Source organism: Ambystoma mexicanum, chromosome 1p, assembly GCF_040938575.1.
Source record: "Ambystoma mexicanum isolate Mex_15411 chromosome 1p, UKY_AmexF1_1, whole genome shotgun sequence".
Taxonomy (NCBI): domain Eukaryota; kingdom Metazoa; phylum Chordata; class Amphibia; order Caudata; family Ambystomatidae; genus Ambystoma; species Ambystoma mexicanum.
Window position 1 is genome coordinate 650,095,549 of NC_090921.1, and position 72,089 is coordinate 650,167,637.

A 72,089-nucleotide genomic window follows, 5' to 3' on the forward strand; every position below is an offset into this window, starting at 1 on the left:
AACATATTTACATCCAATATATCACCCAGCCGAAGTTTGCACTCATTTAATGAGCTTTATTTATTGCATTTATTGACATCGCCCAAACCCGTAAGTATCACGGCAGTGATACAACTTGGTGAGCAGGGAAAACAGTACAGCACATAGTAAGAGAGGGGTAACAAGGTGCAAAAGCAACATAATAGTATAAGGTCCGTAGAGGAGGGTAGAGATCAGGGAGGTCACTTTGAAGTATGTATGAAAGGCTGAGTTGGCCTTGCCGTGATTTGAACCTGCAAATCACACTCAGATTACAAGAGCATGCGCTCAGCCCGCTGAGCTATCTTAAGAGCATGTCTTCTTTCTGTGGCATTGCAGTTTATTACTGGTGTTAAGGCCAATGGCAACATAAGTGTTCTTACATTGGGGTGGGGGGATTTGTGCTACCTGCAAGGCTGTTTTTTTTACTGCGGCATGTGATGTTTACTGCGGTTAGGGAGCAAATACAACGTGAGTGTTCTTATATGGGAAGTGGGTGATTTGTGTAGCCAGCAAGGATATATTTTCTTACTGTGGCATGGCTTTTTTTCACTGGCATTAAGGCAAAGCCAAAAGGAGTATGCTCTTACATGGAGATACTGGCATGTATTGGGAGAGCTAGCATAAACATACTTTGTCATAGTATGGTTCCTGGCATTATGGACAAAGCAAACATGAGTATTTTCCTATGTGGGAATAGTGGCATATATAGGTGCACCAGGATGGACATGTGTGAGCACAATCAATATGAAAATGCTTTTTTACACTTGCAGAGTACTGGCATATAGCGGACAAAATGAAAATGCTACTGTGCATTGTTGGTGGCTTGGCATCTAACATACTTTTTATGTCTTACCCTACGAAACCCATTGTAAACTGTGTGGATTTTTACCTAATTTATCACAGAAAGTGTACTGTAAAATGCACAATTTTAACCCATTATTTAAAACCTTTTCTCAAGGGGGCAAACCCCCCTTGATTGGTTTGCCCTCCCTCACTACTCTCTGTCACTCTTATGCATTTGGCTGGGGGCAGAACAAGTGTCCTTCCTTCTGCAGGCTCTTCTCAATGTGGGCCCTACTACATTAGCTCCAGGCCCCACTTGTTACAGTATAATGGCTACGCCCCTGGTGAGTTGGGGTGAAAGATGGATCTAATGGGCCAAAGGAAGGCGTGATATCTACTCGGCCTCCTGGTCTTGGGGAGAGGGCGGTAGGACGGTTGGGTTTGGGGGGAAATCACTAGCGCAATAGGTTTAATGTCCCATTTTACTAACAGTTTTCAAAACTGCCATCCAGCCCCGCCAAAATGTTGAGGCTGGATCCGCCCCTGTGTAGCACCCTGTGTGGCACCCCAAGATTTCTTGTGGCCTCATTAGGCCACGCCTATGAAACATTTCTGGGGGCGCCACTGCGGTGGTTGACAATTGTTTATGCTTTCAGTGGCCATTTAGTGTTTGAGCTCACGGCGGACTGGCCGTCTCATATAATTAGAAGCCATCGTAAGATTGGACCCGCAGATGTTTTCAAATCTATCGGAAGGGTGCCCACAGGCCCCCACACCTCTTCAGCAGGGGCACGATAATATTACGGAACTGGGGAAAGCTGGGGTGTACCATGACATCGGGAAACCTGCATTGGCGCACACCAATGTTAAGTTCTACGATGCACCTATTTCAATTGGGGTACATATGGCTGGTGGTTTATTCAGTTTATAAGGTGCCTGTACATAAGGCAGAGGTCACACCTTTGAGCGTTATGGTACATGTGTTGGTGGTTTAATGGGTATTTATAATGCACCTATACACAAGGTGAAGGTCAAGGAGTAGGAGTACTGGGGTGGGTACTGAAGGTTGCAGTTTTTACTTTACAGCGATAATGATTTGTTTTACATGCTCGACACAATAAGGTCATCATGGAAAGGTAAAGGAACATTAACAGGCCTGCCACAGGCAAAGGAGGAACAGGGAAATAAAGGTAAGGTTTGCATGTGCAACTCAGGTACAATACATTTTGCTGTGTGCATTCCGGTGCTCTGGAGCTTTTCCGTTTGGCAGTGCACGTCTGACCTGCAGTTTTCAAGTTGGGTCAAATTAGGCCAGTGTACCTAGATGGTGAGCATCCGCCGAAAGGAGCCATAGGGTGCCAGATGCCTATTTCAATTTGTCATTTAGTCTCGTAGGTAGATATAATATGCTGTTTGTTCATTTGCAGTTTGCCAGATCTTCAGCATGGCAATACAAGGTTGAACGATCCGCCCCCCTGCAAATGGGGATGGCCAGGTGGTAGGAATGGAAGGATAATGGAAATGGAAATTACTGACTCGCCAGAAGGTCCATCCAGCACACTTGCAGTGTCGTTAATTAACAGACTTATTTTTATGTACTGTCGTAGGAATTGGAGAAAGATAAGGACGATGAGGATCTCTTCAGGTTGGTCTCTGGATTATGGCTATGAATCCAGCAGGTGTGCATAGATTTTTTGGTAAGGTGTGGGACACTCCCACAGGGTGCACGCTCAGCAGTAAGACGGGATGGTTGCTTAAGTGCACTGACAATGAGAAATGTTGCTTAGAATGCAAACGAGAAAGCATGCACATTGTTACCAGGTGTTTGGTTGGACAGCAGGCCTTTAATAGCACAAGATGCTCTGGATACTTGGGCCACCTGCATTTAATGATGCCATTCTCAGCGCCATGGCTGTTTTCAAAAATCCACCCACTTACCCAGCCATGGTTGTATGGTTAGTATTACCCCACTAGGATTAATCTTGCGTCTCACAACAAACTGGGAACATTTGGTAAACGAGCGTGCCTTGGGGGACACCCGTAAGAAGGATGGGGTGTATATGTTGCCCGAAATATGTGGGGCAGTGATGGGGGTGCTGACCTGGCGGTCAGAGTCCAGAGGTGGGGTGTGCTTGCAAGAGTGGTGACATAGTGATCCATACAAAGGGCATTTGAGCGACTGCTGGCAGTTGGATACCAGCATGGGGCTGTGCTCGCTGGAACAGAAACCGGAGTGATCCATACAAAGGTCCTGAGTGTAACTGACCTGGCAGCTGGAAACCAGTGGAGGGCCATTCTCGTGGGAACTGTAACAGGAGAGATACATACACAGTTTATTGGAGTGACAGTCCTGGCAGTCGGATACCAGAGGCCCTCAAAGTTCTCCTCATATTTGTGGTCACAGCACCTAAGTGGACAGACTGTTCTAATCCGAGACGGGGAGTGTAGGTAAAGTCTGAAGTTGGTGGGGGCATTGGGGGTAGCGTGGGTCGACCCTCAGAGCGTGGCAGAGTTATGGGGCAGTTCTAGCCAGGGAAGAGAAGGATGCTGCGGTTTCAGCTATGGGCTGTTTTACGATGGCCGCACTCGAGCCCAATTCAATGGCGGGCACTGAGTCCTTTAGGGACAGTTGAGACACCTCATCAACGAGATTCAGTGGTCCCGAAGAGTTACTGTTTGACAGTTACAATCAGAAGCTTATGTCCGCTACTCTGTAAACCGGAAGTGACAAATCAGAGGCATATGTCCGCTACTCTGCAAACCGGTAGTGACACATCAGAGCCATATGTCCGCTACTCTGCAAACCGGAAGTGACAAGTGTCTCTGGTAACTTATGACAATGACAATGCCCGACTAAGGGGCTACCGTTGCCCAACTAAGGGGCTACCATAGATGTCTTAGGATGTGAATTTACTTAGGGCTGGGACTGCCCGCCGTATTGCTGTATGACTCCAATAAATGTGAGCTTGTGTTTCCAAATATAAACCAGTTGTCCTTATTATTCTTAGGTATATGTATCTATTGCATGATGTCTTATGCCCCCAGAAAAGGGGTGGGCAATGGGCGATGGCCAAGCTATGTATGTTTAAATCCATTTCCTGTCCCTCCATCATAGTTGGCTTAAGCACAGGGGCAAGCTCAACATTCGGCCGCATTACAGTATGGCGGTAAGCCAACAACGGTGCCGGTATCGCTACCGGCACCGTTGCTACCGTTCCACCATACTAGGAGTTCTGCTCGCAGGTGCCCTTGAAGCCACCAGGTCTGACCTGGTGGCTGTACCAGCACCCGCGAGCAGAACATGATGGTAGCACCGGTACCGTTATTAACGGTACCGGTGCTACCACTCTCCCCATTCCTATTCAGCCCTCTGGGGCCGAGTGGGAATGGGGGGTCCCTTATTACCGGCACCGTCGAATGTGCAATTACAGGGTCCACCAAACTTGGCATGACCCGGTAATTGCCCATTTGCGGGTGCTGGATTTTTTCACAAGTTTGGAGGTAGCCTGCCTTTATTACAGGCATGGCTACCTTCAAACTTGTAATGAGGCCCATTGTCTTTTTCCTTCTGCAGGCAATAACAGAGCTTGAGAAGAGAAATGTTGTTATCAATCATGATGGACGAGGTTTGCTCCATATTGCTTTCAATTTGACCCTCAGCATGTTCATTTAAAGGGTCCATCCTGGCCGGCACCGCCATGAAATAGTCAGTAATTCTTCTCCCATGCAAAGCATCCTATGCATTGTCACTGCTCTGTTTATTAGTGGGAACATTCCCTAATGTGCATTTTTCTGTCTCAACTAATCTTGGTTTTGGGCGCAAATTGTGTTTCCACTTTTTCACTTTTCTGCCTGCTGCACTGTGGCATAGCTTCTTCTGAGCAGTAAACAGCCTGTCAGTGAGATTTATAATGCTTTAGTCGGGTGTTGCTTCAGTAATGACTTAAGCACCCTCAACGCCTCCACCATGTATAGGCGTGCTGTACCTCTCCTACTTGTCAGCTCAGAAATAGTTGAAAGGAGATTTATGGGCTGTCTTTTCACATGCTTTTTTTTCAAAGCACTGGCATCCCAGGCTCCAAGTCAAACTCTGTGATAGCGGGGATGGTAATTTAGCTCAGATTACTCAACCTTTGACGGCCGTCTCACTCCAGCAGTCAGGCATGAAAAAATGAAGCTGTGCACCCCGCTCTGGCAGCAACACCATGCCTTTCTGATGGAATGAAGTCACTGTGGGGATTTCAAAGGTGTACTCTATCCTTGTACCTTGAACCACTGAAGTGCCAAACTGCGAGCACACTGCTCGCACTCTGCGCTTGCAGGGATTGTCGAGTGGTGGGTTTGCCTCTCCTCGATGAAGACTGTAGAGAGAGTCCATTCACAGCCAAATGCAGAGACTCTGAATATAGCTGCCAGACACTGACAGACTGCAGGCACACAGGAAAATATTGAAAATATACAAAGGGAAACCTTAAAGAAGAACTGTTCTGTGGAAGTTGTGCAAACATTCGAAAAAGCTAGAAAATTGACTAAAACTCAAGTGACATGTGAAGTATTGTCAGTATTCCCCATTTTTTCCAAATGCAACTTTGCCAAATTCCTTTGCTGATTCTTTAACCACTTGTTTTACTTCAAAACTATAGATGATAAGTATGTGAATGGTATATAGTGGGAGTGGGGAGTAAAGGGGTGCACTTTTCAGGGTAAATAAAAGGGTAAAATCGGAAGGAAAGAAATCGACAAAGTTGCATCCGGCAAAAAAAAATCGGGAAACACTCATAGATCCAAATGTTCTTGTGGATGCAGTTCAAAGACACCTAGGAGCTTGTACTAGTGCTCTGCCATTCAAGAACTCAAGTAAAGCAAAGTTGGATTGTTTTGAGGAGGTTGTTCAAACCCTTCAAAAGAAGTGGCTCTGATAAACTCAAGTGAAAGAGAATGTTTGTCTTGTGGGAGCTCTAGTTTAAGCATGCTAAAGAGGAAGCATGCTTTAACAACATCATTGGTTTACATTGGTTCTTCAGGGAAGGATTGTAGGTACTTCATGGGATCTGCAGATTTTCCTCCTTGCCAGTGCATAAAGACTGTACCTCCGACCTCTTCAACATTGCTCTGGTCAGATTTCAAGGAATTGCCTTCTTTTTGCCATGGTGTGCTTGGAGAAGTCCTCAGAGCGAAAAATTACTTGACCTTGGAAGAACAATTTCCCTTCAATTTACCTGATTGCGTCAATGACCTGTACAGGAAATAAGAGGTCTGAATCTTTCTTTTAGGGTGGTGCCAGAAGTCGGATCCGATGTGCCCGCTGTATTTCCAAAGTAGGTGGGAGAAATACACAGGAAGGCAGGGAGCCATTTCTCCAAGCAAGCCATGGTGTCCGACCCTTCCAGCCCTTCAGGAATGCTGAACAAACTGATATTATAGCATCTGATTTTGTCTTCCAGATCATTGCTGCAGTCCTCAAGTTCAAGGAGTCTGCCTTGGAGATATTCAAGGTCTTCTACTCTGTCTTCAAGTGTGGAGATCTGCTCTTCGTCATAGTTCAGGCATAGAGTGAACTGATTAATGGCTGCATGGAGAGACATCATTTCCCAAACATCTCCAGTGTACATCAATCCACTGATATAATGGTTTGCTGAATTATGTTGATTTCTGACAGAATTGAAACCAGTTCCCCCTTGAGCGGTGTGCCCCCTTGTATGGATACAGTTTTCAGTTGAGGTGTTGATGTTGCTGAGCACCTCTCTCCATTGAAATGCAACACTTTTTTGAGGTTCTATGTCATTTCATCGACACCCGTTTTTCCGACGGGTGTTTTTACGCAGAAAGTTTGCTGAAAAAAACTCCCCCCCATCATTTACCTATTCCTAACCCGCCAACCCTTTATATACCCTTTCCCACCCCCCAAAAAATGGAGACACGTTTTTTTCAGCGAAAATTCCACAGAAAAATATCTGTCCTAAAATAAAAATGGGTGTTGATGAAAGGACGTTGTACATTTTTGTAAGACACAGCTCCAGTGAGTTTCTGCTCAGCAAGGCTCAATATTGCTTTGTTAAAATTTGGCTCAGACAATGCTAAGTAATGCAGTGCGAATGTTCTCTGACCCTTCTGCCCTCTAGCCATGTCAATAGGTGAGGCCATTATTTTAACTGTGGTTCAGCACCCCAAGATGGGCGTGAAATTAGGCAGAGTTGTGAGGTCATAGACATAGATGATGGACCATCCTGGGTACAACTTGACTCCTGGATTCTCTGAGACCCTGGAGCTGCTCCAGTACCTGGGGCGAGTGCAGTGCTAACACTCCTCATGTACATGCTTTCCAAATTGGGGGGTTCTCTCCAGTCTGTGGTAGTATAGCCACCTGTACCAGGGGTTCCGGTGCTTCTGACCACTTACATTCTTGTGAAGGGCTGCTGCATCATACTTTGCCCTCACTGACGCTTCCCGGCTTGTGTCAGCACAGCCCGTGTAGGGCTCTTCAACAAATCCCCAGCGTCGGACCATCCTGGCCTGAGCAGGTAGCAGACAACACGATGCTGCTAATATGACAGGAACTGTGGCGTGGGGCTCGGGAGAGAGGAATGCAACGGTCTTCATCACTGTGGTTTAATCACTCCAGAGAACTAATACAGATGTGCTGATAAAATCAAACAGGACAGAGGAAAATCGCCTGATGTGAGTGTGGTTTAACTACTTGACAATCTGGGAGTAAAGGTGCAATGGAGAAGAGGGTATTCAGAGTGGGGATTCCAACACTTCACGAACACAGTGCAGGAGCCCTGGTGAAAAAGAGCAAGATAAGGAAGAAATGTAATTAAGTACAATATGGGGAAAAATGAGCTTCACATAAGTACATTTAGAAAATAAATTGCATTATTATTAATGTGTTTCAGCTCAACAAACATACACATAAATTACAATACACACACATATTAAGTCAATCCAAATCAAAATATTACCCTCCACAAACACATAATGGAATATAATAACATTGAACACTAAACCAATAGCCCCACTGTGACCATAACATTCTCTAAAGGTCCAATAATGAAAATAACTATACTTAAAATTCCTAAAGAACATTATTCTCAAAGTCATAGTATACCAATACATATAATTCCTGTTGCATCACTCTGTCAAAATTCATTCAATCTGACTTCCAAGGTTAGCCGAAGTTTTGCTATCATTGTAGCATATTTTCCACCTGTTTCCATATTCTGAAGAGCACCACCTTGATAGCCTTACTATCAGCTTGTAAGCAGTATGCCCAAACTGTGTTGGAGAGTTGTTAAGATAGATTTCTGAACTCTGACCTGGTGAGCAGAGGTTCAGAATGCCAGCTTAGTTTATTGGAACAGGGTAACCTTCTGGACAAGGCATACCAATTAAGGCAGCATTGGCGGTGGTCAAGAGTAGGTCTCAACAGGGGTGAGAGTGATCGAAAGCCCACAATGAGTACACACAGTAAACCACACTACAAATTACTCTCAGTCAGGTGTATATTTCAAATATATATACATTCATAAAAGGCCTTTTGAATCAACCACAAAGCAAATATCAGCAGTAATAACTAAACCAACACAACACTACAATTAAACATATATACAGTTACCAATGGCCTAACGGAATACTACACAGTAAGGGTCCACAAACTGCAAAGAAAGGGAGCATACAGTGTAAATATTGTTTAGACAGTCCTTCACTTTTCAAACCCTAACTGAGAGACAGTCCAATCCCTAAGATGAGAGGAGCGTTCTGCTCAAAAGTACTTTCGGTGTTGATGCACGCAATGGTGCAGTTGGGTCAAAACGGGGTCTCTTGCAGGGGCTGTAGCAGGTCAGGAAGGTGGGTGAGGCTGTAAAGAATAAGTTCCTACTATTCGAGGAGGGTCTCCCCAAGAGGGCAGAACAGGATCCAAGAGTTGAGAATAGCTCGGTAGCACAGGCTACCTCGATAAAGGAAAATGGCTGTCAGTGAAAAAATGGATGGATGCGCCAGGGGTCACCAGTAAGGGTTGCAAGTACTCACAGACCCTCGATGCATTCTGGACCAAGCTTCGGCAGTCAAGTCCACTTTGGTCAAAGGTTCAAATTTTGCACTTGTACGGCTCTGCAGCTTTCAGGTGCTGTGTTCCAGGGATGATCCCGTTAGGGCAGTCGCAGTTTCTCTGCTCCTGATGAAGGGATCAGGCCAATTCCACTGCAGCGGATCTGAGGGCAGAAGGGGGGAACAGCAGCAAGGCACCCACGAAGTTTGTCACCACAGCTGGGCGACACAGTGACCGTGTATGCTCGGGTTCAGGCATACTCTCCTAAATCCAGACCTAGGAATACTAGGTGTATGAAACATGGCGGGAGAGTGCCTTATACCCAGAGTTTACAGTCTCCAAATGTGCAAGTGTCAACTTGAGATGGTGGCAGTTCCAAGGAAAAGGTCTTGTGCAAACTGGTCAGTTTACTGGGAGGTCCAGGAATACTTCCAAGAAGGCACACTTACAGTTTAAGGTGGAGGTGCTGAAAATAGTTTGTCCCACTATTCCAATGGGTAAAAGCGCCTTTGCAGACCGTCTAAGTTCAACCAGAAACATGGGGTCTAACGGGACGATAGCGGGCTCAGGGTGCCAAACCTTACAGCGGGTCACCAGCGGATCCTCTGCTCTGCTTCTTGGTTTCAGGATACTTGGCTCCTTTCCTAAGTTCAGTGTGAACTCAAGAGATCGACCTGGTATGGGTGTAAGAATCTGCGTGTATTTTCCATTGCAGAAAAGTCTGTGACGGAAAAGTTTGCATGAGAAATGTTCGAACCACAAAAGGTTTGTACATTTCCCATGAGAACATAAGTTAAAAACCCCTACAAACCCACACCCACAACACACCCCCAACCACAACCCCAACACACCTCCAACACACACCCCAACATACCCCCACCCTACTTACCTTTGAAGATGCGTTAAGTCCCTGCGGCACCAGTTCCCTTTCACTTTTGTGATCAGGAACCGGCACTGCAAAGTCCTTTTCTTTTTCTTCTTTTGTTTTTCCAGGCAGCTGCAGGGGTTTCCCCCGCAACAACCCGCTCACTATACTGTATAGCATAGTGAGCGGGTTATCGCGAGAGACACCCCCGCAGCCTACACCTTTTTTTTTATTTGGCGGGTGGCTGGATGGGTGTCCCCCGCAACATCCTGCTCACTCTAGTGAGCAGGGTGTTGCGGGGGACACCCCCCCAGCCCAATGTCTGACCCCACCAAAACACCTAAACAAATACCACGAAAAGTTCAAACTTTTGGTAGTTACAACTTTTCGTGGTGTGTGTTTTAGGTATTTTGGTGGGGTCGGACTTTTATAGCGAGGACCTAATAAGAGATCTAATCACATACAGTCATCCCAGACGTGGACCAATCACGAACCATGGTGGTCCCAGTCATTCCCAGCACACCAGACATCCGGGCACCCAGGATGTGTATTGAAACTAGACATTCCAGCCCACATCCTGGAGCTACACACACAAGGCATGCAGAAACCTGCGAAAGCTTCGGTTTGCCCAGGGGTCTGCATAACCAAATAAGGATTTTCCAGGGTCTGCTCGACCTGGGGAAGGCAAAAGTACAATATGGCCAAAGGACAGAACAAAGGACCTTGTGGCATTGCCATTTTAGGCACAGGCCACTGTCCTGGGCCAAACGTGGTAAACACGGTATGGCCCATAGAAAAGGGTTAAAAATATATGAAAAATAACAGCTACCACCAGCTCTGTCCAAGGCACATTTATACATCTACCAAAAAATCCTCTGAGGGTTTCTAGGGCCTTAAAAATTAAAGGGGGACCCCAGTGCACTGTACTTTAAGGCACTTTGTGCACTGATAAAATGTTGCTAAGAACTGGCAACAAAGTGAAAGACTAAGGGAAACAAAGTCTCCCAGTACTGACTGTCTTTAAGGGCATGTCTTTAAAGGCATGTCAGTTTCCCCATAATAAAGTGAGCGAAATCCTAGCAGAGTGCAGTATAAGGCTGGGCTCCACTGGCAAAAGTCAGGCTAAGAGGGTCAGACAACAGCATAAGTTGGGGGGTTCACCACTGGAGGAAAAATGACACATACATGGAAATCTTTCCTAACACTCGCTCCTACCAGACCAAGGACAGGGGGAACTAATCCACCCCTTGATGAGCTTCTTGTTCCGGTCGGTTAAACATTCTGGACAACCCTTCAGCATTGCTATGTTGAACACCTGGACTATGCTCAATGGTGAAGTCAAAACCTTGCAGGCTTATGGACCACCTGAGCAATTTAGGATTCTCTCCCTTCATGTTCATGAGCCACTTTAAGGGCTTATGGTCAGTTTGCACAGTGAAGTGGGTCCCATAGAGGTAGGGCCTCAGATTCCTTAGGGCCGACACAACAGAGAAACATTATTTCCTAACAAGAGTATACTTTCAGGGGAATACAACAACCTGCTAAGATGGTAGATATAAATATTACCAAGGCTCTGGAAGTCATTATCTGGGTAATTCATAGAATTTCGCACAAAAGTGGCGCACGCGTCTGGCGCACAGTGTCCCCGTGCGATACACTGCGCCAGCCACGTGCGATAAAATCCATTTCATCGCACAGCGCATTCATGGATTTTAGCCTCCAAAAGCAGCCATGGCGCAGAGTGGCGCAGCGACCCTGCAGCAGCGCCAGTTACGCCCCCAAGAACGCCCTTGCGCAAGGAAAATCCATCAAAATCCCCAATTCATCGCAAATGTCTACGCTAACCCTGGACCAGTTTACAGGGCTGCCAAACAGAAACGCCAAGCGGGGAACGTGTATTTCAGGGGTTCGCGGGAAGTTTCACACGCGATCCCAACAGGGTACCTGTATTTCAGGGGTGCGCGTGAAGTGTCACACGCGATTCCATCAGGGCACGTGTATTTCAGGGTGCATGGGTAGATCCACTTGCGATTGGCTTGGGTACGTGTATTTCGGGGTGCACGTGAATTTTCACACGCGATTCCAGCAGGGTATGTGTATCTCAAAGTGCGCGGGAATTTCCATACATGAATTCAGCAGGGTACGTGTATTTCAGGGGTGCGCGGGAAGTTCCACACGCGATTGGCCTGGGTACGTGTATTTCGGGGTGCGCGGGAAGTTTCACACGCGAATTCAGCAGGGTACGTGTATTTCAGGGGTGCGCAGGAAGTTCCACACGCGATTGGCCTAGGTACGTGTATTTCGGGGTGCGCGGGAAGTTTCACACGCAAATTCAGCAGGGTACATGTATTTCAGGGGTTCCGGGGAGTACTACACATGAATTGGCCATGTGGGTCCTCCCAGGTGTTCCCTCTACACCCTCCACGGCCCCTGCAGGCAGCCCACACCACAGGGGACTACCCTGCACCCCTGCTCATGTCCCGCAGGCAGCCCATCCACCATGAGCATGCCCCCCAGCCAAGCCACATGTCACCTTGCACTACTGATCAACAACGCATGTCTCCCAGCACCCCCACCCCCAGCACTGTGGGGCACCTGCCAGCAGGCCCCGACTCATATCCAACTCATGTCCCCTGCACCCCCAGCCCCCAGCATCCAGGGGCACCCTCCACCAGGCCCCCACTCATGTCCAACTCATGTCTCCCAGCACCCCCACCCCCCAAGCAGTCAGGGGCACCCTCCACCAGGCCCCCACTCAAGTCTCCCAGCACGCCCACCCACCAGCAGTGCAGGGCACTGCCAGCAGGCCCCCACTCATGTCCCCCTGCACCACCACCCCCCAGCATCCAGGGGCACCCTCCACCAGGCCCCCACTCATGTCACCCAACACCCCCACCCCCCAGCAGTGCAGGGCACCTGCCGGCAGGCCCCCACTCGTGTCTCCCAGCACCCCCACCCCCCAGCAGTGCAGGGCACCTGCCAGCAGGCCCCCACTCATGTCTCCCAGCACCCCCACCCCCCAGAAGTGCAGGGCACCTGCCAGCAGGCCCCCACTCATGTCCAACTCATGTCTCCCTGCCCCCCAAACCCCAGCAGTCAGGGGCACACTCCACCAGGCCCCCACTCATGTCCCCCTGCACCACCACCCCAGCATACAGGGGCACCCTCCACCAGGCCCCTACTCATGTCCAACTCATGTCCCCCTGCATCCCCACCCCCCAGCAGTGGGGGTAACCCTCCACCAGGCCCCCACACCTGTCGCCCAGCACCCCCACCCCCCAGCAGTGCAGGGCACCTGCCAGCAGGCCCCCACTCATGTCCAACTCATGTCTCCCTGCACCCCCACCCCCCAGCAGTCAGGGGCACCCTCCACCAGGCCCCCACTCATGTCCCCCTGCACCACCAGCCCCCAGCATCCAGGGGCACCCTCCACCAGGCCCCCACTCATGTCCAACTCATGTTCCCCTGCCTCCCCACCCCCCAGCAGTTAGGGGCACCCTCCACCAGGCCCCCACACATGTCTCCCAGCACCCCCACCCCCCAGCAGTGCAGGGCACCTACCAGCAGGCCCCCACTCATGTCCCCCTGCACCACCACCCCCCAGCATCCAGGGGCACCCTCACCAGGCCCCCACTCATGTCCCCCTGCATCCCACCCCCCAGCAGTCAGGGGCACCCTCCACCAGGCCCCCATACACATCTCCCAGCACCCCCACCCCCAGCAGTGCAGGGCACCTGCCAGCAGGCCCCCAATCATGTCCAACTCATGTCCTCCTGCACCCCCACCCCCCAGCACTGTAGGGCACCTGCCAGCAGGCCCCCACTCATGTCCAACTCATGTCTCCCAGCACCCCCACCCCCCAGCAGCCAGGGGCACCCTCCACCAGGACCCCACTCATGTCTCCCAGCACCCCCACCCCCCAGCAGTGCAGGGCACCTGCCAGCAGGCCCCCACTCATGTCCAACTCATGTCCCCCTGCACCCCCACCCCCCAGCACTGTGGGGCACCTGCCAGCAGGCCCCCATACATGTCCCCCCAACACCTCATGACAATCCATAATCATGGCCCCCATGCCCCATCAATACACTGCCTATGCCACCCCAGTCCGAACACACCACCAGGTATGACATCCACCCCACAAAGAAATCACCAGCACATGATGCATCCCAAATGGCTAGTCTGCACATCAACATATATCCGTCAAACCCACACAATGACAGCATGTGAATGATAAAACACACATTGTGACATGCATGAAACCAAAGAGAGAATACCACACATTGAAGTACCAAATGATAATGTATTAAACAGAAAAGCAAGGCAATGAAATGGAACAGAAGAAAATGGAAATAATAAATGAAATCCAGCATGTCCAATAAATGAAAAAGATGCATGAAATCCAAATGAAAAGCAATCCAAAAGCAAGTCTCCAAAGTGTCAGTCTGAGAAAATAAATCCAAGGTGCAAAAAGTATAAAAAACATTGATCCATGGGAAAAAAACCAACAATCCAAATCCATTGTCAAACTATGTACAAAGTGAACATCCAGGGTCCATGTGCCCAATCCTTTAAATAAAACCTATAAAATAAAATCCTACCTAATGAAGAACTATATACAAGAAGTTGGGGCATTGTCCAAGCGCCCCAAAACAAAACAAAACCGAAAGGAAACTTAACACTAAAGAACTATTTACAAGGGCAGCGGGCTAGTCCGACGGCTCACTTCTGGATGTTACGGGCCAGGGCATCATCGAACTCCTGCTCAATATCCCAGAGGCGGTCCTCTTCCATGGCCCCGAGGGTCCGCAGGGATGACGACATGTTCTCCTCCAACTCCCTGCGGATTGCCTCAAGGCACTCGGCCCGCCTCAGGGCCCTCCGCATGGAGTTCTCCGTCCTGACCATCGTGAGCCGTGCCTCTTACGCCCGCTGCCGCTCCGCATCTATGGCGTGGCCCGACCGCTGCCACACGGAAGACACTTCCCGTCCTGGGTCCTCCTGCCCTCCGGCCGATGCCTGCCCCTCCGATGTCGGAGGCCCCGAGCCATCATGGCTCCCACCTCCTTGCTGCTGCTGCTGTGCCTGTGCCCGTGCCCTGGCTCCTGCTGCCTGCACATCCTCCACCGGCCGGGGTGCAGTCGTTGATATGGCCACCCCTGCTGGACGTCCGACTCCCGACTGTGGCAGGGATGTGTCCTCCACCACCCTGGCCGCACCGTCAGAGGCAGCTCCACAGGGCACCCAGGTGACAAATGGGTGGAAAGATGGCACAGAGGACGACTGGCGCATAGGGTGTTCAGTTGAGGGGGGGGTCGGAACAAGCTCCAGCAAACGGAGGAATCCGGCCTGGGTGACCTGTCCCAGTAGGCCAAAGCGGTCAACGAGCCATTTGAGATGATGTGCAGTCTCCTCATGAGAAGACTGCAGGTCACCTCGCATGGCCCGTTGACGCAACGCCACACCAGTCAGGACAGGCTCAACCCGTACCTGGATAGCCACATCCGCAGGCAGAGGAAGGCCAGTTGTTATAAGCTCATCCCCTGCTAGAAAACGGGTCTGGACGTAGGCATCCCTGCTGGTGCAAGATGATGCAGTGACAGGATCAGGGACAGGATTGCACACAGGTACCTCAGCGGCAGCCTGTGCTGCCTCCTGTCCCTGGTCCTGCACTGCACCACTAGCACCAGTGGAATCCTCACCTCCAGATCCCGTCTCTGTCACTTGCACGGCCTCCTCCTCCACCAAACCCCCCACCAACTGGATGACTCCGTGCCATCTTCCCCCGTTGGGCCCTGTGGGGTCCCAGCCGCCCCTTCTGCTGCCGAGGAGTCCAACTCCGACCTCCGCCTCTTGGACCTCCCCCCGGCAGCTGCGGCCTTGGACGCGGCACTGGACTCCTCACTCCCCGACGAGATGACAACCTGGGAGGGGAGCCGGGCCTTGTGTCTCCGGCTGGCGGTGCGATCCCTGCCGCTGTGCTCCACAGCACCTTGTCCGCCCTCTTCATCAGTTGACGCTGCAGACAGGGAGAAATAAAACACAGGCATCAGGGCACTGTACAATGGACACATACACACATGACAGTTGTACATGAGTGGCATTGGCAAACCTCAGACATGGCATCACAATCGCCAACACACATGTCATTTCAACTCGCACACATGAGCCATACCACAGCCATATCGCAACAGCCAGCACAATCCATACACATACAACAGCATGAGCAGGCAAAGGTGAGCCAGACATCACATGCAACACAGGGAGTGCACTACACATGCACACACACCACCACACTTGCATGCATGTGTACACCTCTGCCAACTGTCGCAGTGTTGAGATCGGCATCCATGTCACAATCAGTCTTCCACATCCCGGTGTCACATGCATCCATGTTGCATCACTGTTTCACCCTTGTCAAATACATACACATGCAAATATACACAGTGCAGATACATGCAGCTGAAACCAACATCCATGTGTGACATCACGAACATGCCTACTTACATACACATTCATTCAAACATGTGTGCCCACACATCTGCATTTGGCATGCAAGCCTTCACACACAAGCACCATCCATGTCTCACACATGAGAGCCCTCGCATGTGTTAGCCTCACGGCCCTGTACACCCCCCCATACTTGGCCCCATAAAAACACATGTGCAACCTGCACACTACTGGCACACCACCACACGCACAGCTTACAATCAGGATGCATGTACACTTACCGCTCGACTCCAGACGGTTCTGGCTCTCAAGCACCTGGATGTGGAGCTCTGGGGATATGTGTTCCAGGACCCTCATCTGATCTTCCGACAAGTGGCCACGGCGCCCCTTAGCATCCGCTGCCTTCAAGAGGCGCCGGGCCTTGTTGAGGGTCCTGGACCTGAAGTCCTCCCAGCACTTCTTGACATGATGGAATAGTCGGACTGCCACCCCCTCCGCGTTGATGGCAGTCACGATGTCCGTCCAGATCCGAGTCCGTCCTTCCTTGTCGGTGCGCAAACTTCCTAAGAGGGCATCATACTGCCCCAGGACTTGCTCCACCAGGACACCAACTTCGGTGGCAGTGAAGCTGGTGCCCGTCTGCCTCTCTGGCCGGGGTTTCCAGTGGTGCCAGATGTTGCAGTGCCCGACATGACAACCCCAGAGGCAGAAGTGGGTGGGCAACTGGGTCCTGGGGCTGGTCTGTGGAGCGATGGAATCCCAGTCGGGAGTCTTCGGTTCCAGCAGGGGTGGTCACAGCCACAGCACCCCTGGCTGATGTGCAGGCAGCAAATGGCAGGGCATGTGGGCAGCAGGCAGTCAGGAAGCAGCAGATGGCAGGTGGGAGCGTGCTCGGGGCTCTGGGGGGCAGTAATTCGGCCTTCTGGGCAGGAGCGTGGTCTTCCGTGTGCTTACGCGTGGCCAGCTTGATACGGAGTGATTTGGCACGTGAAAATCCAGCACGTCTGCGTGAAATTCGAGGGAAGGCCCTTAGCGCGTAAGCGCGTCAGCACACGTATGCAAATTCATTGGCCCAAAGGCCCCCAGCATGTAGGCGCGTCTATGACGTTACGCGCACGTGCGTTTTCCATGGCGCGTAGAAAATATAAGCACGTCAGAGTGTCAAAGCGTGTAATTGGTGGAAAGGGCCTCAGCGCGTATGCACGTCTGTGACGTGCATGTGCAGGCGTTTCCCTGTACAGGGGTGCATGTTACACGTCCAATGACTGCACGTCAGAGTGTCAGCTCATGTAATTGGAGGATACGGCCTTAGCACGTACACGCGGAAGTGACGCTGGACGTGTGGGCATGTTTAAAAGGTACGTGTAGAACGCCATTTCCTTGTGCTTTTCGTGGAGAGCGAGTAGGTGAAAACTGTACTTCTTGTCGGTTCACACGCGATTTACTTCACGCCGTTCCAAGTTCGTACTCCCTGTTACCTCTGACAGCTTTTTCTCTTCTTGTCTTTTTCCTGGGCCTGTTTCCTCAAACAGCGTTCACTTCTTCTGTTGTCCTGTCTCCTCAGACAGCGTACAATTCTTCTATTGGCGGGGGTGTTGCCAACGCGCACATGCGCGTCTTTTTCACGCTATTTTTCCAGGCAGACGGTGAGTCGCGCACGTATTTAACATCTGTTCTTGCCCCGTGTGTCGCGTACCCCTTCAGAGGTCATTCTAGGCTGCGTGTGACACGCATACGTTCATTTTTGTGTTTCTGGGTGCCACAGCGTAGTGCAGGTTTATTTTTCCACGCACGTGGTCTAGGAGGGGTTGCGTGCACATTATCTCCCTTTTTTGGGGTGCCTGTGTGTTTCGTGACCCGTCATCTTCCCTCAGGGGTCACATACAGCCTTGCTAGAGCACTAGGGTACGAATTCCATCTAGTACCCTACCCCTTTGAACCCCAATTGCCCAGGACAATAGTTTACTGTAACTCCCATATGCACAACAACATCAGTGCCATGGTTGGGAGGCGAGCACATGGTAAGGGTGGCAAAGGTGGCCGAGCCTCAAGAGGTGTGCATGGTGGATACGGTAGGGGACGTGGCCAGGACTTGCAGGGTGTCCCTAGCCCCCATGTGTGGATGTCCCAGTCAGGGACACCCATGCCCCCCCCCCCGGTTGAGGGTAACGTGGCTGACACCATCCCTGCTCAGCCCTTGTTGCACCAGACCTGGCACAGGGTGACTCCATGGCTGACTTCCAGGTAAGTGCAAGTTGATGTCACCAGGCCACGTGGATCAGGGGCAGCTATGTCATCTGCTGCCCCGAGTAGGCAGGGTGGGGAGGCTGCAGGGGCAGCTGCGGCTCCATCCACCCCAGCTCTGAGTCTCCCAGCCAGGACAGTGTCGGTCCCAGTCCATCCTGCTGACGTTCCCCCTGACTACACCACACTTCAGCTAATGCCTGCACCAAGTCCCATGGTGAGTGTTCATTCCCACACTCCTAGTCCACAGTTCACCGGGGCTCCTGCCCCTAGTGTCCAGAGCGGCGTAGGACACTTAGGATCCCCACCACCTTCCAAGCGGAAGAGGAAGAGTGCTCGTCCAGTACAGGCTGATGCCCCAGACACGGCTACACAGTCCTGCCTGCCAAGGAAGCCCAGCTTCAATCAGGCCGAACTTGATGCACTTGTGGAGTATGTGTCCGCACATGACCACGAAATGGTGATTACTGCAGGATGCAAGACCACACCTGCACAACGTCTGGCACACTGGCAGACCATCGCAGACATCATAAGTGCCCTTGGACTTGTAAGGCGCACAGCTAATGATTGCTACAAGCGCTGGAATGACCAGAAGCGCAGGGCAAAGAAAAAGCTGGCCTCAAGTCATGCCGCTACTCTAGTGACTGGAGGTGGGTCTCCAGCAGAGGACATTGAACTCACTCCACATGAGTATGTTGCTGGGACCTACGTCACGGAGGGACAGATCCAAGGCGTGGGAGACCTGCCAGATTACGAGGCATTGTCCGGTGAGTGCACATGCATGTGTGTGTCATCCATGTGCATGGTGTGTGTGTGAGGGCTTCTGATGGAGTGCCAAGTGAGGGTGCGTGTGCCTGAGTGGTTTGGGTCACCCATGTGCTTCATCCAATACATTCTGGGCACCAGGATTTGGGTATTGCAGTATCCCTTCTGGCAACAGTAGACATTTAGCCCAATATCACGCCAGTTGCCCTTGAAGTGTCATCTTGCCACAACATTGTTGCATATTATTGTGTGTTCATTCAGGCTGTTTGTTTGCATTCCACCACTTTCACTAGGCATTTCTCAGTCCTATTGTCACATGTGTGACATGGCTATGGTACATGCCATCTGTGTGATGGCATGTGTAATGTATGTGTATTGGACATGCCAATCACAGGCCAATGTGTGATGGCACTGCTAGCCAGCATGCAGCAAATGTGTTGGTCTTTCATCTTGGTGTCATCAATGTGTGCCATTTGCCTCCCCTTCATACGCAGTGACGGTGCATGCATGGGAGGGTTATAGTCATGTGGGACATGTGTCAATGAAGTACTGGTTCTGTTGCTTCTCAGCCCTAATTGTGTGCCATGGTGCTAATGCCTGTTCCCATTTCTTTTCTTTCATGTCTTTGCAGGGGATGACGCACTTGATACTGCTGGGGTTGTGGAGATGGTGCAGACCCAGGAGGGGTCTCAGGCCCGACCGGGCACCAGTGAGGGACGTGGTGTGGTGGTGGGTGAGAACCCACACTTGCTGCAGACCATTCTCTCAAGGGGTGTCTCTGGGTGCACCTCCACCGAGCTCTATTCAGGTGTCGATTCGGATGATGAGACCTATGTGCCGTCGCAGGTAAGTGTTTCTGGGAGGGATTCTGTACTGTCCAACCCACCTGCACTAGGGGTAGAACCGTCAATGGGGATGTCAGTGTTGGTAGGTCCGCCTTTGGTGGTTACGGATGCAGGGTCACACTCCGCAACATCTGATCCTGTTCCTGGGCAAGCAGATCAGAGGGGGAATGCAGTCCTGCAGCCTCAGGCTGTGCCAGCACAGCAAGGCGCAGTTCGCCTTGCCCCAGACAGGTGTGGTGCCCGGCGAGGCGGTTGCCGTATGCCACCTGGCAATACCGCATGGGAGTAATCCATATACGGTATGGCAAACCAACAGGCAGCATCATCTGAGATGATGGCTCAGGCCATGGATAGGGTGGCCACTTCCATTGTCCCCCAAGAAAGGCTGATGGAACAACTACAGCAGGCAACAGACTCCATTTGCCAGTCACACAGGGAGGACATGTTGGTGTCCAACAGGGACAGACGGGCGGCACTAGAGACTCTGCGGGAAGCCATTTCTATTGAGTCCCAGGGCCACAGGGAAGCCCTGAGGGTGGAACTCCGTCAGCTCAGGGTGACTCTTGTTGAGCTTGAGGCTTCAACTGACACGAGGACAGAACAGCAGCTGGAGCGGCTCACACGTACGCTCTCAGCTGAGATGCAGGCAACTCGGGAGGAGGTCCGGGAATCCCGTGAGTTGTTGCATGGGGAACTCTGCACGATTATCCTCCAGAACCAGACCTTCCACACACGCATGCTTGCTGCCATGGAGGACCAGACTAGGGCTTTGCGTGGGCTGCCTCCCATAGTACCACCACCTCCTGATGCAGCTGCAGAGGGTGAGGAGAGCGACAGCAGCGATTCTCTCACAATAGGGTAGCCGTGCAGGCCATGAACCCATGGAGGTGTTTTTTTTTCCCAAAATCCACACAGGTGGATTTTGGTGTGCACCCTGTCCTCGGACCTCCTGGGTGGCCTTCCTGGGTGGCCTCCCCCACACCCCCTGGCCCATACATGGCCATTTTTGATTTTTGATTTTTGATTTTTGATTTTTGATTTTCTTTACAGTGTGTTGCCTTGTGTGGCTCCCATGGGCATACGCTGTATTGTGGCTGGGCACATGCAGGCTTGTCCTGAATTTGGGTTAGATGTTTGGGTTTCCATGGGCTTGCAAAGGGCGTGCCCAAGTGACATTGACTTACACAGTAACGTTGGACTCCCATTTGCGGTGTGGGCAGTCTGTAGTCAATACTGTGTATGCATTCCTAGTGCATATTGTTGTTGTATTGTACACTGCATGGTGTATTGATATGTGCCTCTGCATCCATCTCATCCTCCTAATTTGCAGGTCCATTCCTCATGTCTTCACAAGGCGGTCTACTTTGGAAATGGAGTCCATGTTGTAAGCAGTGCACCTACACCTTTGCGTGGCGCTAACACTGTACAGTTGGAAGTGGTCGAAGTGCTGGCATTATCAGGTAGTGAGACTACCAATTTTTTAAATCCGTACTGTCATGTTTATGGTAGGTTTGAGGTTGTGTAGGTGATTTGTATTATTGCTAAATATTTGGTAATGTGTGTTGTTGGTCCTGCATTACTGTGAGCATTTCATGTGTGGCCAGTTTCCATTAGGGACACTGTACTTTGTGACACTTGTGTCATGTTGTGGGGATTAATTTGTTTGCTCTCACATTGCATGACATGCCTTGGTGTGTTATGTGGCGGTGCCGGGGAGGGGTTGGGTGACATGGCTCTGTTCACATGTTGTATTTTGCAAGTGGGTATTCATTTTTGCTGCATAGAAGTTTGTCTTTTGATGACACTGCATTGGTGGTGTTTGTGTAGGTAGGGATGCACACATTGTGACACTTCTAGGTGAACAATCTCAGGCTATTATGGTTCTGACAGTTGAGTGTCCCTTCATTCATCAATATTGCCAGATTGAGTCATCATTGATTGTCAGATGGTATGTGCCAGGGCTGTGTGCACTCCACAGGGGTGTGATTTCTATGTGAAGTAATTAGCCACCAGCTGCGTACGGGCTGCCTCACCCCGTGCCCTTTCCCCTCCCATGTGCAGCGGGCGTGCATGTGGTTTGGGATGTGGGGGCACCACCATGTCCACAGCCAGGCCCCGGCGTGTTGCAACATTGTGCAGGATACATGCTGCCACTATGATCCTGCACACTACTGGGGGAGCGTATAACAGTTGCCCGCCAGAACGGTCAAGGGAGAGAAAGCGTGACTTGAGCACTCCGAATGTGCGCTCCACTATGCCCCGGGTTGCAATATGGGCTGTGTTGTATCTTACCTCGGGAGGCATGATGGGGTTCCGAATTGGCGTCATCATGTGGGTGCTCAGAGGGTAGGCACTGTCCCCTGGGGAGGTGGTGATGGGTATCATTAGTGGGGTAGTGACATTACTCTGTATCTGACATGCATGCGTGTGCAGTGGCATTTATACTCACCAAGCAGCCATGCATCGCCATGCCGCCCAGCTTCCATGTCCCGGTTTAGGGTTGACATCCTGTAAATGAAGCTGTCGTGGGTGGACCCTGGATAGTTGGCATATACTGAGGTGATGATTCCCTTGGCATCACATACTACCTGGATGTTGATGGAATGCCAGTGCTTGCGGTTTCTATAAATGTGCTGAGATGCCCTGGGGGGACGTAAAGCCACATGGGTGCAATCAATGGCACCTAGCACTTTGGGGAATTGTGCTACCCCGTAGAATTCCTGGATTATAGCCTGCCTTTCTGCAGGTGTTCTGGGCAGGTATATGTGCCTGCGGACTGATGGGCGTGCAGTGATGATGGCCAACACCTGGTGTAGGCACCGTGACTGCGTGGCCTGTGACACCCCCCCCCCACTATGGGTCCGCTGAAATGATCCGGTAGCCAAGAAGTGCAGTACATTGAGGACCTTCTGGCGGGGGCTGAGTGCTTGGGAGCACAGGGTGGGTGATGTGAGGTCATTCTCCCACTCACTGACCAGGTCGAGTATTATGTGAGGTGGAAGCCTGTACCTCCCATACACCTGGTCATCAGGCATACCAAAAAGGCTGGTTCTGGGTGTAAAGATTCTGGCCCTGACTATCCTCCTCCTCCTCCTGCGGTATCCAACGGCCACTGCTGCTAGGAACGATATATTCATCCTGGCGCCTGGGCTTGTTTGGTGTTTGCGCACACTTTTATGCTGCGTGGGTCGACGTATGCCTGCTTCCTGCGAGTCGACGTGCGCCTGCTTCATGCTGGCGTACGTGTTTCCGGATTAGACCGTCTTTTTTGGCGCGTTGTAGGCGACCGTGTAAATCTTCCCGCCCACCCCAGGAATACACGTAACACGCTCTCCCAGGCCCAGTCGCGTGTAAATCTTCCCGGCCACCCCAGGAATACACGTACCCCACTCTCCCAGGCCCAGTCGCGTGTGGAAGTTCACGCGAACCCCATAATACACATACCCTGCTGATATCGCGTGTGGAAGTTCACGCAAACCCGTAATACACGTAGCCTGCTGAAATTGCGTGTAAAACTACCCGCGCACCCCTGAAATACACGTACCCAGGCCATTCACACTGCTGGGGGGTGGGGGCGCTGGGAGACATGAGTGAGGGCCTGGTGGAGGGTGCCCCTGACTGCTGGGGGATGGGGGTGCAGGGGGACATGTGTTGGACATGAGTGGGGGCCTGCTGGCAGGTGCCCTGCACTGCTGGGGGGTGGGGGTGCTGGGAGACCTGAGTGGGGGCCTGGTGGAGGGTGCCCCTGACTGCTGGGGGGTGGGGGTGCAGGGAGACATGAGTTGGACATGAGTGGGGGCCTGCTGGCAGGTGCCCCACAGTGCTGGGGGGTGGGGGTGCAGGGGGACATGAGTTGGACATGAGTGGGGCCCTGCACTGCTGGGCGGTGGGGGTGCTGGGAGACGGGGGTGCTGGGAGACATGAGTGGGGGCCTGGTGGAGGGTGCCCCTAACTGCTGGAGGGTGGGGGTGCAGGGAGACATGAATTGGACATGAGTGGGGGCCTGGCGGAGTGTGCCCCGGGATGCTCGGGGGTGGGGGTGCAGGGAGACATGAGTTGGACATGAGTGGGGGCCTGGTGGAGGGTGCCCCTGGATGCTGGAGGGTGGGGGTGCTGGGAGACATGAGTGGGGGCCTGGTGGAGGGTGTCCCTGACTGCTATGGGGTGGGGGTGCAGGGGGACATGAGTTGGACATGAGTGGGGGCCTGCTGGCAGGTGCCCTGCACTGCTGGGGGGTGGGGGTGCCGGGAGACATGAGTGGGGGCCTGGTGGAGGGTGCCTCTGACTGCTGGGGGGTGGGGGTGCAGGGAGACATGAGTTGGACATGAGTGGGGGCCTGCTGGCAGGTGCCCCACAGTGCTGGGGGGTGGGGGTGCAGGGGGACATGAATTGGACATCAGTGGGGGCCTGCTGGCAGGTGCCCCTGGATGCTGGGGGTTGGGGGTGCAGGGGGACATGAGTGGGGGCCTGGTGGATGGTGCCCCTGGATGCTGGGGGTTGAGGGTGCAGGGAGACATGAGTGGGGGCCTGGTGGAGGGTGCCCCTGACTGCTGGGGGGTGGGGGTGCAGGGAGACATGAGTTGGACATGAGTGGGGACCTGGTGGAGGGTGCCCCTGGATGCTGGGGGCTGGGGTGCTGGGAGACATGAGTGGGGGCCTGGTGGAGAGTGTTCCTGACTGCTGGGGGGTGGGGGTGCTGGGAGACATGCGTTGGTGGACAGTAGTGCAAGGTGACATGTGAGTTGGCTGGGGGGCATGGCCATGGTGGATGGGCTGCCTGCGGGACATGTGCAGGGGTGCAGTGTTGTCCCCTGTGGTGTGGGCTTCCTGCAGGGGCCGTGGAGGGTGTAGCGGGAACACCTGGGAGGACCCACACGGCCAATTCACATGTAGTACTCCCCGGCACCCCCAAATACAAGTAGGCTGCTGCATTCGCGTGTGGAACTTCCCGCGCACCCGAAGTACACGTACCCTGCTGAAATCGCGTGTGGAACTTCATGTGCACCCCGAAATACACGTACCCTGCAAATTCGCGTGTGAAACTTCCCGAGCACCTTGGAATACACGTACCCTGCTGAAATTGCATGTGAAACTTCACACGCACCCTGAAATACACGTACCAAGGACAATCTCGTGTGGAACTTCCCGCACACCCCGAAATACACGTACCCAGGCCAATCGCGTGTGGAACTTCCCGTGCACCCCGAAATACACACACACGCTATTTTTCACACAGCGGGTGTCCGTGTTTGTCGCGTACCCCTTTGCACCTCATTTGTCCTAGAGGGCCACAGTATGGATCATTCATCATAGCTGTATATAGGTGCTTTTTATTAGGGCACATTTTGGCACACATTTATTTCAGGTGCAGGGACGCTACCGCCTGCTTTCTTGTGGCGGACTTGTTTGGCCCTGTGCGCGTCTTTGCCCGTGCGCTGGTTTGCCCTATTCGATTCCATGAATACGAGTTGTAGGCGAGCGTGTGGGCGTTCCGCGCACTTGCCTCCTGTACTTCCCCCGTGACGCCCATATTTTCACGCGTTGTTCCCCATTCCGAGTGTTCCGCCCCGTGTTCCGCCTACTTTAATTATTTGCGCCGCGCTATGTGCGATTTCGCTATGGCCGTGGCGCACGCCGTTGGATGACCTGTGCGCCGGCGTGCGCTGTGCACTTTTTCAGCGCACATCCAATATTTTTCTCGCGCACGGACTTCCATGAATCGTTGTGCGCTGGTTTCCCTGCGATTTTCGCACTTGCACTGCGATTCGCACGTTTTGGCACCTCTGCGCCGGAATTTTCCGTGTAAATTCATTCCATGAATCGGCCTGTATTTGTCTATTCTTTTCAATCACTTTATCACAACAGATCCTGCAGACCCTATTCTCAGTAGGGACTTTCTGTTGACGCCCAGTAATAGAGAAAGTAGGAAGATGTCCAAGCCGTAGCAATAGAACAAACCTCCTTAGCTCCAGGGCTGTGCATAGCGTCAAATAGTATTGTGGTTAAAGGTAAGAGTGGCCCAGGCCAGAGTACTCACTGCACATTTTCCAGGCCGCCAGATGCTCGCAGTTCTTTTGCCAATCATTCAACATCAACTTTTTGACAAACCCTTGCTTCAACAAAAAGTCCTCCGGCCAATCAGGCTCTCAACCAATAGACAAAAATAATGTCATTAATCATACTATAGAAATGAGCCAATAAATAATATCAGGCCGGTTGGGAAAAAATGCTGGAAAAATACCTGCAAACCCTGCTCTGGCATTTTTTCCGGACCAGCACACTTCAAGTTTCCTGGTGGGGGCCACTGATCATGTTTATGACCCTACCAGCAAATATATAGGAATCCATGAGAATGGGAATTTACCGGCACTCCAGCACCCGTAATAATCCGGTAACACTGGGATATCAGGCGACGGGGACGACAGGGGCAGCCGGATTTACCAGCGGGATACTTGGAAACTCTCAATGAGGAGTTTGGGTTTAAGAAAAGATATAATTTTGTTGGTGTTTGGTGTGGCATTCAGTTTCAATTATTGTAAAAGGTTGCAGCGTATAATGTAATGTTCCAATCATAGCAGGACTAGATGCCCATTAATAACAATATTCCTTCGTGTCTTCGACTAGTCCTGATTTATAGGCACATGAGCGCTCTTTATTAAGTTTCTAAATGGCACCAACCGCCTCTTGTTGCTTCATGAACTCTGAGACATCCCTGCGCTCAGGGCAGCAGTGGTTTGAAAGCAGGCCGCTGTGACTGGGTGTGCGCAGGTGGCGAGCTTCAGGTATGCTGGAATTGCATCATGGGAAGATGCCTGAGGTGAGATGCTGTCTAGAAACGCGTGTGAGATGCCTCACCTCGCCTCGGGAGATTCAGGCAGTTCGGCAACGTCTCGTTCATGCACATGCGGTCTGTTCTGCATTTTCTGTACTTTAAACGTTCATTTCATAAAGAAATATGCTGTGCTTTTAAATACCCTTTACTTAACAATGATCTCCGCTTTTCAGGTCTGTGTGAGGTTTACAGGCAAGAGGAGCTTCATCGTAAAACAAAATGTTATGCGTATGTGTTCATTTTTCTCTACTCAAAACACTTTTACCTACTATGAGGCACTCTTTACATCGTTTTTCACCATTTCTAATTCTGGAGTAAATATATCCTAAGGGCAATAAAAGTACGACATTCATGTGACAGGTTTTTAAGCAATTGCAGCTTGCAATGTAGTTTAAGAAATGTATGGATTACTAGATAGGAATAACATGGTGGAAAACGTATGGAAACGCATTTCGCCACGAGGCACACCTTTTTGGATGATAAACAGTCATTTTGCTGGATCGGAATTCAGTTAGTATGACAATCGAGACCCTCAGCAAAGGCTGTGGGCCTTTAACGGCCATGTACACCCCATGACAAAGGCATGATAGCGATTCACACCCTGGGATCCGCCTGAGGTGCAAATCGTTTAATTATTATTATTGTCTTAATGGTAGATGGCCTCCACGCATATTGCGCAAGCCCTATCTCCTGTAAAGAAAAAAGGTTTCCAGCCATAGGAAAAGGGACGGTATCTCGGCAATATACTGCCAGCACAAATAGCGTTACCGCTACTTAGTCCGGCGCAATTTGAGCTGCCTCCCAAGTATCGGTAAGGCGGTAAATTCCCATTCCCCTTTGGTTCCATTAGACCCAATGGGTTGGGGCGCTATTAGCACCGGTGCACTTAGCGCTGCACCAATAGCGCTGAAAAACGTGCAGAAAACAGAATTTTTACCTCCAGCAAAAAGCTGGAGGTAAAACTCCAAACTTTCCGCCCAACTCATAATAGGGCAAGTCCTTAAATGCGGCAGTAATAGCGTTACTGCCGTATTTAAGGGCTACTGCCCAATTTGTGATGTGGCCCTTAGTCCCTTTTCCAGTTCCATAGCGGCGGCTAACGGCAGGAGGGGGTGGTGAAAGTGTGGAGGAAGGGAGGGGGTGGTGAAAGGGAGCAGAATGTTTATAGTCCCTTCTCCCTGTCCATGGTGGCCTGAAAAAAAAAACAACGAAGACAGGTGCAAGGGACGCGCAGGGACATGTGCAGGCTTTCTGTGTGGTAAGGATCGCAAACGCACCAATTGGTGAGTTCATTTTATTAAACATAACCCGCGCCGGGTACTAATGAAGAATAATGGTATAGCCTTTGCATTGCAGCGGGGTTCGGCAAAGCTATAACATACACCATTACATGAATGCACAGAAAGATGTAAACAGCAAGTTAAACAGATGGACCCTCTCCACTTCACTCAGCTCCAGCCCCCTTGTCCATCTTCTTTGTTGATGGCATCTCATCCCACAGTACCCACCTATTTCTTCTATGTCACAATCCCTCCACATCACAACTGAGTCAGGTCCTTTTTCCCCTTTTTTCTCTTTGCAATCTTTTTCTCCACGTTTTCTGTCTTTTCCAATGCAATATTGGTATTCCAACTTGGCTTGGCTGGAATGCATGTTTTTGGCCCTTCTCCCCTCATTAAGCTCCCTCGACTTTGCTTTGGGCTCTTAGCTCAGGAGCAGACTAACAAAATAAATGCCTTCCAGCCAATCAAGCCAGGCTGGAATGCGTAATGGAAGCTTGTTCTACTGGGTGCAAGCCAGTAACCGAAGGAGCCGCCACTTAATTTCTTTAGATGAACGTTTGGCCGAAAGAGCAGAAGGTGGGAAGAGGACACAGGCATCCAATGGATTTAAAGAGAAGATATTTGTGTACAAACAAAGAGGGTGGAATTATCTGTTTTGCTTTGTACTAGTCACAAGGCCTCAAGAAGAATGCACAAGCATACAGGAGGCCAATGGTGATCTCTTATGTTGAGAGTTATACTGGATCGCCATGGAACTTTTAGAACAAGTCTTGCAGCAGAGTGTTGGACCTGTTGGACTATATTTACCTGATACTGGATGAACTGCACTACAGTAGTGCAAACTTCAAGGAGATGTATTAATTTAACACCTAGGCACTTACAGCTGCTCACTCCTTAGCACTTCCCTCCTGGCACACTTTGAACCCATCCCCCAACCCCTTGTCCCCTCTCACTCTCTCTCCGAACTTGCACTTTTTGAATGCTCACAAGTCCTAGTAGGTCCGCCTCTATCTTTCATTGATATAGTTGACTTTCATTCCCATGTTCCCTCCCTGTTGCCCTGTGGGCCCTTTGAAACACAATTTACTTGCTGTATAAGCGCCTTACAAATTCACAATAAATAAATAAAGAGCACCTTCACTTAGTGCATCTGTTTAAAGAAGGGCAAACGTTCATACAGTTGCCTAATCTGAAAAGGCAGGAGTTTACTTTACATTTCCATGGCTGTTCATCAAAAATTGGCTCTTCATGTAAACTCCTAAATTAAGGACTTTGGAAACCTGGGATAGAGGGATCCCGATGAGGAATGGGGAAGATGTTGGTGCTCAATAGATTGGGTTCCTTGCCGCATGCTAGCCCTTTGGTCTAACACCCATTCAATTTAAGCCTGTTCCCATCCATAGAGTGGTGACCCTAGACATAGAGTCAGAGAAGTTCATCCATGGTACTCAAGGATGGCCGGATTTGCATATTCTCTGAATAATTGAGGGAGTTTAGCGTGAGAGAACATCGAATTTTGACAAAGTTACAAGTCAAAAAGAAGTGGGACTAAAGCAGGCACCAGTGGTACTCACAAGCTGAGAAGGATTTTGGTACATCAGTAGCGAGCAATGGAGTCAACCTGTTCATGGGTAGAATGGGTTTCACATGTTTTAATGGTGGCAAATTTCGCAGCAGCTATTGTAACCGTGTTTTTTTTCACCCTGGTCGTAATTGCCTGTATTATTCTTAATGGGTGCTCTCCCTCAACCCTCATCTAACCCACTCCCACCACCCTCAAAAACCCTACACCAACACACAACCTATAAAAAAAAAGGAAATTGCCAAAAATGGCTGGGGTGAAAACACCACGGTGAAAATAGCTGCAGTGAGCATTGCCGCAATTTAAACATGGTAACCAGTAGACAAGAGTGATATAATCCATTCCAAGTCCTAATGCTTGACACTGAAGCATCCAACATGGCCCAACAAGATATCATGGTCGACTGTGTTGAATGCCACTAACAGGTCCAAAAAGATAGTGCCACCAATATTGACACCATCCCCAAATCTCTGTAGGTCATTCATTAAATTGACCATCACAAGCTCAGTTTCCAGCTCTGGCAGAAAGCCAACATGGCATTCATCCAGGATGGCAGCATTTTCAACACAAAATTGGAGGCGTTGTAATGTTGCAGATTGCAGTACTAATAAAAGGATGCAGGTCAAAAACTGGATGGGTCAGACTGATCTACCGATGTTTTATCAGGAGACTGAGTAGCGAAGCATATTCGAGTTCAGTTGGTGTGTACCCAATTTCGTAGGAGGAATTCACGAAATCCCAATTTCCTGGGCAACAAGGTCGGAGATCTTGTTAAATGCATGGCAGGACACATATCTTTGGGCGAGTCCAAGTTTGTTTGCATTAGATCGTAGGAGGTCCATTTGAGTGGCAATTATGGGGGAGAAAGAGTCAAATAGGATTCCATGCGTGTGTGTATCCCATGTAGGGAAGAGGGAACAGGATGAGGTAGAGGCAAAGAGAATAAAAGTTCAAGACTAGCTTTTTGATGAAAAAATATTTTTTTAGGGTTGCAGTAGATTTTACCACGTGTAACACTCTTTCTAAGAGTTCCATGATAATGATCTGAGCATTGGTAATCTGATCCTGAAAAGGATACAATTATAAATGAAAAACCTATGTTTTTCATCAGAACGAGAGTTGATGGTATAGATATTCAAATAGCAGCCACAACCATGTTTAGATTAGCCCGTAGTTAGGGGTGAGCGAAACTTTCACCCGCGAAGCAAATAGTGTGCAATCTGCAGTGGATTCCGCCTCTGTCCAATCTGTGAAATCAGCATTACTTTTTCACTGCCACTGACATTTCACCTGGTTTCGCATGGCAGTGGTGTTTTGTTCCCATGTTAGTTTCATGCCACACAAAGAGAAACTTCGCACATATTTTTTTTACTGGTCCATGCTAGGTTTGTGCAGCGACATGAGAAACTTTGTGCAAGTCTTTTATCGATTCGTACTACGTTTGTGCGGTGGCATGCGAAACGTCAGGCGCTTCTTTTTCAATCTGTGGTAGTTTCGTGTAGTAGCACCAGAAACTTGACGCAGCATTTTTGTTCAATTCGTGGTAGGTTTGCACAGCGGCATGAGAAACTTCAGAGACTTTTCAAACAGTGCTAGGTTTAGGCAGGAGCACGAGAAACTTTGCATGTTTTGGTTCGATTCAATGTTGGTTCGTACAGTGGCATGAGAAACTTTGTGCCGCTCTTTTCAATTCATACTAGATTCACGCAGTAGTACGAGAAACTTCGGGCCACTCTTTGCGATTCATGCTAGGTTTGCATAGTGGCACGAGAAACCTTGTGCCGCTATTTTCAATTCGTGCTAGATTCACGCAGCGGCACAAGGAACTTTGTGCAGCTCATTTCAGGTTGCGAGACGGCACACAAAACTTCACACTGCTATTTTCGAAACACAGTGTTGGTGGAACAGCGAATTTTGGCAAAACAGATCAAAATCTTTTAGATTTCACTTACACAGAAGGCAGAACGGAATTTCACGATTTCACCTTGCCCTACCTGTAGTCCCTCATCAATGAGGGGGCAGTAAAGATTCAGCTTTCAGGATATTTATTTCCTCTGGGTTACCTGTGGCAAGCAACAAAGCATGGCATATAGAGAAACATTTGGAGATTGGGGTATCTGAGACATTATTATGAGGTTGTGGGTTGTGCAAAATGGGATGCATGTGGGCAAAGACCGATTTTCATCTGGCCAACCTCCGGTGAGCCCCCAGTGAGCCTGCTGCACACAGTCACTACACAGCAGCAGTGCTTTGATGCACATAGTAAGTGGTGCTGGTCAAGTGATAGTGGCTGAGCCAACTGCATGGTTTGAGTACGGGAGAGGCATGTGATCAAGACCAAACTAGAACACTTCTTAAAACCATATGGGTGTGTGGAGTGCAGGAAATCACTCAGGGCCAAATCGAAGGGTTTGAATACTATCAAAGGGAACAGGCCATCTTTTAGCTATGAATATCAAATTACAATACTATAAAAAAAACATATGAGGTTGTTGGTTCCACGCAATCCGCCAGGGCCAGAAGTCCTACAAGGGAATTCCATGAATATATAATGAACTACTGTAAAAAAGAGTGACCAAACCAAGTGAGAAGGTCTGTGATTCATTCTTTGTGTGGTGCTAAACTGACCAATGCACAGCTCCAGTGCACAAAATAAGTGTCTTCATCAGTTTTGTAGGATAGGAAAGCTGTGAGTTAGGCCTGAAGTTTAAAGGATCTTCGGCATCCAAGGTCTATTTTGTTTTTGCAAAGTTGTTATAACTGCAGCCCTACGATGGTTGGAAAACTCTGCAGATGTTGAAAAGCATTGTATAATTGTACTTATATCCATTACTACTGTTGATCTAACGCCTTCATTATCCTGGCTGGGCAAGATTCACATGGGGATCGGTTTCTCGATGATCACACATAAGGTCAAGCAGAAGGGTCTTTGTTCCCAGCTGTTACCAGCTGAAAAGGATCCATAATTGTAGCTGGAACTGATACATAACCATCTAGAACGAAAAGGCTATCTAAGGCTAATGAAATCAGTTTGGATTTGATTGATAATCTGTACTTCTCAGGAAACAGGGCCAGTTCGTCACAGAAAGCTTATAATGGAATAATTGATCCCTTCATGGCCGAGGGGTATCTTAACTCTTTAGATACTCTGAATAATCATTTAGCCATATTTGAATTTTTAAAACTATGCTTCACCAAGTAGCTCCTTTTCGCTTGTCCATAATTTTTTGCAATTGTGCATTTTCCCCATACATGTAATTCTAGTTTTTAGGTCCTGATCTCCCCCCAAAGCCCACTCTAATTGTCTAATGACCTTTTTCTCTAGTCCTAACTGTGCATTACACCAAAGATCACTCTTCTCCTATACTACTTTCACTAACATATTTTGTACTAAATCCAGTTGATCCCCAACAGATGACATTGTTTCATTCCATTCAAGCAATTGAGATGTGGCAACTGGTCTCTGTGTCTCCTCCATCTGATTGTTGATAAACAGAGAATAACACAATAACCCTCTCTGGAGTTAGATGATCCCATTTACGTACTATGTGTTCAATATTATTAACTCTAGTGACATTATTAACAAAATCAATATCATTACTCAAGGGAATATCTGCATGATCCAACCAAGAGAGAAAAAAAGGATCATGGATGTTAAAGCAGCTAGCGGTATCAAAGATGCAGTCCATAATGTGGCCGGTTAAATGCCTGGATTGGAATACCAAATGTTCAAAACCTAAATCATTCATACAATCTCCACCAAAAAGTATACGTCTTCTAAAACTATCCAATATGGAGAGGCTGGTAGGAGTTGAGCTCCCACTTCATCAATTCCAATAATAATTGAGTTGCTGAAGTCAGGGGATGAGAAACTAGTACAAAAATCATCCAATGCAGTTGGGTTCAATATGTACGTAATTTGTAGAGCCTCAACTCCACCAAGAATTTATTTTCTTTTTAGTAATTCTCCACGTATTTTTATAGATGAAGGTAACACCACCTCCTAATTTTCCTGTCCAAATGTAACAGTTAAATAACATTCATGGCACAGCAGTGTGCGGTATAAATCAACATAAAATATTATTTAATTCTGATATTGAATAGTCAGAAAACCAAGTTTCTGTAACACGAAGAAACTCACAATTTAAGTCTACTATCAAGTCAGAATGGCAATGCATTTTATTAAACTGCTGAACATCCAATAAATTAAGCTGCATGCATTACATTGTGCTTTACTCTTCTATTGGCATTTACCAATTTCGAGCTATCTAATTCTCTCTGAACATTAGCAATGGTTCTGGAAATGAAGTGTCAATATTTTTCCTGAGAGGGGTGTGACGAATTGGATTCTGCTCTGCAGGAGTACAAGGGTGACTAGGGGTGCACCTGCCCACTCAGCCCTCACACTTCTACAAACCAAGATCCAAGGCAATCATAAAGGTAAAACAGCCACATTTAAGAGATCTACCTCCTTTGCCTTTTGTAGTTACATGGGGCGAGGGGAGGCTATGCTCTTAAGAGGGGAGTGAATGTGATCCATTAGGGACCCAACCAACACAGTAATACTGTCCAAAATAAAGGGAAGGTCAAATAAAGGTTCTATAAATATATATATACTTTAATCAAACATACCATCTGCAATAAAACTATGTAGAAAACACCTTTGACTTGGACTGCTCCTTCTTCACCACAGTGCTTGAGGGCTTTGGAAAGTTCAACTCTCCCAAAAGAGGTCCAGTGAATCCTTCTCAGTTGTTTGAGAGTGAATCAAAGATGTGGTGGGAGACCCCTTCTTTTAAAGGCAAAAGCCTGCAGGTGATTGGAATAAAGCTAGAATTCTTTAGTGCTCCAATCCCTATCCTCGAAAGGAGTGGACTTTGCCCTTCTGACATCACACTCAGAGTGCTTTGCTCCAGAAGAATTAGAGTAGTCAGGAGGGATCTGTTCAGTGGAAAGAGACTTCCAGCATTTTCTTTCTCTCTGCCTCTCTCTCTCATGCCTGTCCCCTCAGGCATGAGAGAGGCAGGGAGAAAGAAAATGGTGTAAGTCTCTTTCCACTGAACAGATCCCTCCTGACTACTCTAATTTCACCCCCTCGCCTTCTCACTAGGATCAACTGCCTTTCGAAATGGAGCATCCTGGTTTAAGGCTACTCCCTATGAATGGGTCTGCTTCTTTGATGCCTGGGACCGGGGCAGCTGCCTGCTGTGTGTAAGCCCCTGGCAGAGGGTGATCCCTGCCCTCACAAAGAGATCAAACAAGAGGAATGGCCACTCAGGTCCCTGTCCTGTCATTTGTCAGGTTGAACCGTCTGGCCCTAAAACACATCACCTTCCACAGCTGAGCTTGGCTCACAGGAGATGACCCATATGTGACATCCTTTGGATGTGGCTGTAATGATCATAAGTAATGCCATGCACTGTGCCTTAACTCAGGCAGAGCTTTATTCTTCAAGTTTAGCCTGACACCATCCTGGGGTAATGTTGATCATCATAGGTTTGGTAAAGGGTGTTATATCTTAAATGCAGCACCTGCGGTGCAGAGACTTGGCTGTCAATGCAGCTGTCAAATGGGTAAATGTGACCTCTGAACCTGCTCTGTGCCACTGGTAGAGCAGGCGTTGCAAATCAGGAAACTGATGTAGCAGGACACAGTTACACATCATGCTTTTGATATGGAATTTATGAAAGGGGAATCTGATCAGCAGATTACCCTTTCAAAGATAGAATTACCCACATCATTTTATTAATTAGGAAAAATCAAAAAAGCCAGGGCTTTCACACCCTTGCCGAATGGCAATTCCTCACACGGAGGTATTTATTTTGATGTATGTACTTATGCATAACCGAGGAAGCTACCAGTGCTGGCACATACTGAAAAAGCTCAACCGGAGGCATGGGGGGCGCAGTGGCTGTGCCACTGGCATATAATCACTGTTAACTCTAAAGAGCCATTTCAATGGTGTTACCTGTATTATTTATATGTGCTCCACGGGTCCTGCCTGAGGGTTACAATCTCTCCTCACAGACAAGTGCACGGGTAGCTGAGAAGTCAATACATGCGTACCAAAGTCATGCTTTGCTATTTCAGAATAATTAGAAACCACTTTGGCCACCTCTGATTGCATGCAATGAGTTTTCATAATATTGTGCATGTAATTATGGCCGTCTGTATTACTCACTTGTCTCTGGAACAGGACCCTTAAAGCCCCCATACTAACAGAATACTGTTAGGCAGCGTACCGTGGCTCCGGGCCACCCAAACACAAACATGCTAGCACGCAGCTCTGCCAATGCTGTCTGTTTAAATACTGAAAATATTTTATAAATGTATCTTCCTCCCCATAGAGCGTTATTTTAACATGGCTCTCGGTGTATAGACAGTTTATCTGTTCTCCAATGTAATCCGTCATCTATCTCGAATCGATGATGGCTAGAGTCTCTATAAACTGAAAACAAAATGGTGACCACCAGTATAAATGCACGCACTCTGAACCTCACATGCTGATGTCAAATGGGTAAGAAATGTATATATAGATTTCATCCAAATGGAATGTTAAGAACAATCCAGTTAGTGAATTAAAACAACCCACTTAATCAGAGGCAATAAACAAGATTTTAATATGGATCAGGTAAATATCACCTATACATTGGACAGGTTGACTGTAGAATGTTAAATAAGTCATTTTCTTATATATTTTTTTAATAATTGTAATTTATTTTTATCTGCCGTCCTATTATGGCTTGTCATTTGCCCTTTATTTTTAATTGGTGTTTATGACATAATTTTTATTTCTTCATTTTTTATTAGTGTTTATCAGTTTACAATAAGCTATTACACTATGGTATTTTATAATATCCAAAGAATATACACAATTCAAAATCATAAAATATACACACTGCAAAACCTGACCACATTTAGACATCCACAGTAGGAGTAAATAGAGAGCACCATCTTACCATACACCATACCAGGTTTCTCGCAAATTGCATTCCCCTTGATGAAGGACCTTCCCCAGCTCATTGAAAACCCCAGTCGTTTAGTCAAACCGAGTATCATGGCCTGGTTTGAGGTCATCATGAGTCTATCTCAGAGTGAGGATGTCAAGACTGATGAAGTTGAGTGCAAGCAAGGGCCTTACAGCCTGATTCTCTCACTCAAGAAGAAAGGACCTTCCAATACCAGATGGTATAAAGATTCCGAATGAGCCTGCCCACATGCGCTCCGCCCTCGTAGTTCTACTGGGAGGGCAAGCCTAGGACCAATAACATCGAATGTGGAAAGAGCATTAAGACAGAATTTAAAGTAGCAGTCCCTACTCTTCTGCAACGGGAATTTGTCCAGATACTGTCGCAGTTTGAGCCTAGGGACATAATAGATTTGTTTTTCTTTAAATAATTTTAGTCTTTCCAAATCCGTCCCATCTGTGATTTTGGCCCATCCTGGTACCCTCTTTTTCTTTGCATGGTCAGAATCTAGCGCGTTCTACTCCATTCATTCTTCAAAGTCCAGACAGCGTTTGTTGAATTTACTCAAGAAAGGTACTGAGTGAGGCCTATTTGTTAAGCAATTCTGCAGATAATACCTCAGATTAGGTTCTTCTGCCATCTGTATCTTATGTGACAGAACCAGACTTCTTTCGCCCATTCCCAGTCGAATTACTCTATTCAGGGTTGACATCGGAAGCCCCAGCACTACTTTCCAAACTTTTCCTTCTAGTTCATCTAGAAACTTTCTGTTCTTAAAAGGAATCAGTTCACACCCATATAACATTGTGGCGGTTATTCTCAAATAATGGAATGAGAGAGTATGCACACAATTTCCTCTTAATGACCTTCATGAGAGAAATACACGGAAGTACTTTCCCCCCATCTTTTCTTTCTGATGCTAAATTGAGCCCTAAAGGAAAATGGAAAGCCCAAAGAGTTTAACGTAGTGGCTTTAGCTACCGGTAACTTATTTAGCTTCCACGTGAAGGTTTTCCTTTTATGCAGTTTGTGAAGGACATAACAAAAGATTTTTCGACACCCTCCAGTCATCTCTGCAAGCCTGCCTCAGTCTAGTCCAACAGGACACAGTTGTTTTCGTAGGCAATTATATTTGCCCCCACACCTTTCCATTTCGGTGGGTAGCACTTCTGCATATTGCTTTCTTCCTACAGATCCGCTAGGTAAAGGTTAAATAGAAAGGGGGCTACGGCACACCACTGGAACACTCCTTTAGTGAGAGGAATTGCCTGGGATAAATCACCCTGACTGTTCAATCTTACTTTAACCGTGTTATTGGAGTACAATAGCTGGACCATACATAATAACCCCTTGTCAATTCCCCATTTTGTAAGTTTGCACCACAGTTTGTTGATTTTATCAAAGGCAGCTTCCAAGTAAATTACCGCTATATACATTGCTTTCCCATACTCCCCTCCGATATTCAAGGAGCAGGCATGAAGGGCCAGCACACTCAGAGTGAGCCCCACCCGTTTCCGGAAACCTGTTTGTAAGGGGCTCAATACCCTGATAGAGTCGGCAGAGTTGGTTAGATCTTTCAGTATTAGTTTGGCAAAGATCTTAGCTGCCTAATCTATTAGCGCAATTGGGCGGTAATTGTGTGGCTCAGCTCTATCACTTATTTTAAATATGGGTACAATCAGGGCACTCTGCCAGGAGCTAGGGCAAGGACCACTTTCCACAATGTTTGTTTGTTTGTTTGTTTTATTTGCTTGTATAGCGCCCCATGCCCGTGAAGAGTCTGCATAATATTTCAGACCATAGTGTTGGGCTTTCTCTCTATGTCAAGTTGGACAGCCCATCCGGGCCACATGCTCTAGAATTATTTAAGGCTCCAAGGATTATTTCAATGTCCAATTTGTCAAACGGAAAATTCGGAACAACAGTCTGCAACCCATTCCCTCTGTCAGATGTTGTATAGCCCTGTCCTGCTTTGAATTGTTTTGTTTTGAATTGCTTGATAAGTACTCCACCCATGCATCCTCCAACACACAGCATGACTGCAGATCTGCCTGGAGACCATGGGCCTCATTACGAGTTTGGAGGCAGCCATGCCCTTAATAAGGGCATGGCTGCCTCCTAACTCGGGTCCGGATCCATGGTTCCTGAATGGGGAAATACCAGGCCATTCCGACTTTGGAGGGCCCGGTATTTCCCCATTCAGGGAACCTAGACCATCCCCATTCCCATTTGATCCCCCATAGGGCTCAATGGGAATGGGAAGGCAGCTAACAATGGGCCTGTTAATAATGGGCCCGTTGTTAGCCCCCAGGTCCCCTCGCGGGACCCGCAAAGGACGTCCGGTCTGACCAGACGTCCAGAGCGGGTCCTGCAAGGGGACCTCGTAATAGGGCGGAATGGGTTTAACGGCACCGGCAGCTCTACCGGCGCTATTAAACCCATTCTGCCAGGGTCGTAATGAGGCCCATTCTGTCCCATTTAGAATCCTCCAAATGGACCTAGTATCCTTATTTACCAGTTTCTTAAACAGCGTCTGATTGCTCTCAATGTACATCTGCAGTCTGTGCATTTTCAACCACCTATAATATGCCTGTTTCACCAGTTTTTTCCCCTGCATTATTTCTGCCCTGGATCATGTTGGGCTCCTGATGGTTAGGGATTTAATGTAGTTCCTCAGATCCTTTTTCCCCCATTATTTTGACTATCAAAGACATTACGGTTGCCCAAAATTAAACCCCCAAAAGCCATACTCTTCTCCATCACCAGGGTTTCTAATTCAACTAGAAGCAGGGAAAAGTTCTCTGGCCAAGTGAAAGTGTCCTTGCTGTCATCTCAAAGTATCCCACCAGACCCTTAGTCTGTTGTTTGCTTTATGGCGGTTTCCAATTCACCCTAAACTGTTATTTTTCCCAGTCACAATAAGATCCACCGGCCTCTTAGTTTCTGCCGTCCTACAACATCCCAAGTTACAGACCAAACTAAGCATTGCACGGTCACTCAGCTTGGTCGTAACTATGTCAAAAGCATAAATGTTGGCTAGGTCAACATTTCTCAAGAAAAAATAATCAATCATAGAAGATGCACCCAGGTTCTGCCAAGTTGGAAAATTTTTCAACATCCCATCCAATAGCAAATTTGCCTACATGAAGCCCCATTTACAATAAAAACAGACCGAATTCTGCCATGTGAACCCCACTTAGATTTGTCACTTGATTTCACCGTAGTCTCACAATTATCCTCATCAAATGGCACACACTCACTTTAGTAGTGTTACATTCAGAATTGAAATCTGCACCCACACTTATTGGGCTAGTGGGGAATTTACATTGCCGTTCACATAAGACATTTTCAATGTCATCTATAAGTGCATCGAGCATGGACCAAATTGGATTGAAGTAAATATTCATGAAGAGGGTGTGCAAAAGATTGTTACTTGCATCTATCATTTCAGTTACCAGGACAGCTTCAGACCTACACTTCCAATTCTTTAAGGAGCGATACTTTGCAATGGATATGACAGATTTATTTTTAATCTGTGATTATGACCTTGTAGAGGAGCAGCTGTCTGCATCTGGAGGAGATCCCGCACCCTACCCCCGTGTATTGGAGACATGAAATTGTGCTGTGCATAACACCAGCCATAATACCAATACCGCATTGAGTGTTTGAAAGAAGATACCCATTGAGGCAACCCTACCGAATTTACCCTCGGCGTGATGATAACCTACAGGAGGAAAAACCTGAAGAAGTGTGAAAAGAAGCTAAGCAATGAATTGATGACGTCAGAAAGAAGTGTGCACGACATCTCAAGATACTGGCTAAAGATGATGTATAGGTCCTGAAGAACCTAATGACGAAGTAAACAATCGAGTGAGTTGCCCATTATAGAAAAGGAAGATTGCACGTGCACGAAGTGCTTCAGAAAAAACAACCATTCAGTAAATGTACAGTTCCTGAAATGGAAGGTAGATTAAGTCATCATAGAAGCTGGCTATGAGCAGTGAATAGAATGCATGCAAAGCCGCCATTGTATAGAAACTGGACATTGGTGTCATGAATTTAGTAGGCCAAAACCCATGAAGCTGAAATAGAAAACTATGTTGCCGCAAGTATAATAGGCCTGTGAAGCTGTATGGTAAGGCTGCCTGGCCTGGAGTCAAGATTCAAGAAGCAAGGTCAGCTATCTATTCTAAAGAAGAACAAGTATGTGGAGGATAACTTCTTGCATTAAGGTGCAAGATAGAAACCAAAGGATGCCAAACTTTAATTCATTTATAGCATTTAAAAGCTGCTAAATGGACCAAATCGTGGTTGAACTTGAAGTCCCAGACACAATAGTGAGTGCCCTCACTCCTTTGCATTCTCAAAGACAAGGATATTCTGCAAGGCCAAGTACAAAGACAATTTCATGGCAGAAGGCATGGGCGATGAGAGATGTTGGGCAAATTGGGTGGTGAGGTAACTTCATGTCCTATCTCCCTGCACCTGGGTCTTGGCTTACATGCTGATAAATGAACCGAATGTTCCAGACATGGCAAAATCATGCCAACCAATTGTATTTGTCCATACAACAAAGGACATTATAGTTTGAAGACCAATGATAAACTGTGTATCTCATGTTTTTGAAATGACATATTTTTAGAGGTGGGCATAAGTTGTTTACCTGATAATTGACAACCAATACCAATCCTAGCTCCTATAGAAAAGTATACTTAGATTTCTCCCTTAACCAATCCCGACACTTGATAGGTTTTTTCATTGTTGCCATGTAGTATGATGTCACTCTGATGTATTTTTCATATAAAAAACATATTTTGTGTAGAGAGTATTGAGAGACTGAGCGTCCGTCGATGTTCGTTGTAACCTCCCTGTTTTAGATAATTGTTAATAAAACAGTACTTTTCCATCTTCCTGAGTTGGTTCCCTGATTTGGACTCAGAATTATTCTGATATGATCCCATCCATTACATATGCACATTCCAAAAGGGCCCTATGCTCATGTCGTAGTGGTGCGGATGGTTTAAAGATCCAAATTAGTTTTTCTCCATTATTTCTGATGATCGAGCATCCTCCGCCATTAGTTGGAATGGAAGACTGCAGAGTTTCCTGTGGAGAGCGGCTGATAGAAATCAACTTGCAAGAAAAATCGAGACGGTGGGCAGGTCCCTCTTTGAAGAAATCCCTGCTCGGTTTCCGCGGGGGCTCTACAGACGGAAGGTGAAGTGGTCAGATTGAAGGAGGAGTCGATACCGACAGCCTCGAGTTGATTAACGACTGTAAGTAGACTGAGGCAAATGGCAATATAAAGGGGCAGGATTGAGAAATGTTGAGTAGACAAAGATAGCACCTAGAAATCCTAGTTCAAGGGAATTGGAAGAAGACATTTCAAACTCCAATGGGAGTACAGATAAATAAAGAAAACTCACGGTCAGGACCATGAAAGATTATGCCTTAAACCTTGTATAGGGTAAAATAAGTAGAAGCAGGAGAAGTATACCCCTTATTATAAATGATTATTAATGAAGGGACGGTGATCATGGGAGTTATTAATGTGTAGTGTGTGATTAGTCTAAATATTTTTTATTGTGTGAAGGGTCAAGGAGCTATCTAACTGTGAAAGATTGTAAAGTAACAGTGTTTGAAGTTATGGTTTAGTAAACGATTGGCGCCAATCAAAAGATAGATAGGTTAGGCAAACAAAGCAGGATTGAGCGGTGAATGACAGTGCATGTTCTTATTTGTTGTTTTATAACACTAAAGGTGGTGAGTTGAGTTGAAATAAAAGGTTTATTTAACAATCTGGTAAGTATCAACCGTCAGTTGAGACCTGTCATTATGGAGGACACTCCTCTCATGCACTTTTATAAGACACTGCCAAAACATGCACCCAGGCTCAAACAGTACAGTGCAGAATGGGTAATGGGCACAGCGGATAAAATGTTCATGCCATGGCTGCAAGGGGGATCATTGTCAAAAGCGGTATGGCAAAACATGATCACATATGTTCACGCTGCGTACACAGGAAAGACATTTGAGAAAAGACTGGCAATTTTAGAACTTTGGAAGATGTACCAAGAGGAAAAAGAGGACCCACCATCAGAGGAATGGGTGCTTAATCAGGATAAGGGAGAATGTGTTGAGCCCACAGCTCCTCTAACCTTGCCCGAAAGCAAACGTTTAAATCTAGAAGAAATAGGAGTTTATCCTTTAAAGGAGTTGTAGGCAGCAGCGGGGTATATTAATCCGACATGTGAACCCCCTACTTACAGTAGTGGTGACAGTCCAGAAGAGAGTAAAAGAAAGAAAGATGCTTGTAAATGTATACGAGACAAGGAAGAAAGAGGTGACAGGTCGAATTTATCAACAGACATAGATCGAGAAATCAATTGATGGAAGGGGGAAAAGGACCGGTCTAACGAGGTAATGCTTGTATAGAACGAGTGGATGGGAGGACAGATATTACTCAAGTTACATGGGAAAAGCATCGAGGAAGTTAGGCAAAGAGAAGAAAAAGACGAGCAAGGAAAGAAGGATAGGGAACGAGAGAAGATATTGAGGCAGGATGAACAAGGAAGGAAGAGCAGGGAGTGACAGGGAACAGATATAGGGAGGAACAAGAGAAAGATGAAAAATGGGCAGAGGAACATAGGAAGTATGACAATAGACAAAGGGCAATAGAAGAAAGGGACAGGAAGGAAAGAAAGAGAGAGGAGGAAGAACAAAGATCAAAGGACAAAAGTTTACAGAGCAGAAGAGAAGAAGAGGAATGAAGAAAAGGAGTAAAGAGGGAAGAACGAAGGCAGGAGGAAGAAAAAGCTAGAAGGGATGCGAGAAAGCGAAGGGAAGTAGATGAAAAAATAGAACAGAACAGGAGGCAGCGAGGTTTGGATGCCAGCCTCATCCTAAAGGAACAAATGAGGCTGAGCACAGAAATACGATGGGATAGAGTGGGAGAGACTCTCCCAATAAAGGAAGTAACGTCAGCAGCACCTAGAGTAGCACTAGAAGAAGAAAGATAGGATGCAGAAGGCATTGGAGAAAGGATCGATAAGGTCTAACAACAATTAAGATGAGCTAGCGAGTATGGAACTCAAGGGAGCGGTAACCACGTGTTGAAGGAGAAAATATGCTAATTAGTGAACACCAGGCATTGTCCTTAAGTAGACTAGATTTAGACCAAGAAGAGGATGATAGTCGCACTAGTTGGGGTCTAGAAATGTCAGTCAAGGACAGAGAGTCTGGTTGTGAAGCAGAACGAGTGGGTGCTTGTGCCCCCCTGGGAAGCCAACAGAAGGGTAAGAAAGTAAGATGATCAGATCGGGAAAATCCTAAAGAAAGAACACCAGATCCCATAGCATATCCTGAGCGTCCCAGAGGATGATCATATATTGAGAAGTGAGAGTCTCCACCATATGTAAGCAGGTTAAGGTCGCTACCAGCAAGAAGGTGAATAGGGACATTTGCACCTTCCATAGATAGACTAATAGTGGGATTTGATTATGGGATGGGGTTCACACAGTTCCCCTTGCTAGAGAAGGGGGGAGCGATACCACAAAACATTCCATGGCCGCAGATGGATAAGGATAATGTAAAATGCAAAGCTCCCTAGTTTGACTTTGGGGGCTGGGAAATGGATCTATGAATTAGAGAAAATAACAGGGGGAAACATGCTGGCCATAGGAGACATAAAAGGTTTCCAAGCAGTCATTCTTGGGGAGAGGGTTGACGACATATAGAGGAGATCGGGGTACTAAAGTGTGACTGAGCAATACACAGTGCATGATGGAACGCCATTTAATATTTGTAGGGCAGATGTTTGGAGGGCTCTCAGGGTACAGTATCCTGACACATCAGATATAGGTGCAATTATGACACGGAAAATGAAGGAAGATGACGATGCTATTTCTTATATTCAAGATATTCAGGAGAAATGGCAGCTTGAAACTTGCGAGCAATGTGAAAAGACAGTGGCACTATTATACCATATTTTATGTCAGGAGTTACCAGAACCAGTACAAAGACAGATGAAAAAACAAGTAGGGATGGAAGCGAAGCCATGGGCTGAGATACAGTTCATAATAGTACATCACTGTTGGTTATTACAAGAGAAGAACAAAAAGAAGGATGAAAATACAAAAATTGAAGAATCCAAAATAGTTCAGAACAAATTGTCAACATTTTCCATGGAAGGGGCGGTGTTGGCAAGTGGAGAAGCATTGGGAATGCAGAAAGCAATAGGTACTTTTCAGGCGAATGATTCACACCAGATGGATGAAGGTGGTTATGGGATTGCACCACGAGACAGAGGTATGGGTTTTAGGGGAAGAGGAGGTGGATTCTAAAACACACAGGGTGCTCAGGGAGGATACAATCAAGGATACAGTGTGTTGAACTTGCAGAATAACAGGGCATATTGCATGCGTGTGCAGGAGCTGATGTAGTGAACAAAATGGCTAGTTTTCAGTAGAAGGAGCAATGCCTTCAGCTGTAAAATTAGGGGTAGAAGAGCTTGATTGCATCTTAGTGATATTAGGAGGTGTTGGGGTGAGGCCTCCTGTCACACGATACCGAGCCACCAGAAGAAGACGGGCGAAGACCTCCAACGAGAGTGATGACCAGGGCGAACCGGCAGCAAGAAGAAAGAGACGTGCGGCTCATTACAAGGTTTGTGGTGTGGGAAAAAAGTGGTGGTAATTCTGTTAGTGCCACTTTTCCTGCACCACCAAATTACAAGTTTCCAGTGGGGTGCCCAGATTTACCAGTCAAGAGGTCAAGATCTAGAGGTAAGTAAGGCACCCCACCAGCAAAAAACAGCCGGTATTGCTGACAATCCCAACGTAGAGTCCTATGGACTACATGGAATGGGGATTAATCTACCATTGCCGACACCTGTAATCTGTCAGTAATTCTGGCAGATCAAGTGCCGGTAACCATATTACTGTTTGCCAGTATCCTGGTGTTAATATCGCCAGGATACTGGCAAACCTCTAATGAGGGCCAGAGATGTTTTTCTTTTCATCCCAAGAAGGATATCAAATGTTCCCCAAAGACATTTTGTTTTTTCTGATCCTTTCCTTTTTCCTGAACACTCATCCTTTTCTAGGAGTTTTGAACATTTGTATAACAGATTTGTTGTTTAACCTAAAAGCATATATTGTTTCAGCATGAAATCTCCTCTTTTTTTAAATAGGTTTTTAAAGACATACATACCTACACAATATAGATTCTTTGGCTATAATGATTGTGGCATTCTTTTTTGCAATGTGTTGTCTTTATTTCATTTATTGTATGGCAATGCAGCCGTTTAACAATAATGCTACAGTCAGGCTAGTATTCAGTGATGATAACACAAGTACAGGTCCTGAAATGACAAGAGTTGGGATGATATTTAAAAGGTCCCTTGAAGGAAGCACACACATTAAAAGAAAAAAAAGAGGTTTGCAAAATGACATGCACCATGTGATGCAGTATTTTGATAATTTCCTCCATGTTACAAGCACTGTGTGGTATCAGCACATGCACAGAGCGGGAAGGGAGAAGTCTAATGAGAGCTGCTTTGTTTGTTTCTCTCATACCGTGTGCCATGAGTACCTCCCATAGCAATATAAGTAAAAGCGCATAGGACATTGCTTAACACATCTTGCATTATGCACCCCAAGAGGACAATTCAAGGGACAAACGGATACCATACAATGGGTAGCAAAGACATATTCCCTTTGTGAGGATAGCTTATTAAAACAAAGGTACCTGACGATCAACGCAAAAATGTAACACAAGGTAATGAAAAACATATTGTTCAGTCTGCAGAGCAGAGACATTAAAATAGAGGAGCACAAAGTGTTGCAGTGTACCCATGCATAAGGGAAAGAAATACCTGGTTGCTGAAATAGATCTCAGTTACACATAACAGGAAGAGTATTGACCACAGAAGGATGGGTTGACTGATAGGCTGTTAAGTACAAGCACTCATAACAGCACCAAAGAAGGTTGTGAAGAGTGCAAACAGGATGTGCATCAAAGAGTGAACTGAAGATTCCAAACTGATTCACTTGGGTAGAAGATGAAGCAGACCAGTACCCGTAATACAACTAAAAAATGCAACCCTGTGTTTTAGAAACAATGGGTCAGTGGAGGTAGGGATGAACGAAGGTTGCCAATGCATTTTTGATGCACCAGGAATGAAGATGGGCACAGCTGTATTAATATAACGCTATTTGGCTAGTGGTTCGAAGGCCTATATGCAGCTCCCTCCAGTTTAGAGAGATCAATGCTCCATAGTAGTAATAAGTGCACCGGCCACGGTGATGCCATGAAATGAGGTACAGATAGGCTATTTTGCCACTGATGAGCACGAACACCAGAAATAAAAAGCCTCGCCTTAAAATGTACCCGAAGGGAGAATTATTTTTCGGCAAAATCAGTCTAGGCCTATGATGACACACCAGATTGACAGAAACTGTTTGGCAGAAATGCAATGTTACTGGAAAATGATGAATGGTTTAATTACCTGTTTTAATGGGTACCCACCTGGTTGGCAAACACATTCAAAATATTACTGGCCATACTGGTACTTGTCTTGACAGCCATCTGTGGCCTGAAAATAGCACTGAACCAATGTAGAAAGGCCAGGAAGAAAGCACTGGAGATGACAATAATAATAAATGTGGTTGACCATATTCACAAATATACACACACAGAAGAATAACCCTGCATGTATTCAATGGAACTTCCTATAGGACTGCCTGGGACAATGTTCACATGTCCTGTTGACCCGCATAACTACACTGAACTTTGGGTAGAGTGCGAAGGAGATAGAGATTCTCTCTTCTTTTGGGTCTCAGCATCGGCTGCTGGGCATCAGGCCGACCACTGCTCTTCAGTGGTCACGCCACCCACAAACTCAGTTGGCATTCCGTCCTCTTCTTCCAGTTGACCGGAGCCTCATGCTTGGTCAAGGTTCCCCCCTTCCAGCCTCCAGCTAATGGGTTTCTTGCTCAGAACGCCATGGCTGGCTCCATGGCTTAACGTGTCTCTGCCCCTCCAAGATGTCGTAGCTTCAGTGGCTCTCCTCTGAATAGCACTTGCTCACCTCCCTCCCCAGCTCTTCGTTCACCCGCAGGCACAACTGCTGCGGTTCCAGGAGACTGCATCCCTAGCAGCCTTCCTGCTGTTGCTTGTGGTGCAGAGGACCTCTCACAGCACCCGCTGTGCTTCTCCCAGTCTCCCGCTTCTCTGTTAAGTCAGCTTTGCAAGCGGTTCTTTGTAAGAGCCTGCCTCTCTTAGCATGATCCATCACTGTGAGTCTGTGTCTGTCTTCAATTCGGCTTTCCAATCCACCCACTCTGTATCTCTCATTTCCACTGGTCAATGGTAGGTATTCCCCAGGTTTAAATGTCCCATGGAGCTGATTTTCATTATGACAACTAGTCTGCACGTTAACTCCTTCTTCCTCTTTCTTGTCTTAGTACTTGAGGCTTTGTGGGAGTTGGAGTCCACATGAACTTTAGATCTTTTAAAGTTGCAGTGTTTTGGATCTTTGTTTGAATCAAAAACATCATAGACAGGAGATGTTAAGTGATTATTATATGTACATGAAGTATAGATGGTGTTCTGCTGAGATTGTTTTGCAAGAAGGTGTTTTTGAGTCTTAAAATGAGAGGTATTTTTGAAGTGACAACAAGCCATCAGGATTTCAGGAATTATAGGGTCTCTTCATTTGAAAGGGATGAATACAGCGTCTCTCCTGATGGGGTCACCCATTTGCCCGACAGCCATATCCTCCCTCGTAATACCACCCCCAGGGTCCGGATCAGGTAATGACTTCCCACCCCGGGACACATGGAAGGAGATTTCAGGCTGGGGATCAGTGATGACTCTTCAGGATTCATCACACAATGAAAACGTTTTTCCGACTCCCCTACATGAAGGACAGAGAGTTCCATGCTGGACTGGGAGTCCTTGTCTCCAAGAGGAGACTCACTCCCAGTGAGGCTCCACTTGCCCAGAAACCTAGGGAGTGTATTGTCAAGGGTTTTGACCCATGTTGAATCCTTAGACTGGGTAGATGTGGGGATGAGCTGGCGCCGGCCATTATTCTATCCCAGAACAAACTAAATCAATAGACTGGGTGGATGTGGGGATTATCTGTCGCCGCCCACATTCACGCCAGAATCCAGGAGAACTGCGCAGTTGGCATAGACCACTCTAAAGATTCAACCTTCTTGTGGGGGGGTTCCACATAACCACTCTAATGTCAGGATGCCTATCAGAACAATAGCAAAAATCTCCTGTCAAATTCAAGACAACTCAAAAATGGAGGCAGTACCGACAAATTCCCCAAGGCGGCGCTAGCGGTCTAAACTCTGACAGGAGAACTGGCTGACAAAGGGACCTGAGTCAACGGGGACTTCAAAGCTTGTTGGTTAATTGAAAATCTTAGCGACCTGCTGTTCCCAGAGGCCAAGAGGCTGAGAACTCTTAACACCCCAGACACTCACAACAGGAAGCAGGATATCACATGGCCCTTCTGAGTGAGAGGGAGGGGGTTTCCCCTTCAGCCTGGAGGAGAGAGACAATAGCCCCTTTCAGTGAATGGGGTATGTTAATTTTGAGTGTTTCCTGTCAACAGCCCTCTGCCAGCAAGGAGAGACATGTGATCACTGACCCACCCAGACTTCTGGAGGTGGACCCAAACACTTTGGGGAGTTGAATTGCAACAAATATGTATTTTAAAGAAGCAGTGATAACTTATTGTAACCAAATGACAGGAATGTACAACTTTGAGAGTCTTAGTATGGAAAATGCCCTCACGATTTGAGTCCAAACTCCGATTTGTACCATGTTCTGGGGCAAAACCTCACTAATTATGATTATTGTAGACACTGTATTTAAGCTAGAGACATGGAAAGTTACTGGGATATATGTAGAAGGGAAATGTACCTTTGTATAATTTTTGATGAAAAACCAATGTTGCAAAACCCACTAAAATTGAAAATAAATTGCCATTTTTGAATGCAAGCTCCTAGAAACGCCAGAGTCGGGAGAGGGACTATCTTTAGTAATATATGATGTGTGTATGTGATGTCAAACAACTGTGTACCTGGGAAATATGTATTTGGATCAGGAATAGATTTGTGTGCACATTTACCAGGGGAGTGTCATTTCTGCAGGTCATAAAAATGACATCACTCTGACACACCATCCCTTCCCAAATCAGGGACCAAAGAATCTATTGACCTATCAAATCAAGAGAGGGGCAGGCTTAGTGATGCTAGCCTCTCCACCCACTTTTTAAAACACATAAAAAGAGACTGCTGGGACAGGTAGAGAGATTCAATTCCATTTTCTGTGGGACGCTCTGCCGGGAGACTCCAGACTTCACATCCATCAATCTTCAGAGACCAGAAATTTACTTCAGAACTTAAAGCAAGGGCCTAAACCCACAAACTGAGAACTCTTCTCAGCAGGCCTTCAGAATCCAGCAAACCTAACCAAACTATTCAACAGCCGGGCGAGCTGTTTGAATTCTCTGCCAAGAACTTTTGCCGGAACCGCAGACCAGACCGCTGTGAGCAGAACCAGAGATCCGGATCGCTGTGAGCAGAACCAGTGCCTGATTGACCCGCCGAGCAGAGAGAACCGCCGCTGGACGTGTTGACCAGATCCGTGACGAGGCCCATTCATTTCAAAATTAGGAGTGAGTATCCGCCAGAACTGTGCATAACCCAATCTCTTAGTTAAAATAATCTAATCCAAACTATTTTAACCTAAGTAGAACTGCCTCCTAGAAATCGTGTCATCTGTCATTTTTAAAGCTGCACAACTGTCACCTGTCGATTCTGCAGCTGCAAGCTGTCACCTGTCATTTTGAGTTTTACTTTAAATCCGAAAATCTACCTTTATTAATTCGTCCTTATGCTTTTACTGCAATCGCGATTTACGCACTCGCGATTTGCGATTACCGCGATTTGCGATTTGGCTCAATTTCTACACTTGTCAAAATAGCAGCTCCATTCTTTCCTTTGTTAAAATCCGTTTGCAACCTGGTAATAACTCATAGAGCATTGCTAAAGTGAGCCTGAACTAATACCAACAAGCATCTCTCACTCACCCTGAATCTCTAGAGGGAATTAAAATCAGTTAGCACATTTTCCCATCCCTTGCCATCATATTTAAAAGCATTTTGGGCCTGTGTTTCAAACTTCTACCTGTTTCCTCTAAGCTTGCTGGGGGGGAACTGAATTTCATATTGTATTTGATTGCATTCCTGAGAACTGTGTGCTCCTCTTTCCATCTCCTTCCATTTCTTACATTGCATAGGGGGGTGAATTGCCAGAGAAAAAGTGATTACATTGTTGTTGGTTGAAATCATATCAAGTTTATTTGCTGTACTGCATGTTATTCCACCTTGCATTTCCTTGAAACCATAAAGCATTTCAGCTACCTCATCCTCTATACTACTCCTAAGTAATCAAGTGTACCACTGTAACATTACCCATTGTGGATCCACATCATATGTCTCAGTGCACTATCAGATATTAATTTATTATAAAAGTGTGATATATATATTGTTATATTTCTCAAATAAACCTTTTAAATTTGCAAAACAGACCTACATCTTGGCTCAGTGGGGTCTGGGGGATTCTAAGAGAGGGGTGTTATATAAGGGTTGTCATCCAGAGTACATGAACTGGGCCTAAAAATATTTCAATAAGGGTTTCCCTCAGCATCCCAGACTAGGCATTGACTTAGCTGTAGTGTTGAAGTGAAGCCACTTAACAAAGTGGGGGCTCGTAGCCGGAGATTCTGGGTTAGATCTATCACTTGTGCAGATTAATACAGTGTGCTAACTGACAGGAGACATACATCCGGTCGGATCACCATGCTGTGTTACGCTGTAAAGCACTCCTCAAAGGAACGCTCTAAGGAAACGGTCTGTTTTGCAAAAATAAAATACAAACTTCTGTAAGTCAGGAAGGAACTCAAATTCCAGAATGACGACACTGGTAGACATCAAAATAGCCAGAGAGCACTTCTTACATAAGCTATTTGTGAGAGGTGAGTCGACTCATCAGGACCAAAAGGTCTGGTTGCAGGCAATCGCGCAACAGGTCACTGAAACAGGGTCAGATATATGGAGAGATCAGGATCCCCTACATGTGGCCCTGAGTGAACTCTATATGGCCCCTAAAGCCAAAGATAAACATAATAAGATTGCCAGGATAGCGGCATATTTGTACCTATATATGGGAGCCATGCAGGACAAATGTGCTGAAGGCCAAGATCTGGCAAATAGGCAACAGATGGCCTGAGAGAAGGCCAATCTGATCAGGACTCTTCTGAGCAGAGGCTGCTCAGGAGCCAGGAGTCAGAAAAGGACAGCAGACAGTACATCACTAAAATAAAGGAGGATATGGATGTGCTGCAACAGGAAAAGGCTGACCAGGATACCAGATTTCTGGCCTTGCATAAGGAGTACCAAGAAGGTTTGGACTCCCTACTGCAGAGCCAGAAAAAGCTGGAGCAACAGTTAGACTTCAATAGGGCATGTGTTGAGCAGGTAGTCACCCTGCAAAGCCACCTAGATAGGGAGAAGGCAGAGAGCAATAAACTGATTTTGAAAGACCTGGATACCCAGGCAGAGTTTGACCAGGAGCGCCAGAAAGCTGGTGCCTTCCAAAGGCAAAGGGACGACCTGGCGGCACAGATGCAGGCTCTTAGTCAGGAAAGGGATACCTTAGGCCAGGAAGTCTGCCACTTAAAAAGGAAAATTGAAGAAAATCACCTGGCCCTCCAGGGACTGGGTGACCTCCAAAAAGAACACCAGAACTTGTTAGAGCACACCAGGAGGGTGGAGGATGCTCTGGCAAGAAAGGAGCAGGCCAATAGGGACACAGCTCAGGAGGTAACCCTCCTGCAGCAAAGAATGGCCCTGTACTCCAGGACCAATCAGGAGGCACAGAGAGAGAATGAGGCTCTCTGCCAGCACAATGATAGGCTCCAGCAACAGGTAGCGATGCAGGAGAGATGGATAGAGTCTAGTAAGGCCTTAACTGAGGAACTGAAAGCGCAGGCTCTTGCATTGCAACAGGAAGCAGGGGCGGATAGAGATGAGGTTCGCTGGGAAAGAGAAACTCCTGAGCATAACCTCAGGAGCCCTTTTACCAGAGGCCTTCATCTCTCCCAGTCCCTGGACTCTGCCACCCCCATGTCCCCTCGCGCACATGAGCCCAGGGCCACGGGGATGGCAGATTACTATCCAGCTAGAAGTATGGGGCTCATAGGCCAGTACCTCCCAGGAATGGATGGGCGGGCATCCGGGTATGGGCACCCAAGCACAGTGCAATTTAGTGGGGAACCCCAGGAGAGTAGGCCCACTAAGCGCATCCTGAAAACCTCTGCCCAGTTAGGTCAGTGGGGGGGTACCCATCAAATCCTGGTAGCAAGGAGGGATCTGAAGACTCCTCTGAGCATCACAGGACACAGGAGACCAGTCCCCACATTCTGCCAGCTATTCCCAGGCTCGCAGAATCCGGGAAAACCTGGAAGATCAGACAAGCACCTCTGGGAGCAGTGCTTCAGAGTCAGAGTATGAATGGACCAGGGTGACCCGAACCAAAAAGGCCAATAAGGCAAAAAAGGGCCTTGCTTAAGGACCCATTGAAACAAATAAAGGCAATAAGGAGTGTCATCACGCCTTATCATAAGAACCCCATCTATTCTGTTTGGGAACACTTGGAGCTCTATGAGCAAATGATGGAGACTTTCCATTTGAAGGACAGCAGTAGCTGCATCCAGTATGTCAAATGGACCTTCTCACCAGAATACTCTAGTTTTTTTGCAGGGCTGGAGGATCAAAAACATTCAAGGTGGTCCACATACAGGGCGGCCATCTTGAAACATTTTTCTGTGCACAGAAATCCTCAAGAGGCTCGCAAGGCAGCCTACAATCTGCAATGTGGGGAGGATCAGGCCCCACAAGAGATTGTGCAAGAATTAAAGCGTGCTTTTGCGCAGAACACCAGAAGGGTACGCACGGATAGCAGAGAATTTATCAATATGTTTTTCCATGCCTTACCCAAATACATAATGACCCAGCTCGTGAGAGATTTTCATGAGAAAAGATCTTTAGACTGGGTCATTGAACAGGCTACCCGGATCTATGAGGTGCAGAAGCCCATCGAAAATAAAAATAATGTGCAGAAAAACCCCAAAACCAACAGCACCCCTGCTGCTGCCAAGGTGGCAGAGGTAAAGGTCACCCCCGTTTTGGATTTGGAGATGGGGGGGGACCTAAAAACCTACCTGCACCTAATAATGCCCAGCCCAGAAGGCCCTCGGGCCAGTCACAGACAGGGAGCCAAGGAGGTAGTCCCACAAATGGGGTCACTCACTCCCCTGATTATGTCAGTCCCCGCTACAAGGGAAACCGACCCATCCTTGGTTATGTGTGGACTCCTCCAGCCCAAGGGGGGGGATCCAGCCAAGCACCTAACCAAGGGAACTTCCCTCCCAACTTCCCACAGGAGGGAAGAAATTCTCCAAATCCTGGGCAGAACATTTTCCCCAGGTATCCACCCAATTTCCAGCCCCAAAATCATCCATCCTTCTTTCCCCAATTCCCTGAGCCCAGACAACCTAATCCGGGAGAGGGGAGGCCAAGCGTGGAGGGGTACCAAAATCTTCCCAACCAGGGATACTACCAGAGAAGGGATAGCTACCCTTCCCGGGATCAGCCCAGGGGAGAAAATAGAGCCCCGTATCAGCCTGAGCGGGTTTCACAACTTGAGCGTCAGGTCCAAAATATCGCACGGGATCTGGGTCACATACTGAGGGCTCAACAGAACCCTCAGATGAGCATGCCACAGCAGATTGCCCCAAACTCTGGGCCTGGTGCTCCAGAACAATGACGGGGGCAGCACCCCGATAACCCACCGGTTCCCAGGGAGGAGGCACAAGGGGAAGAGGGGTGTAAAGCCTTGGAGGAAGCTTCCTTCCCAACTTGTAAACAGCCCCTGGAAAACCAGGAACCGGAAACAAAATCTCCTGCCCCTGAAAGCCTGCCTCCCAAGGAGCAGAGGGGGGTAGGAGAAACAAAGGACCCAAACAGACCCACTTTGTGGAGGAGGTACAGGTCTTCCAATTTGAGGGAGAGGGATCCTCAGAAGATCCTGGGAAAAGGATCTTCTCCTTCAGAGACAGGGGAACTCCTCCCAAGGAAAAATGGGTCCCAAGGGATGCCAATTCAGACTGGGGAGATATGGAGACTGAGCTACTGCCGCCCATCATCTCATCCCAGAACCGACAATACCAAAATCCCCTGGTTCAAACCCATCCTGGTGACTGCCTCCAAAAAGGGGGGGGCGGCCCAGAACCGGAACCAGGGGAACCCACAATGGCTCTGATCTCCAGTTGCCAACTTTTTCTTTCAGATTCCCCAGGAACTCCACAGAATTCTGCCCAAATCTCTTCGCTAGCAATGTCCAAAACCAGAAAGTTAGCCCACCAGTTGTCCAAAAATGTGCATTATCTGTGCCCCCTTGAGGAGAAGGAGGGAAGATATTATGCCCTGGTACAAGTACAGGGGCAGGGTACAATTATGGCACTGGTGGACACTGGATCCCAAGCTACCCTTTTGTCCAAAAGGGCCTTTGATTAACTAAATGCAGGAAGGGGGGAGAATTACCGTATCCCTCTCACCTCTCTTTCTGGACAACTGCAGAACTTAGACGGGAAGGAATTTCCCGTCGAAGGGACTGCAGACTTGGACATCAAAATTGGGCAACACAAGGTGAAACACCCGGTCATAGTAGTGACTCCAGAGGGCACCCCTTGTTTACTAGGGAATGACCTCCTGAGAAGGTTGTCACCCCTAATAGATTGTGTAAACAAAGTCCTCTGGACCCAGACTAGCCGACCAATAAAATTAAAACAGAGTGTCAACTATGTTAGTTTAAACGGCACCTGCCACATGGTTGAACAAAAATCTGACCAAGTAGAATTTCACTTCCAGAACAACCAAATTCCAGACGTGACAGTAATAGCAGTAGGACAACAGACTGGTGATGGGGGGTCCTCTCTATTTCTGAAAATCAACCTTCCTTCCAGTTTAAGGTGGTATTCCACACTGGAAGAAAATACTCTGAAATTCTTTACTAATCCACAATCAGAAACCCCACTCCTATAGTCCAGAAAGATGTGAAATCAGCTCAGAGCCTGGCTGATATTCAGCAAATTGGAGAGCAGTTGTTCATCCCTGTTCAGTTAAATGATGGGAAGGACTCTGTTCTCGCTCGAGTGTGTGTGAACAACATTAAGAGCTTCATCAGCGAAGCCATGTTCCTCCAACTCCCAAAAGATCCAGCCATTCCCACATTCAAACTGATAGACAAATGGGAAATGGACCTGGAAGCACCCAATTCAAAACATCTCCTTCCAAGCAGGTGTATGCTCAAAATCTCCATTGGCAACAACATCATAGTCCATAATTGTTGGGTCGTGTGAGACGTCACTGCCGCCTTTTACTTAGGCAGTGACATTCTCAATCGCTTTGCCATTAGTTTGGACCTAATAAACTTCAACGCTTGGTCCCGATTAGCGGATAATCCCATGGGCTTTGATGATCCAGAAAAAGCATTTAAGTCAGCTCAATTGCTACCTTATGCAGTTGAAATTCAGATTAAAGAGGAAGTCACCATCCCAGAAAGGACCCGACAATTCTCCCTGGAAGTGAAAGTTAAAAGAGGACAAAAATTGAAAAACCCTGATGCTTACATACATCTACATACATCTAAATGCTTCTCTCCAACAGCAAGGGTTGGGGGTAAACTCCATTAGTCAACATAGAACATGACACCATTCCAATAGAGGTGGATAACAGCGACTTAAAGAGTATTACTATAGCCGCAGGCACCATTATTGGAATGGCGGTTAATGACCGACATTTTTCCATTGATCTAGGAAATGAACTGTTAGGACCAATCCCCAAGGACTGTTTTGACAGTGACAGTGATGACAACACAACACCAGACAGGATTTTCACCCGGCATGGGGGGAACTTCCTGGTGTACACTTCTTGCCCTTATGGTAAGGAAGATGTGACTTGTGACTTCAGGAGGGATGAGGTGATTTTCCAGGTCCATGAGGGCTGCCTTTCCCACCTGAAGCCTCCAGTCCAAATCAGCACTCTGACCAGGGACTTCTCCATCCAGCTGGAGGAGGCCGCTGAGATAGCCAAACCAGAAGTCTTTCCCGGCTTCAGGCAGATGGTGGAAGAGAGGGTCAACCTAGCTGATGCCTGCGTGACTCTGGAACAGAAGCAAAAGTTGAAACAAGTTTTCTTGGATTTTCAAGATCTCTTTGCAGTAGACTCATATGACTGTGGTCGCACCGACATCCACACCACAACAATTCCCACGGATCTTGGAATGACTCCAGGGTTTGTGAAGCAATATCGCTTGCCTCTCGCATCCATGGAGTCCCTTAATGAAATAATTAAGAACCTTGAGTCCCGGGGACTAATCCATCCAGTCCACAGCACCTTCAATAATCCGGTGCTGGGAATATTGAAGCCAAACGGCCAGTGGAGACTCTGCGCCGACCTTAGGGAGCTCAACAAATGGGTCCATACTTCCCGATGGCCTCTGCCCTACATTGACCAAGGGCTGGCCCAGATTCAGGGGTCACAGGTATTCACAGCAATAGACCTGACCAATGGATACTGGACCGTGCCTGTCAGTAGGGAGGACCAATACAAACTGGCTTTTACCTTTGGGGGCCAGCAGTACACATGGACCCGGACTCCCTTCGGAGACCTCAACTCCGGCAATGAATTCAACATTTTCCTGCATAAGGCCATTCCAGACCTGGGTGCGAGGGGTAACCTGGCTTATGTAGATGATGTCCTCATCAAAAGTTCATCTGTGGAGGAACACATAGCGGAGATCTGTTATGTTCTGATGCAGTTGAGGGCCGCCAGAGCAAAACTTTCCTTTCAGAAGGCACAGTGGTGTAAAACCCGTGATCATTTCTTGGGGCATGAGATTACTCCTCAGGGTCTCTGTCCCCAAGAAAAGAAAGTGGAAGCACTCCAGAAACTGAAGGATCCCACAACTCTGCGGGAACTAAGGAGCCTCCTTGGACTGACTAATTACAGCAGAAAGTTCATTGAGGGCTACGCAGAGATCACTAGACCCCTGCTTCATCTCCTGAAGGGGGGGGGGTCAAGTGGGAATGGGGTCCAGAACAAGCCGAGGCAGTAAGACAACTCAAAAGAAGCCTCTCACAAGCGCCTTGCCTAGCTTACCCTGTCAGAAACAAGGAGTTCTTCCTGGAGACAGGGTTCTCTAATACGTGCTTCACGGCAGTATTGTACCAAAAGCATGACAAGGTCAATAAAGTAATCTCCTATGCGAGCAAAACTTTATCCTCTGTGGAGGAAAAATTCAACGATTGTGAGAAGGCACTCCTGGCAACGGTGTGGGCATTGAAGAATTACCGCCCGTTTATCCAGGGGGAACACATCATAGTGGAGACTCCACACCAGCCTCTGCAATATCTCCAAAGTGACAGAATCCGGGCCGGAAATGTGAGTAATTCCCGAATTACTTCCTGGATTCTGTCAATGCAAGGCTTTCCTGTAGAGGTCAGATATGGCCAAAACAAGAAGAGTCCCCTCGCGCAAGGTCTGGCTGACTTGCATGATTGTGCCAGAGAAAACTGTCTCGAGGACGAAAGTCTAAAAATCAAGGACAACATGGAGGCATACCTCAATTCCCCACACAAAGTCTTTGAAGAAGACAAGTGTGAGGGAATGCCCACTGTCTATGTGGATGGATGCTCGTACCATGTTGACAACAACGGGGAGAAAGAACTGGTGGCCGGCGTAGGGAATGCATGGGTGAATGAGTCCCCAGAACCCTCCGCTGGATACAAAATTGGTCCTCGGAGTAGTCAGGTGGCAGAATTGATGGCTGTGCATCAGACCATCCTCACTGCTGTCCAGCATCAACTCCACGAACTGGTCATAATCACAGATTCGGATTATGTACGGAACGGGTTTGTGGAGCACCTGGTTAATTGGAAAACCAGAGGCATGTTATGTGCTAATAACAAACCCCTGAAACATGGGAAGCTAATCCAAAATATTGATGATCTGGTCACCTCGAATGGGATACCATCTACTGGAAAAAGATCAAGGGTCATTCCAAAGTAGAGGGACCAGACAAAACTGGAAATGACTTAGCTGATCAGCTGGCCAAAACCGGGGCCATCCAAGGGGATCTAATAGAAATAGAGTCCCTGTTGGGGGAAATCCAGGTCACTGCTATCACTAGGTCCCAGACAAATGCTCACAATGATCTTTCAACTGCACAATGGAGTAAGGAAACCCCTGATGCTGATTTAATTACAGCTCAGAAGGGGGATCCAATTATTGGTAAGTTTTACCAACACCTTGAGGACCCTGAGAATTTTCCCCTGAAGGATACCGATTACTTTGGGAAGGAGGACCTTAGAGTGTTGATGAAATGTCCAAAGATGTTCCGAATCCAAGACGGTTTGTTGATAAGGAAATCCCAAGCTGGCCATGATCAGTGGGTGGTCCCTACCTCATTCCGAAGCCTGATGTTAAGTCACGCCCATGATGTGGCCACCGCCGGTCATAGGGGGTTTCACACAACACTGGAAATCTTAAGAGAGGTTGCATACTGGCCACACATGGGCCAGGACCTCAACCAATACTTGAAGGGGTGTCTTGTGTGTGCCCAATTTCAGCCAACATCCCTCACACACTGGGTGCCCCTCCAAAAGAGGGGAATGACACTGCCATGGTCAGATTTGCAAATCGACTTTGTAGGCCCTGTAATTCGCTTGTCTAAAGGAAACAAGTACATGTTGACCGTTACATGCTTGTTTACCAAGTGGGTGGAATGTCTCCCGGCCCCCAACTGCAAGGCAGAAACTACAGCTGCCCTGATGATAATCCACATCTTTTCCGGTTTTGGTCTACCTCAAAGGATTGAGTCAGACCGAGGTAGCCATTTCACCAATGAAGTAATGACAAAGATGTGGGAGATACTGGGGGTCAAAAGAAAGCTACATATTGCTTACCGGCCAGCTTCTTCTGGGGCAGTAGAGAGATACAACCGAACCATTGTGAGCATATTAAAAAGGTTTGTGGTGGATTCTGGGCCAAGTTGGGATATCCGATTACCTCTGGTCTTAGTGGCCATCAGATCTACCCCTTCATCTGCAACTAAAATGTCACCATTTTAGTTGATGACTGGACGCAAGATGGTGCTTCCTCAGCATTTGCTCTACAGGACCAAGGAGCAGACACTGATAAATGCCTCCCCAACTCATGAGCATGTGGACAATTTACGGAAACACCTCCAACATGCTTTTGCCTATGCTCAGCGGAATCTAGAAAGATCAGCTGATAGCATGAAAACCCACTACGACCTGAAGACCACCAGGAAGGAATATACTGTGGGGGACTGGGTCTATCTATACAATTTCCAAAGGAACCAGGCCAAACAGCGAAAACTTTTGCCTACATGGAAGGGACCATTTGAAATTATAGACAAGATCTCCCCTGTAGCGTACAAGATCCGCATCCCCAAAGGCAGTTTGGCAGAGGGGGAGGATAAGTGGGTCCATATAAATCAGCTAAAGTGTTGCCATCCCAGGCACACTCTGCAACAACTGGAGGAGTCCTCTGCAATACCAGAGGGGACTGCTCCAGAGTAATTCAATTCCAACCCTAAAATATCCCACATATAGTCTCTAAAATATTATGATTTGGAAAAAAAAAAATGTCTTATAATTGTATCTCGTTTTTTGTTAAAATAAGAATGCAAATGTTTTGACTATAAAATGTATATGCCACCCCACTATATCAATGGTGGGGAAGAAATGTCTACGAATAGGTATTGCCGCTTTCCTTTGTCGTCCTAGGAGAAAGAAAACTTGGAGACTGGCCAAGGAGGACGACCGGGGACCGGGAGCAGAGACCCGAGGGGCCCGGGGTACCGCCCAATATTCCCATCAGGACCGGCGAGGAGAACCGATCGATCCAACTGGGTGGAGGAAAAGATGCTGAACTGTGCCATCTACAGAATTGGAAGAACATAATGGGGACATACCAGCGCAAGGGCTCAAAACCTCCTTTGCACCCGACTTCCTCTCGACTTGAATCAAAGCGTAGTCGGGCGGGGGGGTTTTGTCAAGGGTTTTGACCCATGTTGAATCCTTAGACTGGGTAGATGTGGGGATGAGCTGGCGCCGCCCACATTCACACCAGAATTGCGGAGAACTGCGCAGTTGGCACAAGACCACTCTAAAGATTCAACCTTCTTGTGGGGGGGTTCCACATAACCACTATAATGTCAGGATGCCTATCAGAACAATAGCAAAAATCTCCTGTCAAATTCAAGACAACTCAAAAATGGATGCAGTACCGACAAATTCCCCAAGGCGGCGCTAGCGGTCTAAACTCTGACAGGAGAACTGGCTGACAAAGGGACCTGAGTCAACAGGGACTTCAAAGCTTGTTGGTTAATTGAAAATCTTAGCCACCTGCTGTTCCCAGAGGCCAAGAGGCTGAGAACTCTTAACACCCCAGACACTCACAACAGGAGGCAGGATATCACATGGCCCTTCTGAGTGAGAGGTAGGGGGTTTCCCCTTCAGCCTGGAGGAGAGAGACAATAGCCCCTTTCAGTGAATGGGGTATGTTAATATTGAGTGTTTCCTGTGAACAGCCCTCTGCCAGCAAGGAGAGACATGTGATCATTGACCCACCCAGACTTCTGGAGGCGGACCCAAACACTTTGGGGAGTTGAATTGCAACAAATATACATTTTAAAGAAGCAGTTATAACTTATTGTAAGCAAATGACAGGAATGTACAACTTTGAGAGTCTTAGTATGGAAAATGCCCTCACGATTTGAGTCCAAACTCCGATTTGTACCATGTTCTGGGGCAAAACCCTGCTAATTATGATTACTGTAGACACTGTATTTAAGCTAGAGACATGGAAAGTTACTGGGATATATGTGTAAGGGAAATGTACCTTTGTATAATTTTTGATGAAAAACCAATGTTGCAAAACCCACTAAAATCGAAAATAAGTTGCCATTTTTGAATGCAAGCTCCTAGAAACGCCAGAGTCGGGACAGGGGCTATCTTTAGTAATATATGATGTGTGTATGTGATGTCAAACAACTGTGTACCTGGGAAATATGTATTTGGATCAGGAATAGATTTGTGTGCACATTGACCAGGGGAGTGTCATTTCTGCAGGTCATAAAAATGACATCACTCTGACATACCATCTCTTCCCAAATCAGGGACCAAAGAATCTATTGACCTATCAAATCAAGAGAGGGGCAGGCTTAGTGATGCTAGCCTCTCCACCCACTTTTTAAAACACATAAAAAGAGACTGCTGGGACAGGTAGAGAGATTCAATTCCATTTTCTGCGGGACGTTCTGCCGGGAGACTCCAGACTTCACATCCATCAATCTTCAGAGACCAGAAATTTACTTCAGAACTTAAAGCAAGGGCCTAAACCCACAAACTGAGAACTCTTCTCAGCAGGCCTTCAGAATCCAGCAAACCTAACCAAACTATTCAACAGCCGGGCGAGCTGTTTGAATTCTCTGCCAAGAACTTTTGCCGGAACCGCAGACCAGACCCAGACCGCTGTGAGCAGAACCAGAGATCCGGATCGCTGTGAACAGAACCAGTGCCTGATTGACCCGCCGAGCAGAGAGAACCGCCGCTGGACGTGTTGACCAGATCCATGACGAGGCCCATTCATTTCAAAATTAGGAGTGAGTATCCGCCAGAACTGTGCAGAACCCAATCTCTTAGTTAAAATAATATAATCCAAACTATTTTAACCTAAGTAGAACTGCCTCCTAGAAATCGTATCATCCGTCATTTTTAAAGCTGCACAACTGTCACCTGTCGATTCTGCAGCTGCAAGCTGTCACCTGTCATTATGAGTTTTACTTTAAATCCAAAAATCTACCTTTATTAATTCGTCCTTATACTTTTACCGCAATCGCGATTTACGCACTCGCGAAATTTACCGCGATTTGCGATTTGGCTCAATTTCTCCACTTGTCAAAATAGCAGCTCCATTCTTTCCTTTGTTAAAATCTGTTTGCAACCTGGTAATAACTCATAGAGCATTGCTAAAGTGAGCCTGAACTAATACCAACAAGCATCTCTCACTCACCCTGAATCTCTAGAGGGAATTAAAATCAGTTAGCACATTTTCCCATCCCTTGCCATCACATTTAAAAGCATTTTGGGCCTGTGTATCAAACTTCTACCTGTTTCCTCTAAGCTTGCTGGGGGGGAACTGAATTTCGTATTGTATTTGATTGCATTCCTGAGAACTGTGTGCTCCTCTTTCCATCTCCTTCCATTTCTTACATTGCATGGGGGGGGGGGTGAATTGCCAGAGAAAAAGTGATTACATTGTTGTTGGTTGAAATCATATCAAGTTTATTTACTGTACTGCATTTTATTCCACCTTGCATTTCCTTGAAACCATAAAGCATTTCAGCTACCTCATCCTCTATACTACTCCTAAGTAATCAAGTGTACCACTGTAACATTACCCATTGTGGATCCACATCATATCTCTCAGTGTACTATCAGATATTAATTTATTATAAAAGTGTGATATATATATATTGTTATATTTCTCAAATAAACCTTTCAAATTTGCAAAACAGACCTACTTCTTGGCTCAGTGGGGTCAGGGGGATTCTAAGAGAGGGGTGTTATATAAGGGTTGTCATCCAGAGTACATGAACTGGACCTAAAAATATATCAATAAGGGTTTCCCTCAGCATCCCAGACTAGGCATTGACTTAGCTGTAGTGTTGAAGTGAAGCCGCTTAACAGTATGCATAGTGGTCTCACCTCCCTAGCCTCAATGGCGGTGGTACCCTCTGGGGTGAATGGTGACTTGTCCACATTCATCAAAGTGGGTTCCCCTCTTGTAGTAGTGGCAAAACTGAATGGATAACCAAGGCTCCGTGTGGACCCCCGCTCTCTGAATAAATGTGTCATTTCAGCTCTCCATCCTCTGACGAATATTGCAGAAACCTTGGCCACCTTAGGAGATACAAGCATATTCTCGTTACTAGCAGTGGTGTATTTAGGCTTTCCGCTGCTGTAGGCCCAAATGAGTGCATGCGCCCCTCCCCAACATTACTCTACCTCTACCAGGCTCTGCACCTTTACCATATACTCCCCCTTCAATAAGCTTTGTCTGTGTTGTCCAAACTACGCCCCTTCAACCCCAGTGTATCCCCCATTTTGGCTCCATAACATTATAAGGTCATTTTTATGGTTGCAGGGATTATAAAGTTATTGCTTCTTCTTTATTAATTCAAGACTGTCATCTTCTATGTTATGTTAGTTAAAAGAGTATTTTCATATCCCTGCTGCCCAAGATTTGGAGAAGGCAGTGTACTCTACAGTTGAGTGTACTAGAGGTAATTGTTAGTGCTAATTGCCTACTTTCGGTTAGGTCCGAAAACAATATTTTCAGACGAAGTGATAAGAACATAAGCTGTCTGCCAACTGCATCCAAGTGAAAGAAGGTTGAAAAGAGGAATTTTGGTTTCAATGCTAATATCTGGTTTCTCTCCCAAATTGCCTGCTGCCACTTTATAGAGAAGCACCTAGACATGTCTGTAATATTAATGCCACATAACTACATTTCTACATCCAATCTTGTTAAATGGTAAAGTTTACATATGAAATATATGCAAGCGGTACATGCATATCTTATAAAAATGTTGAATAAAAACAACTCATCCTCCTCTCATGGTTACAGCTCTGGTGTTAGCAGGGGGCAACATGGAAAAAGGCAAGTTAGCTTCTGCAGCCAATGTACCACCAAACCCTTGAGAAATATGGCAAAATCACAAGTGGAGTTTGCAAACTCTGCCTGGGCATGCGCACCTCAGTAGTGTAAAAACAGTTGGAGAAGGTTCTTCGAATCTTTGGCTTTGCATCCTCACGATTGAGCAATGGTAAAGGGTGACCCTGAACATTCATGTGTGGGATGCAACAGCATTCCTCGTAGCTTCACAATGCAGGCACCTTTTATATCAAATGAAGTGGTACATACTGTTTACATCATTGCTGTTTGTAAAATGTTTAAAAATGCCTAACACTCCAAGAGTAAAACTGCACAATGGATCGGGTGTTCCAGCATAATATTATTTTTGTGGGCGTGGTTTAGGCTACGAGTCCTGCCAGCTTCAGTTTAAGGGAATTTAAAATGTTTATTCACTTCGTAGAATTAGTTGGACTGAACCATACACAGTCACATTTTGAGATTTGTGGGTATAGGTATATATGTCATGCTGTTGGTTGAAGTACTGCTTCACAGTAAAATTCCTACCTTGTGTTTAAAATAAAATGAATGTAAATTATGCATTGTGTGACATATACTGCAGTTGGTTCTCCTGGTAGTACTGAGCGTGCAGCAGAATGTCATCAAAGACACATGATAAACCCAGCAGGGATGCCATTTGCCTGCTTAGCACTGAGCAGCTTCTTTAAGGATTGCTGAATAGATATCTTTACGAGTTTAAAGCTGTTATAGAGTTCACACAGTTTTTGTTCTCACCCTCTATGGCTTTGGGTATCCTTTCACAGGTTTCTTGATGCACTTAGGCAATCAGATTTACTCTTCGCCATTTTAACTTCTCTATGATCTATTTCATGCTTGCACCTTTTCGGCGGCCACAGACCTCTGAAACATGGGACCGGGGAGGGAAATTAGTGCTTGCTTCTGAACATCATTTTAGTGCCACCTGTGGGAACTCTGCTTGACTTAAGCAGGGCATGCGTTTAATATTGTATAATGACACATCATTTTTAACCCTTACTTTTCTGAAGGGAAAACTCTAATTTTTGCAACTGTTTAAAAAATGCATGTTGTGTATTTGAATATAAAAGTGATTGCTTAACACACTGTATGTGTTTAGTGATTAGAAAGAACTCCAAAGATAATGTGAAGTGGCACCAATACAACCAATAAGGTTTTGCAACTGCTTAAAAATGCATGTCATGTATTTGAATAATGTATTTGAATATAAACGTGATTGCTTAACGCTGTGTATGTGTTTGTTGATTAGAGAGAACTTCAAAGAGAATGTGAATTGGTGCCAATACAACCAATGAGGTTTTGGCTGTTTTGCACATTAAAGATATTTTTGGGAAGATAAGAATGACCAAACAGCTTTATATCTGTCATAAATGTCTGTGAGAGTTGTATGACTGAATCACTAAATACCTAAAGCAGGCTGGGTTTGGTATGTGTTTCCTTTTTTTTGTGTATATATATATATATATATATATATATATATATATATATATATATATATATATATATATATATATATATATATACAAGTTTGGCCATCAAAGACTTTAGCTGTCAGAGTGGAATGACTGCTAACAGCTCAAAATGGCATTCAGTTTTGTGGATCAGCCTAACTCGGAGACACAAAATTGGCTTTATATTCAAAACGTGACAACCAGTAAATTGAAAATAAGAAGCTAGCCTAGTCAGCCTTTTTTTGTAAATACATATATGCTCACTAAACCTCACGTCTGTTTAACATCGGATAATAATTCTCCCTCTATTAAAAGTATTAAGGACATGCCAGAACTGAAAAACAAAGGCAAGCTGTGTTCTTTCCTAGGGATGGCGGTATATTACTCCAAATGTACACCTAACTGTACAGACAAGACGGCAAACATGAGGATCCTATTTGAAGATAAGGCCAAGTATGAATGTAATGCAGAATGTGCTGAGAAATTTAGTATGATCAAGGCTACACTGATTAAGACCCCATTGCTTAAGAATTTCAGAGTGGTAAGGTAAACAATAGTTTCAACAGACACCAGTTGTACTGGTTTGGGCGCAGTCATAATGCAGCCCAAAGAATGCAAACAATATCTCATAGCATTCACTTCCAGGGTCCTCAGCAATTACTCTAGCACTGAGAAAGAGCTTCTCGCAATAAAGTGGTTGATAGAGAAGTTCAGGACATTTTTGTGGGGATCGAAATTCATACTGCATATGGATCACAAACCACTGAAAGAAACACTTCAAAAAAAGGATCATGACAGAGTGTCCTCTCCAAGAATATGTATTTGATGTGGAATATGTTCTTGGAAAGAGAAATACACCTGCTGATGCCTTGTCTCACTTAGTGTCACATACTGAAACCCATTCCTGAGAAGAAGAAATGGATGGACAAGATGATTGTGTACTAAGTGTTAAACAGAGAATGGTTTTGAATGGAGAATGGAATGCCAGTCTGGAGAGGGATGAAATACTGAAATGTGTACAAAGAGAGATTATGGAGAATGGATCGGTCTCTAAAAATAGTAAATGGGGCACTGATTCGGAAGGCGTATGGCCCATAAGAGATAATTTGCAAGTGAATGTTGAGCGCATCATGAGAGGTGATAGAATAATACCTCGCAGTGGAGTGAGGGAAATAATTATACCAGTGGCTCACGAGGATCATCAGGGTATCACCAAGATGAAGCAGAGTATTCAATCCCAGTATTGGTGTGCTGGGGGTGTTCTGGAATATCGAGGGAAAGTCCTATGGCACAAATGTCAATTCCCTGAATGCCATGGGAGAGAGTTGGTATGGACATGATTGGAACAATACAAAGTCGGGGAACACCTTGGTATTGTGGTCTTGGTAGGCACGTTGTCAAAATGGGTAGGGGGGCCATACCAAGCAATATAATGACAAATTAAGTCATAGGCCCTCCTTAAGAGATTGCTGGTGAGCTGCTCTGACAAGCAATCTCGGCCTACCATTTCCACAGCCCAATATCCCGGTAATACCGGGATACCGGGATATTACCGGCGGCGGAGGAATGGTAAGTTCCCATTTCCATGGAGTCCTGTAGGAACAGTGGAAACACTGAAGCACCATTAGTGAAAAATTTGCCGGTAGGTGCCTGAACTATCAGCAGATCAGGCCTGCTGGTAATTCACAGCTCCTACTGGCAGACTCAGAGCGATAAGGCCTGGAAAAGGTGGCAGTAACAACTGTTACCGGCACCTTTTTCCAGACTGGGTCACTCTAGACTTTATGGAAGGAGTATTTTAGTTTTAGATAGAAGGGTATCCCGAGGACATTCTGACAGATAACGGGGTACATTTTAGGTCCAATGAAATGCAATTATTTTGTTTAGAAAAGTGCATTGTTCACAAGGTCACATGTATATACCAACCCCAGACCAATGGGGTGACAGAGAGGTTCAACAAAGTGATAAAAGACTGCATTAGGTGGGCCTGGGCCCATAATGAGAAAGGCAGTTATGGAGAGGATAGTATCACCTAGGTTCTCACCACACATCACCATGATGATGTCTCCTTTTGAAAATATTAGGGAAAGGAAGCCAAACAGCAAACTGTCTCCACTCTGGTTAAAGAGCACAAGATGGGTGTTGGAAGCAGTAGAAGTGGCCAAGGCCTGCATCAAGTGACACAAAAATAAAGTATGATGAGAGTGTAGCTGTATGAGAGATACAGGAGAGAGGAATGGCGAGAGAGAAGTTTCCTGCTCCTCTCAGGGTAGGGCCCATGAATAGGTCACTCCCCTTGAGGGTGATTGAGGTGTTCCATAGGGCTGTCAAGATGGAGGATGGAACATGGAACCTTAATAGAGTGGCTAGAGTAGGAGAACAGAGAGAAAGAAGTGTATGAGTGGAGATGGAAAGTCCCATGGGTCGAAGGCTGGGGAGGACAGTAAGAGGCCTGGGACATCTTACTGATTGTGTTGTTTACGGATGAGATGGAGGTGTGCAGTATACTAGTAATACGTATATGGAATGAATGATGTGGAACAGAGAATGTCGTGAAGGTAACGAGGAGTGGGAAGGCAAGGATGAGAGGGAGTGGTTGGAAGTGAAGGATCACATGGGGAGTGCTGGAGGGACTTTATTGTAATGTACTGACTACCAAATACATTCCTCTTTTGTGGGGTGATGTCGGTCCAGGTACTCCAACATAGTGGTTCTCTGCCAACAATGGGTAGTGGTAATCTTTGAAAGGTACATTCAATAATGCAATTATAGACCTGCATTTAAAATTCCAAACATCCTTGTTGATGTTTCCTTTAGTTTATTAATTGATCTGAAGAGTACCCTTTAGAAACGGATTCTCTCTATAGACTTGTCCAGCTCTTACTGCTAAGAAAACAGATATGCCTCAAGAGGCAGATGTTCTCTTCTAAGGAAAAGAATGTTGGGATGTTTCTAATATGGAGGAGAGTCAACGGCCAGGATGGAGCTGACTAGGACTCTGTGTATCCTAGCAGATCCTGAGAGGGCTACATTTTAAAACTTTAAAAGACCATTGTGGAAGTAGTTCATCAGAAACGTGCCCTCCTTTCCATCAGCCTTACCTCCCTCATGTGCAGCTAACCCATCACAGGCCCTTCCCCTGTTGTACAGTGTACCCATGCCCACAGAGCCTATTGGCACAAACACTGAATCGACAGACACACTGTGGTAATGGATGCCTAAGAAGCAGGAAGTCTGTAGAGAGCCACTGAGGATGTGTATTGTGGGATCACTTCTTTGCGAGGTGACCCATTCTGAGTGCCCTCACACAGGGTGTCATGCTCAGTCACTGTGACCACAACCAAGACACCCAGAGACACTGTCAAAATGATTCTGCATGGCCCAGTCCCCAACCACTGAAGAGCGGGTCTTGATGGACAGTACATAAGAAGAGAATTTATTCAAAGTGACAATGGACAAAACACAGCAGGTAGGCATTTCAGTAAAAAAATATAGGGGCACCCCTTTGTGGTGCAGCTATGGTAGGGGTCAAGAAGTAGACTACAAATAGTGTCCATGCTGCTGAAAAGATTTTTTTAGAAAAGGAATTTAAATGATCCTTTATCTTATGTGTGATGTGATGCAGACCTGCAAGAAAAGAAAAAAGAAAAAAGAAATTACAACTGTAAAAAGAATATTGAGCACATTTCATGTGTCCTGCATTGCAAACTCTGTTTGAGATTGAGTTTGTATGTCTTTTGTATATTAACATTTATCAAGGTCTTTGTTTTCCTTTTTTCAAACACTTCATTTTCTCTTATGCCTTTTGATTTGAATTGTGTAAAATAAAATGTCAACCATTTTTTGAAAACATTGTTTTTTGTGCTTGCATTCCGATTTGTAGAGGGACAACTTTGAGGTGATATCTGTAGTTGTATACACACATAAGATCAAGGATGATTTAAGTTCCATTTCCAAAAAATATTTTCAGCAGCATGGGCACTATTTGTATTTTGTTAGGCATTTCAGTAGCTTGTTGGCAAACTTACTGTAGCAGCGAAAGAAACTCTTATGACTGGCACATGTCACAGGTAGAGAGAGGCACCAATGGGCAAGTAAACAACAACTCCTCTCAGGGAAATGCAATAGGTGTTCAACTTTTGCCAGGCATGACTAGTTTCATATATGTGTCTCTGAGTTCTGAGATCACATAGTGGATTAAATACGTGGTAACAGCAGAAAGACAGGGGAGTAGGCGTGGCAAGACAAAGGTGGGGGGTTCCCGAACATTTCTCAAATCCAATAAAAAATGAGGTTGTACATACAATGCTTATACATAGTATTACTCCGTGGTACTGTTGGTGTAGTGGTATTTGTATTAGGGCAGATGTTGAATATCGCTGTTGCCCAGGCTGTAAAGAAAGGAAAATGCCCTGGACTACAACTTCTTTATCTGGCACCTGAACCAAGTCAGGAAGATGAAGATTGTCAGAAGCACCAGGCCTTGTGTGTGCCAGGGGTGGCACAGGCAAAGACAGGCGGGTGCTTTGAAACATAATTTCTTGATGTACAAGCACCTTACAGACGCACAATAAATAAATAAGTAAACACATAAAGGCTAGAGGTATCCCTGACCAGCACAGGAGCTTCAGGGTGACTTCCCCAAGGCATGTGACCCAGGGGCAGGCTGATGGAGGAGCTGGTTGTGATACCTGAGCGCGCATAACAGATGTAGCCCTAGCACGGAGTATAGATGCTGATGTAAGAGATGAGAAGCTGCTGAATCCCCTGGTGTGATAGTATGTAATATGTAAAGGAAGAATAGCCTAAGCTTTTTTAAAATTCTTATTAATGAAAAGATGTGTGTAGTTCTGCCTCGGAAAGTGAGATCTGCTCATCAGACCCCCTTTCCAAATGCTCAATGCTAGCAAAGCATAGTGCCGCTATGTGGGTTTGCGGAGCATGTCTACTGCCACCTCCCAGCAGCTGCCTTGTGGTTTGGCAGGTGACACATCTAAGTATAAGCCATATTTGGTTGTAATATTGTTGTCTCTGGGTCTCCACGCTTATACTGCTCAAAAAGTATCAATATCAATGTATTACCAGCTTGATTACTTTTGACATTCGAGGTCAGGGGTTCATATGTATTCACTGTCTGGAATTGAGCCCTGCAAAAATAGGTTCTATGGGTACATCCTCAGAAAAAAGCTTCTGTTTTCCCCGGGAATGTGTTGCCACTTCCTAGGAATACAGGCAGCAACCGCAGGGGGTAGAGAGAGGCCTGGTTCTTCACAGGGCAGGCTCTGATAGTCAAAAGGAAATCACACCATGGTGTTCATTGACAGATAGCCTCTGGTGTAGGCAGACAGAGGAGGGAGGTGGCGTAGTGTATCCCATGAGTGGACTTTTCAGTTAGAGAAGGGTTCAACCATCTTAGATTTCCCTAGGGCTCCCAAACGTCCTGTTCCCCTCCCTATATCCTGCAGATAACGCATTCTGGGCAAGACAATACAAGGCAGAAGATTCCGAACAGACAGCCAGGATTTTACCCTTTACAGATGGCTAGAAGGGAACCAATCTGCTTTAGCCTTTTGCCTTCCCCTTATTGGATGATTCATCTTTGGACACTTGAGGAAGATTCATCTATCACCTTGCTGGGGGCACAGTCTGCTCCACGGTCCTCTGCCATAGAGGTGAAGACCAAGATTTGCAACATTTCCAAGGAAGAAGCAAACTCTTCCCTTTAACCATCTGAAGGGAACATTTGTGATAACCTACTGGCTAGACAATGCCTACTGCTGCCTAGACCACTAGTACCAATGAACCTGCTCACTTCAGATGACAGAACCCTGCAAGTGCACTCTCCAAAACTTCCCGGTGGCAAGTGCAGAAGAAACTACTTTCCTTGTCTCTGGAGACCCTGTACAACCCCTCCCCCAATACTCAGAAGTTAAGAAACAGCTTTGGACCTTGTTTTCCAGCTTTGATCTGTCTTTGAGTTTACTCAACCATCTCAAGGCACTTTTCGAGCTCCGACGCATCAGAACTG